The 72,089-nt window shown below is 38.8% G+C and overlaps 2 protein-coding genes across 2 annotated transcripts; both read right to left on the reverse strand.

Moving 5' to 3' along the window:
• Positions 1-4,691: 4,691 nt before the first annotated feature.
• EDA2R (ectodysplasin A2 receptor) lies at positions 4,692-56,702 on the reverse strand (the record flags this gene model as incomplete). Its single annotated transcript, XM_082864791.1, has 5 exons — positions 4,692-5,083; positions 7,892-8,056; positions 9,703-9,788; positions 10,343-10,521; positions 56,616-56,702. 5 exons carry the CDS (start codon positions 56,700-56,702, stop codon positions 4,692-4,694), a joined length of 909 nt encoding a protein of 302 aa, XP_082720917.1.
• A 2,550-nt stretch (positions 56,703-59,252) lies between these two features.
• LOC309978006 (centromere protein N-like) lies at positions 59,253-59,994 on the reverse strand (the record flags this gene model as incomplete). Its single annotated transcript, XM_082864377.1, has 1 exon — positions 59,253-59,994. Exon 1 carries the CDS (start codon positions 59,982-59,984, stop codon positions 59,253-59,255), a length of 732 nt encoding a protein of 243 aa, XP_082720503.1. The 5' UTR covers positions 59,985-59,994.
• Between the last annotated feature and the right edge of the window lie 12,095 nt (positions 59,995-72,089).

Consider the following 72,089-nt stretch of genomic DNA (forward strand, 5'->3'; position numbering starts at 1 on the left):
TCAAAAAGATAGCCAGATAATAAAGAAGACTACAGCCTCCAAGTTGCTTGTTCCTTCCTGGTCATGAGATGTATAGGTAGGAATTAAAGCAAAAACAAACTTCAGAAAGAATCAAATGGGAAGGGGTGGTGGGAAATCTGGGATCCAACTGACATGTTAGTAGAAAGTGGCAGTGAGGCTCCCTTCCTCTCCCCACTCAGCTACTCCTAAGTATATTAGAGGGTATCTTTGGAGGACTGCTGGGAGGTAATTTGGGGAAATCAGGCCCCAGAGGGAAGGTCACCTTGGCTCAGAAATTTTCTGTAAGGTTCCAATAAGGCAAATTCCAGCCCGGCTCCCTGCCGGAGGTGGAGAGTTACAGCACTTCAAATAAAGGGTGAGGCCCAGGAGATCCACAGGGAAATTATTTGCTCTGGCCTGTGCTGCATCACAGGACCATCACTCTTCAAACATGCATAAGATCTTCCAGCTAACCCAGGGAGTGTGGTGAGTCCAGAGGGATCTGGAAGAAGGGAGGGGAAAACTTGTAGGCCATAGGAGGTAAGAGCTATAGGGGAGAGTAAAGCCAAAAAAACCCCCCAAAAAACAAAAAAACAAAGAAACCCTCTCCATCCTGGATGTGGATGAAGTCATGTGCTATTTTTCAGTGGAAGACTACACTGCTGCCTCCGTAGCACTTAGACTATGGGGCCAGCTGTTTTTTCTGGCGGTGGAGATGAATTGCCTTATTCAATCTCCTGCTCTTCCCTATGTTCCTTAATGATATTTTAAGGGTTATTTAGGCAGTGTCTAGTGGATAGAAATAACTAGTGCCCTCCAACACCTCTGCCTGTCCTTCTGCCATAGCCAAGAGCAGTTTCTGCTCAAACTGTCCTTCCCTGGCTCTATCCTCAGCCATGGAATCCACACTTCAGTCTGGGGTTGGGAGTGTGGAGCACGCTGCCTTTCCAAAATATGAATTGCTTTGGGTAAGTTACTACTCCTATCTAGGGCTCAGGTTCCTCATCTTTAAATTAGGCATGTATGACTGAATTTTTTTAGAATGTAAAACACTAAAGTGTTATAATTGAAAGATTTGCTCAAATATCTGTAATCTACCTGGGAGAGGCTTTTAAAGATGGGATATTTGTCCCCCTCCCACCTTTAAAGTTAAAGTCTCAAGTCATTGCCCAAACTAAGATCAGAGACTCTTAAGTTGAACAGAGGAATACAGGAGGGAGGACAAGTAGGATGGATACTCCTACTGGCTCCAACCTTTATACCTTCTTTCTTACCCCCAGTGGCAAAAGGAGATAAGATAGACAGATAGAAAGGGTTTTGTCTGACCTTGCAGCTCTTCTCACTTTTTGATCTCTTGAGAGACAGTGCTGAATGGAAAGTCTCTTACCTTTCCACTGGGGTCAGATCTGGCAGAGAATATACATCCAGGCTGGCTACAGGGTGGGAGTAGGGGAGCTGATGGGAGGGGGAGAGAATAGGTTTGGTATTGTAGGCAAGGATATTACCTCATTCACATTCAGGCATAAAGGCCTTATTTGTCCCTCCACCCCTTTTGCTTCCAAAAAGTGTTGTTTTCTGGAACAGATATGCCAGAAAAGCTACTACTTTAAAACACTGTCTTCTAGAAAATGAAGATTTCAAGATATTGGAGATGACCCTAGCCTTGATAATTACCCCATACATTACTGAGTGCAGTCACCTTCCATTTCTGAGCCTCAGTTTCATCATCTGCAACCTGGAGATGGTAATTCTTGCCCTGCCCACCTCAGGGTGTGTATAAAGATCCAATGAGATGATTGCTGTGAATACACACTGCAAACTGTAAAGTGTAGCACATATACGTAGTAAATTCCAGCATTCCCACCCTAAGATACAGTCTTGGTTTTCACAAATTAAGTCACATCCAACATTCTGAAGTATATAGGTTGCTCCCAAACAAAGGAGAGAGTTGCTCTGCTCATCTGGGCAATTTTTCTTTCAAAATATGACCCACAGTGAGGAAGTGGGTATCAGCCCAAGTAGCCCATTATGGACATAAGGGAGACTTAAAAACAATCCATGGTGCCCACATCTGAGCCTTGATGTTCTCATCTGCCTTGTGGCATCAGCCATGGAGAGAGAAGTTCCACTTTATTCTGAGAAGCATGTGAAACTGGTGGTGAGGGCTCAGCAATTGGTTGTTTTTCTCTAAACCAAGAAAGCACCAATGGTCCCTGAGCAACCCTAGGGCAGGCTTCATGGAAAACCTTAGCTCCTAAGTGTCCCCCACTAGATCTCAGGGATTTCATGGTCACCCCAAAGATGAAAGCTCTGAGCTCTGAATTTGGCCCTTGGGATCTAGAGGCTCAGCCTTGGGCTTAAGAAGACAAGGTACCAGGAAGGGACAAAAGAGGCAAGAAAAGAAGAGAAATAAGATAAAAGGAACTTTAGGAAGTACCATTTTAAGAGTCAAAAAGATGCTTAGTTGTATCCCCACTAAAGAAGGTAAGAAACCTATAAGTGGAGAGGAAGACCCCAGGGGGCAAAGGGGTTAGCTCCGTGATTGTCACAGCCACAGAAGTCTAAGAGATGTGTGGGGAATCAAGGTTTCAGGCCTCTCCTAAGATGTGTGTAGGTGTGTGTGTGTGTGTGTACTGGGGAGGGGGGGGGCAGTGCAGAGGAGTGAAAGAGGGAAGAGTTTGATTTTGTCCCTAAAGTGCTAGGTAGATGTATCAATAGGGTACTGAGAGGCTCCCCCTTCAGATTCACCTGACCAAAGATGCAGGCAGTAAAACTCTACCCCATTCATTGCCATCCCCTTCCCTCCTCTCTATAATCAAGCTGAGCTAGGAATATGTCCGGTAGTCCCATGACTGGGGAATCTGGTTCTCCAGGCTATCTAGGATAGGAAAGCAAAAAATGCTGCTGGTCAGTCTTGGGAAAATGATGAAGGATCAATCCTTTGGTGGGATGGGATAGGATGTGCCCCGTCTGTAGAGTACAGGCTGTTGTGGATACCACATCCTATGCCCCTGCTGCTGTTGTGGTATAGGAACAAGGCAGGAGAGTCCAGGGAGAACGACTGGGCTGCCAGGAGCCCAAGAGACCTAGGGAGGGAGCAGAGCAAGTTAGAAACCTATGGGGCAATCTCACTAGCTCCTTCCTCTTCCCATCCCTCAAAAAATGGTTTTAGGCCAGTGGTTAAGGTATAATAGCAGAAAAACATCACTTGTGTGGGGTGGACATGATGACAGTTCTACCCTACTCTATGTTGGTGAGACAATTCCTCATGAAACTGGGTTCAGTTTTAAGCCCCCCATACTTTAACGGAACCCAAAGTGGTACTTTCCAGAGAGGAGATGCTATCTTTAGACTTCTTCAGGGCTATCACAAGACACAGGAAGCAGATGAGGTCTGTGTGGCCTGAGGAGCAGAGCAGGACCCAAGGGTGGTTACTATAAGAAGACAGAAAGGTTTTCTTTACATTGAGCTCAAATCCACCAGTCATAGCTGCAATACATGTTGGGCAGTAGTGAGCTCTCTGATACTGTAAGTATGTGAGCAAGGATGACACAAACACTTCTTGGGGATATTATAAAAGGGACTCAAGAATGGATTGGAGGAGTTGGAAGAGAGGTTGGCCTAGATGACCTTGAAGGTATCTAGGATGACTGGTTTAATAGGAGTCTTGGCTTTCACCTACATATTGTTTATATTTTCTTAGGTAAGATATAGGGAGCGGGAGTCATTGGGGGACCTGGACAATATCATAGCTGGAGAAATATGGAAATGGGTGGTGAAAGTAATTGGTTAGTTGAAAAATAGGAATCCACCCTCATGCTTCATACTGCCCCTTGTTACTTACATGGAGCTCCAAAACCTGTGCTCTAACCCAGTTCTGCCACTGAAATGCTCTGTGACTTTAAGCAAATCACTTTCCCTCTCTGTGTCTCAGTTCCTGCCTCTATAAAGTGTAACCTTCTTACCATAAAGGTATGTTATGAAGACCAGACGAGTGTAGTGTATATGTATGGATGTATTGGGTTGGTCAAAAAGTTCATTTGGGTTTTCCCATAAGACGTTGTGGAAAAACCCGAACAAACTTTTTGGCCAACCCAATATAAATTGTGACTGGGGGCAAAGACAAACTAACATGGTTTAAACACCTCTAATGCATTAGACACTATAAAAGGCACTTGCACATGCATTTCTCATTCAACTCTCACAATATAAGGTGAATAGTATTTCCTACTTTTCACAGATTAAGGACCTGAGACTCAGAGAGGTGAAGGGATTTACACAAGCTTCACACAAATATTAAGGAATGGCGGTAGATTTGAAATATAAGGCTTCCAGATGCCAAGGTTTGTATATTTTCCCACTGTACCTTGGTGCTTGAATACATGATGGGAGATAACTGAATATAACTATTAGACAGTGGGGCTCTGAGAGAGATTGCAAAAGGCCAGGATAGAAAAACTGGTGTCATGTCAACCTGGCCAGTTCCTTGACAGCTGTAGGCCCAGATGTATGATGTATGACTGACTGGCTTAAAAGATTAACATTATCACAGTTGTCCCTCCATCCACCAGTGTTCCTAGCTTGCTGTTCCTCTGACACTAGCCCTACTGAACAACAGTACTCCAAGGGATAATTCCTTTTGGGGGTGGTCCCCAATTTCTGGTCTTTCTACCCTACCTTTCCAGCTCACCTCAGTAGAGTGAAAGGCTGGGTACTTCAAAGGGTACAGTGAGCTCCAGTCTGTCTCCAGAGTGTTCAGCTGTGTTCCCCCTCAAGGTCTCAGCTCCAGTATAGGAAGCAGAACTGGAAATCTTTCGCAGGTCCAGCTCTGTACATTCGATGGGAGTGTGGACCCAGTGGGAGTGGCTCTCTGAGGCACAGGAGGCCAAGGTAAAAGACTCCTGTGTGGGGAAGCCACGAGTCGAGCTGCAGTCGTCATCCAGGATGGGGTTAAGTGCCTGGGTCTCAAAGATGCTTTCACTCAGTGGGGACTCAGGACTGGTCTCCTGGCCAGGTGGCATGGGGAAGAGAGATTCCTCTTCCGCTGCCTCATCAGCCTCATACTGCAGCGAACCTCCTGAAACTTGAAGCAGAAAGCCACTGAGTCACCCAAAGGCAGGGGCTCTTCTTAGCGGGGCACCTGGTCCTGAGCACAAAATCAGGAAAGATCTGGGAACTAGTGCTCCCCCTCCCATCCCTGGGGACCAGAGCACCTAGCACCAGGCTGAGGTGACACAGTTGAGAAACATATTTACATTGGGGTATCAGATTAAGGCTACCTGGTGGTGGATCAGGGAAAATTGTCAATTTCTCCAGAGAAAGAGAAATCCTTTGTGGGAAGCAGGATTTTAACAACACCCACACCAGACATGATCTTTATTCCCTGGTGTTATGCCAGTGTATATGTTGTGTTATATGGCAAAAGGCACTTTGCAGGTGGATTTAAGATTATGGACCTTAAAATAGGTAGATTATCCCGGATTACCCAGGTGGGCCCAATGTAATGACATGTGTCCTTAAAAGGGGAAGATGAAGGCAGAAGAGTCAGAGAGAGTATCAGATATGTGAAAGGAAAAGGACTTGACCACCATTGCTAGTTTTGAAAATGGAAATGGGTCATAAGTCAAAGAGTGGGTGGTGTCTAGAAACTGGGAATGGTTCTCAGCAGACAGTCAGCAAGGAAATGGAACCTCAACCTTATAACTGCAAGGAACTGAATTCTTCCACCTTTCTGAATGATCAAGGAAATGGATTAACCTCTTGATCTTCCAGAAATGAATGCAGCCTCGGCAACACCTTGATTTCAGCCTAGTGAGACTCTGAGTCGAGATCCAGCCAAGCTTACAAAGCTTCTGATCTATGGAAATGGTGAGATAATAAATGGGTGTTGTTTTAAGCCATTGAATTTGTTGTAGTTTGTTCTGGCAGTGATAGAAAATTAAAACACCTTTCATGCATAAGTCTGATTCAACATCAGGTTACAAACTGAGAGCCTATGGGATGTGTGTTTGTTTGACCCCTGCATTGTGGTTGTGGTACTTTTTAATTATAACTCATTGCCATAACTTAAAACTATTTCATATAAAAATCCAGAGTTTTGGCTTCTCTTGAAAATTCAGAAGATCTTGAAACATTGAATATTCCTACATGGTAACAAACAGCTGAAACTGAGTAGTAGATTCCTCTTTAGACAGGGGATGAACTATTCAGTTTGCCACAGTCTCTACTCCTCTCTAATGAACCTTATATTGGATCCAATTCACATATTCATCTCCCTTATACAACCCTAGTATTCATGTAAGTCAGTGACTCCTGAAAAACACCTCCTGATAAATGAGAAAATGTCTAATCTTATTTCCCCTGTGGAGACCCTGAGGGAGCTGCCTGCCCTCGTATCCCCAGAAAAGGGTACTGCATTATTATCTTGAGGACAGAGGACGAGCAGAGAAGCGTTACCCATTTCTCTTCTCCTGAGGCAGGAGGAGGGAGACAGGCAGCTCTCAGATGTTGCCTCATCTTCTTCTTTCCGGGCCCTGGGGCCCAAATGCTTCATTTCCCATGTTTCATGCCCATGCCCAGGGACTGGGCAACAGCTCTTATCTGAGAAACTGGCCTCCAAAGTCAGAGACAGGATGATCCACCCTGAGCCACAATGTTCCAGGAGACACCAGAGAGTAGAGGAGAGAGAATTAGAGTTTGAGAAGGGTCATAAAGGGATAACAGTGTTGCCCTTGTGCCCTGCATCCCCTGAAATCCTAGATTCACCTCCACTTAAGTGAGAGGTAGAGCCAAACATATCTTCTAAGCTTTTTGAAGATCATCTGGCAGACCCTAGATCCAAAGTAACCAAGGTAGGCCTATATAAGCAGAATCTTTCCACACAAACAGAGAGGTTGAAAAAAGTTGTGTTGCTTTGGACCCAATATACAGTGGGCTGAGGAGGAGTCCTTAGCACCTGTGTATCTAGTAGAATGTGTCCTCCTCTTTCCTTACTAAATCAACTCTGCTTACTAGCCTGGGTTCCTATTTTGGTGTCTCTGTCCAGCTCTCAGCTCCCTTGATGGCACTGAAGCTGCACTGAACCTCAGTACTATTGACTAAAGATCTAAACCCTTCTCTGGTCTTGGCCAGCCACCATCTCACCTCCCCTATATCTTCCCTCAGTGACCTGGCATTCTTGTCTCATATTCTTGGCTAATGGCTGGACTTGTGCTGAAAATAGATCATGATGTTACTCCTGATTTTAAATATGACATTCCATCTAAAATTTCACATGGCCATCTCCTATGGGCTGGGCCAGAGCTCTGGTTATCATTATTGTCTGAGGAAAAATGTCTAAGTTTGCCAATTCCTCTGGACATTGGGCTCTCAGTTACCACATTTGGTATACTACTATACTGATAACCATTGCCTGAGACCTCACCCACTTTTATTATAGTCATGTCTCATTCCAGCCAGCCTTCCTCTTTTCCTGACATGCTCCAGAATCTATACCTATTAGTAGATATAACTAATTGGAAAAGAACTTAGAAATCAACTTCATCTCTCATTTTAAAGATTAAGGAGAAAGAGGTCCAAAGAAGCTAGATGACTTATCTAAAGTTACACAGTGATTTAGAGGTAGATTGGACTAGGACTTCAGATGCCTTTCCCAAGGGTTTTCCCATAATGTTGTAGCCCTTTATGAATCACCACACCTTAAAGAACCAGGTCCTATAAACTCATAGGGTCAGCCTCAATCATCTCTGAAGTCCTGTGCATTCTATTGCCACCCCAGATATTTCAGCACTGTAGGGAAGGTCCATTAACTCTCAACCCCAGGAAATTCCTCTCTTCTGCTAGTTAGAACCTTGTTCCTGATTCATGTAATACGTGAAGCAGCTACCCTTACCACGCTGGCAATTTCTGTTGAAGAACTGCTTGCAGTAGAGGAAGAAGAGCCCCAGGAAGGCCAGGGTAAACACCATGAGCAGACTGCTCACCAGTGCAACAAGTGTGACCTCCTGAGGGGATACTGTGGGTACATCTGCCTTCACTAAGCTCAACTGGAAGGCACCTGTGAGACAAGAAAGTGGGGGAGGTCAGTCACTGTGGGTAGTCAATAGTCACCCTGACACTGGGTCTGGACTTCCTCAGGCCAGCACCCTCTCCCCAGGGTCTTCCTCAACTAGGGCTGCTAAACTGGTTCTACTTCTTTGTAGAGCAGGGAAAAGTATAACGAACAAAGTGGAGGAACTAGCATATACTGCTGGTATGGTATAAATTAGTATAGTTATTTGAAGATGCACATATCCTGTGGTCTTTCCATGTCACATTCAGTTATATAACCTAGACAAATAGAAACAAACTAAAATGTTCATCAGTAGGGCACAGGATAAATAAATCATGATATAATTCTATTATGTAATATTATTATATAGCATTTAAAATAAAAGACCTGTATGGATCAATTTAAATAATCCAGAGAGGAAAAGCAAATTGGAGAGAGAGTATATAACTTGATATCACTTACATAAAACATTATAAAATATAAAAAATAGCATATAGAATACATTGCTTATGAATATATATATATATATATATATATATATATATATATATATATATATATAAAAGAATACAAGTATCAAAACATGGGTGGAGAGTTTGGCAGAGCCATAGTGCTCACAAGTTATCCACATGCTTCTCTGCATTTCCCATACACCCTTGTAGTAAGGCCATAAGAGTACTTCTGACCAATGGACTGTGAGTGGAAGTAATGTGTGTCACTTGCAGACTGAAGTAGTTAAAACCCAGTATGTCTCCTCTATCTCTTAACCTGTCCCATCAACCTGGAAACCACATGGTTTGATGGTATAGTTACAAGATAGAGTAAGATCTTTGCATATGAAAAATAAACTTTTATTGCATGAAATCACTGAGATTTGGGGGTTTGTTACTGTAGCATAACCTACCAACAAGATACACACAATTTCATGATAGTGGTTGCCTCTGGGGAGGTAAGGAGAGAATGGAACTCAGAAAGGATCAAAACACAGATTCCATTAAACTTGTGGAATCTTCATTTAAAAAAAATCTGAAGCAAATATGCAAAATTTTAAGATTTATTAATCATTGATGCTGTGTAACTGAGCATTTTTCTTTTTATATTTTTCTGCATTTAAAATATTTCTACATATTTGAAATACTTCATGTTTTAAAAAGATATCAATAAATTAAAAAATAAGTGAGTAGACATATAGTTGGTAGATAGACAAAAATAATAGACAGATAAATGGATAGTGATATGGGCACAGACTAGATCTTAGTGCTTCATTCAGCCTTTTACTAGTCCTAAGCATTAGGGACTCCTATAAACTTCAAATAAATAATACACAAGTGTACAAATATTATAATTTACAAAATGCTTTCTAACCTCTTATCTCACTAGAACTAGGCAGAATCCCATAAGGTATGAAGAACAATGATTTTCATGACTTACATTTTTTTCAGGTGAGGGAAATGAGGTTCAATGAGATTCAATAATTTATAGAAGGTTACACAGATAATATATTGCAAAACTATTACTCAAATCTAACCAATTCCCTTGCCAATCTACCCTATAGGAAGGAGTATGAGGGGGTAGGGGAAGTCTTTACTATGCTGTCTTGCTGTCACCCAATGGATTGGGGGGGAAAGGGGAGAAGAGAACTGGATACACACACTGAACCTCAGAGGTGGGGGTCTGCTTCGTGCATGGGATACACTCTTGATCCTGCAGGCCTCCAATACGTGTCTTTTGGTAGAACCTGTAGTCAGAGCAATAAAAAATGGCAAGATGATCAAACAAGCAATGTACTTGGATTGGTCCTTCTTGAACCATAGGCAGCTTCTAAGAGTCTTGTCCTCCAGGAAGCCATCACTCACTCTGACCCCTCGTGAGTTCTCTGCCTCTATGTCTGATTCTGACTCAAGAGTCCCAGACGCTCCACCTCTTCCCCCATTCACCAAACCCTATAACCAAAAGGGGAACTAGTCTCACAAGAGAAGGAAACACTGCTTTGACACCAACTGCTTCCTAATCTCTTCTAGGTCTACAGTGAGATTTACCTTGAAACTTGGGCCTGAGCTAAGCATGCCAGCATGATAAAACAGCTGTTTAGTACTCATCTGTAATTGACTGCGTGCTAAGTACTTTATAGAGGTATCTTGAAAAAATAATGCTTCTCCCTCAGGGGAGCTTAAACTCATCATGATATGGACAGTTAGAATACTTCAACTAGGCCCTGAGAGGTAAGGATGAGGGAGACCTCCAAGGGCTAGAGAATGCCCAGAAGAGCTTGGCCTTATGTAGCAGGCTCACCTGGGCAGACAGTCCCCACAGACGGCATTAGAGGTAGCTGTACAGTTCTCCTTCTGGATACGATTGATGACAGCACAGGTGATGCAAGTCTGACATCTATGGTGGCCCCAGCTGCTTTTATATCTGCGGGGAGGGCAGGCTGCGCAGTATGCATCTCCACCTTCTCCATAACCACAATCCTTCAGTGAAATGGGAGTCACTAACATTACTCTACAGAAACTTGGAGAGAGGATTAGCTATGGGACAAGTGGACATTGTACGGAGTAGCATTTTACAAACTGCAAGTTGCAACCCATTACTGAGTCATGACATCAATTTACAGTCAGCATAGGTTAGGTTATGCTATGGTAAAAAAGTAAACTCCAAACCTCAGTGTCTTAAAAGAACAAAAATTTATTTCTCACTCACACCATTTTGCTTACCAGAGATTTCCTGGGGGCTCTGTTTTACGTTATACTTACTGGGTTACCCAGAGTGATGGAGGCTTCATCTTTGTGCTACCATGATTGGAGCATCAGAGAAAAGAGAATATTGTGATCTGTGCACTGGCTCTTAAATCTTCCCCCAGAAATAACTCATTTCATTTTGCTCACGTCCTTCACCACACACATCACCTGATCATTAGTAACTACAAAAGTAAAAGAAAGTATAATTCTATAGTGTGCCAGAGCTGGGGAACTGGAAATATTTGACAATGAATGCTAATCACTACCTATCTTAGTATTGTTTTATAGAAGTTTTACAAATGAAATATGTAAGTATGTGTTGGGTTGTGATGAAAATTTTATTTCTTACATTTTACTGAACTATAGTTGACTCACAACATTATATTCATTTCAGGAGTACAACACAGTGATTCAATATTTTTATAGATTACACATCATACAAAGTTATTATATTATTGACTGTAATCCCTGTGATGTACATTGCATCTCTGTGGTGTATTCAGTTTATAACTGGTAGTTTGTCCCTCTTAATTCCCTTCACCTATTGGGCTGGCCAAAAAGTTCGTTTGGGTTTTTCTGCAGGATGTTAGGAACAACCTGAACGAACGTTTTGGCCAAGCTAATATTTTGCCCTTACCCCTACACTCCTCTCCTCTGCCAATGACTAGTTTTTTCTCTGTATCTGTGAGCCTGTTTCTGTTTGGTTATATTTGTTTATTTGTTTTTCAGATTCCACATATAAATGAAAACATATAGTATTTGTTATTCCCTGTCTGATTTCACCTATTACTCCACTCCTCTCCTCTCTGGCAACTACTAGTTTGGTCTCTACATCTGTGATTGTCTCTGTTTTGTTACATTTATTTGTTTGTTTTGTATTTTTAGATTCCACATATAAGTGAAGACATACTGTATTTGTCTTTCTCTCTGACTTATTTCACCTAGCATAATACCATCTAGATCCATCCATGTTGTTGTAAATGACAAGATTTCATTATTGTTTATGGCCGAGTAATATTTCATTGTGTGTATATATATATATACATATATATGTGTGTGTGTGTGTGTGTATATATATATATATACACACATACATATACCACATCTTCTTTACCCATTCATCTGTTGATGGACACTTAGGTTGCTTCTACATCTTGGCTATTAAAATAATGCTTCAATTAACACTGGGATGCATATAACTTTTTGAATTAGTGATTACATTTTCTTCAGATAAATACCCAAGAGTGGAATTGCTGGATCAAATGGTAGTAATATTTTTAATTTTTTGAGGAACCTTTATATTGTTTTCCATAATGGTTGTACCAATTTATATTCCTACAAACAGTGCATGAGGGGTCCCTTTTCTCCACATCTTCTCCAACATTTGTTATTTCTTGTCTTTTTGGTGATAGCCATTCTGACAGGTGTGAGGTGATACCTCATTGTGATTTTGATTTGCATTTCCCTGATGATTAGTGATGTTGAAAATCTTTTCATGTGTCTGTTGGCCATATATATGTCTTCTTTGGAAAAATGTCTATTCTGGTCCTCTGCCCATTTTTAATTCGGTTGTTTGTGTGTTTTTGATGTTGACTGTTATGAGTTATTTGTATATTTTGGATATTAACCTCTTAGTGGATATTTTATTTGCAAATATATTCTTCTATTCAGTAAGTTGCCTTTTTGTTTTGTTGATGTGCTTTGCTGTGCAAGTTACAGACAATATCACAGAAATACAAATAATCATGAGAATACTATGAACAATTATATGCTAACAAATTGGACAACCAAGAAAAAATGGATACATTTCTAGAAATATACAATCTTTTAAGATTGAATCTTACTCTCGGAAATGCTCAAACATGTTTGAATAAAGGTGGTATAGAGGAGAGATGAGTGATCCAGCTGGATATTGTCTCAGGTCTGGTATTGACTCAGTGTAACTTTGGCTAGCCTCTCTCCATTTCCAAGCATCAGAGTCCCCAACACCTGAGGATATTAAAATAAATGGTCTCTAAATATTCTTCCAGCTCTGGCATTCTAACCTAGGAATGAGGCTCCTGCCTGTTATATCATAGCTCTTTGTCAAAGACACAACTCTACTTAACAATGGATATTAGTTATTTGTTTGTTGTGGGAAAAGTTGGCTGGTTGTTCACTAAACTCATTCACCTTTCTTCCTGGGAATACCACTTGTCAACATTTTCTAACCCCACACAAGTTTGTAGGGACATGTGCCTAATTTCTAGCCAATGGAATATGGTTTAAATGATGTATGCATCTCTTAGGCCTGGCTCAACAAAAAACTGTCTTTTTTCTTTATACTTATTTTATAATTAAAGTATCCTTAGTTTTCTTTATGCTTTGATCTTCTGGCACACAGGGACACCCAGGGAGATGTTGGAATCAATATATTAAAAATGACAGAGGACATCAGGGATATGGAGGAGGCAGCAGCTCTGAGCTTTCATTCCCTCACAGAAGTGTAGCAACACAAACAGAAACTGTCGGAATCAATGTTGTCAGAACTCTGGGAAATAGTCAAACATTTACAACAATGAAGCAAATGCTGAACCAAGAAAAAGGCATCTTGAAAATGATAGGAAAGATTTGTGCCATTTTTACTTGCCCTTACTGCACCCCTCGCCCCAGTAACAGTCCTAAAGTGAAGGCAGTCTTAAAGTAGCAGCAGCCTGAGTTCCTAGTGTGAAACCCTCACCCCTAGGTCCAGAGTGAGCTAAGCAAAACTTATTCAAAAATTATTGTGTATGTCTATTTTAACCTGTTATCTGAAGGACAGATACAAGGTGCTCATCTCTGTTTCACTCAATTCAAAATGCAGGCTGGAAAATGGGTGGGCATTTGTTAAAATGTTTTGCAAAGCAAACTAATAAACCAGAGATGCCTGGGACAAGAAATTATGGGTGGAGACATATAATAGACTGCTTAAGTCTGGAGCAAAAGCTGGAGAAGATTCTTTGGGAAATTAGGACATCCAAAAGCACCAATATATATGGGGCCAGTTTAGAAAGGCCCATGTATGTCCAGGGAAAGACACATGACTAGAAAAATATGGAGAAGACCCAAAGCTTGCACACCGGACTGATACATGGGCTAAGTGCCAGTTTGGCTAAGTGTTGAAGGAGTGCTTCATCACAGAGCCAATGTTCAAAGATTGGGAGAGGTATGTGGGTTTTTTGGTTGCTACTGTTGTTATTTACTTTTAACTGCTGGCACTCAAGGAAATTCCTGTCAAAATATTAGCTGAAAAAGAGCCACACAGACTTCAGTGATCACATATGACAAAGAATACAGTCTTTGCACAAATAATTTGGTTAAAACAACTAAACAAATGGACTACTATAGCCATCATCAAATAAAGTAACAACAACAGAAAACAGCTAAATATGGGGAAGGGGGAGAATCTGATTTTCAGTTACCACATTATAATTAAAACAGTTTTCAAAAACAACAACAACAAAAACACAAGGCATAAAAAGAAACAGGAATGTATGGCCCACTTACAGTAACAAATAAAATTGACAAACTGTTCCTGAGGAAGTCCAGACATCAGACCTACTAGACAAAGACAAAAAAGTACTGTCTTAAATATGTTCAAAGTAAAACATAGACAAAGAACTAAAGAATATAAGAAAATAAATGTATGAAAAATATGGTAATATCAAAAAAGAAAAATTGTAAAAAGTAACCAAACAGAAATACTAGAATTGAAAAGTAAAATAACTGAAATTAAAAATTCACTAGAAGAGTTCAACAGCAGATCTGAACAAGTAGAAGAACAAATGATGAAACCTGAAACATGACAGTTGAAGTTGTTGAAATTATTAAGTCTGAGGAGCAGAAATTTAAAAAGGATGAAGTAAGTAAACAAAACCTAAGAGACACCATCAAATGGACCAATATACACATTATGGGAGTCCCAAAAGTAAAAGAGAGAGAAAGATAAAGAAGCAGAAAGAAATTTGAATAAATAATGGCTGAAATTTCTCAAAATTGACAGAAGACATGAATAACACATCCACAATGCTCAACAAACTTTGATTTGGAAAAACTCAAAAAGACCCATATGAGACATAAACAAGATGTGGATAGCCAAAGACAAAATGAAAATCTTGAAGCAGAAGGAGAGAAACAATCTGTCAAATACAAGGGATCCTCAATAAGATGCAAAGTTGATTTCTCTTCAGAACCTGGAAGCTGGAAGGCAATAAGATAACATATTTAAGTGTCAAAAGAAATAAACTATTAACCAGTTTTATACCCAGCAAAAAATCCTTCAAAAATGAGGGAGAAATTAAAATATTCCTAGATAAATAAAAGAAGCTAAAGGAGTTTGATACTACTAGACTTGTACTTCAATAAATGTTAAAGGGAGTTCTTCAGGTTAAAATGAAAGGACCCTAGATAGTAACTCAAAGCCATAAAAAGAAGTCAATATCTCTGGTAAAGTTAAATACACAGGCAAATACAGAAGGCAGCATTATTGAATATTTGGTTTGGAACTCTGCCTTTTATTTCCTATATTATTTAAAAGAAAAATTAATAAAATAGTAACAATAATAATAATAAATCTATGTTATTGCACATACAATGATTAAGATAAAAACAAAAGTGACAAAAATAACATAGAGGAAGGTGATATCAAACTGTATAAGTGGGCTTCCCTGGTGGCGCAGTGGTTGAGGGTCCACCTGCTGATGCAGGGGACACGGGTTCATGTCCCAGTCCAGGAAGATCCCACATGCTGCGGAGTGGCTGGACCCATGTGCCATGGACACTGAGCCTGCGCGTCCAGAGCCTGTGCTCCACAACGGGAGAGGCCACAATAGTAAGAGGCCTGCGTACCACAAACAAACAAACAAACAAACAAACAAACAAACAAAGAAAAACAAAAAACCCCCCAAAAAACCCTGTATGTGTCGAGTTTATGTATGTTATTGAAATTAACTTGGTATTAATGCAAAATATATTGTTAAAATTTAGTATGTAATATATAAAATAGATAATTGATAAGGACCTACTGTATAACACAGGGAACTCTACTCAATACTCTGTAATGGCCTATGTGGGAAAAGAATCTAAAAAAGAGTGTGTATATATATATATATATATGTGTGTATGTATATATATATATGTGTGTGTGTGTGTGTATAACTGATTCATTTTCCTGTACACCTGAAACTAGCACAACATTGTAAATCAACTATGCTCCAATGAATTTTTTTTTTAAAATAAATAAAATTTAGTATGTTAAAGGGAATCTACATGGTAACCACAAAGAAAATATATTTAAAAAGAAAACCCCACACAAAAGAAATGATAAGGGAATTAAAACTTTTCACTGCAAAAAATCAACTAGCACAAAAATGGCAATGAGGAAGAAAATGATGAATAAAAATGGCATAAGAAATACATAAAACTAATAATAAAATGTCAGAAGTACTCTCTTATCAGTACTAATCTTTATGTATATGGATTAAACTCTCCAAAGGTACAGATTGATGGGTTGGATAAAAAGAACATAATCCACTTATATACTATATGAAGAGATTCATTTAGATCCAAAGACACAAATGGGTTGAAAGTAAAAGAAAGGAAACATATTCCATGCAAATAGTACTGAGAAGCGAATTCGGATGTCTACACTGATATCAGACAAAATAGACTTTAAGTTAAAACTTTTACAAGAGAAAGGGAAGGACGTTATATATTTATAAATGGTCAATACATCAAGAAGATATAACAACTCTGAACATACATACACCAAATAACAAATCCCCCCAAATCTATGCAGCATTGACAAAATTTAAGTGAGTAATAGTGGTTCTAAAAAATAGTTGGAGACTTGAATACCAACTTCAATAAAAGATTGCATATCTAGACAGAATAGCAATAACAATGTAGAGGGCTTTAACAACACGATAAAACAAGTAGACATAACTGACATTTATAGAACACTACACCTAACAAAAGAAGAATATACATTCTTCTCCATTGCACATGAAACATTCTGTAAGTAGACCACATATGTTAGGTTATGAAACAAGTTTCAATGAATTTTAAAAGACTGAAATTATACAAAGTGTCTTTTCTGACCACAAGACAATGATGATATAAATCAATAACAGAAAGAAAATTGGAAAATACACAAACATGTGTAATTAAATACCACATTCTTAAAAAACTAGTGGGTCAAAGAAAAAGTCTTAAGGGAAACTGTAAATTACTTAAAGCTGAATGAAAATAAAAAAACACCACATACCAAAATGTATGGGATACAGCAAGGCAGTAGTAGTCTGAGGAAAACTTATACCTGTAAGTGCCTATATTAAAAAAGAAAAGAGATTTCAAATAAATAATCTAAATTTATACCACAAGGAACTAGAAAAAACATAACAAAGTAAGCCCAAAGCTAGCAGAAGGAAGGAAATAATAGATTAGAGTGGAGATAAATAGAGTAGAAAAACAATAGAATCAATGAAAACTAGATTCTTTGAAAAGATGAACAAAATTGGCAATCCTTCCAATCCTTCAGCTATACTTACAAAGAAAAAAGAGAGAAGATGAAGATGACTAAAATCAGAAAGGAAAGTGGGGGATTTCTGACAGAATGGCAGAGTAGGAGGACCTGAGCTCACCTCTTCTCACAAAAACACCAAAATCACGAGTATCTGCTGAACAACCATTGACAAAAAAAGGACTGGAAACAACCAAAAAACATATTTTACATCCAAAGACAAAGAAGAAGTCACAATGAGATGATAGGATCCTGTACCCACCAGGTGGGCAACCAACAAACTTTAAAATAATTATATTGCAGAGGTTCTCTCACAGGAGTGAGATTTCTGAGCCTCACATCAGGCTCCCTAGACTGCTGGTCTGGTATCAGGAGGAGGAGCCCGCAGAGCATTTGGCTTTGAAGGCCAGTGGGGCTTGATGGCAGGAACTCCACAAGACTTGGGGAAATAGAAGGAATATTCTTAGAGGACACACACAAGGTTTGTACAAACTGGGACCTAGGGGGAAAAACAGTGACTTCATAGCAGCCTGGGTCAGACCTACCTGCTGGTCTTGGAGGGTCTCCTGGGGAGGGGGGCGGCTGTAGCTCATTTCAGGGACAAGGACACTGGTGGCAGAGGTACTAGGGAGTACTCATTGGTTTGAGCTGTCTGAGGTTGCCATTTTGACACCAAGACTTGGTCCCACACAATAGCCCTTAGGCTCCAGTGCTAGGATGCCTAGGGCCAAACAACAAACAGGATGGGAACACAGCACCAACCATCAGAAGACAGACTGCTTAAAGTTTTCCTGAGAACACAGCCACCTTGAAACACACCTCTTGACACAGCCCTGCCAGCCAGTGGGACATGACCCAGTTCTACCCACCAGTGGGCAGGCACCAGTCACTCTCACAAGGAGCCTGCACAAGCCTCTTAGACCAGCCTCACCCAACAGAGGGCAGACACCAGAAAAAAGAGGAACTACAATCCTGCAGCCTCTGGGATCACAAACACCAAAAGTTAGGCAAAATGAGATAGCAGAGGAATATGTTCCAGATGAAGAAACAAGATAAAACCCCAGAACAACTAAGTGAAGTGGAGATAGGCAATCTACCCAACAAAGAGTTCAGTGTAATGACTGTAAAGATGATCCAAGAAGGTAGGAAAAGAATGGATGCACAGAGCTAGAAATTACAAGAAGTTTTAAACAAAAGGTTAGAAAATACAAAGAATAACCAAACAGAGTTGAAGAATAAAATAGTGAAAATGAAAAACACACTAGAAGGAACCAATAGCAGAATAAATGAGGCAGAAGAATGGATAAGTGAGCTGAAGAAAGGATGGTGGAAATTACTGCCGAGGAACAGAATAAAGAAAAAAGAATGAAAAGAAGTGAGGACAATCTCAGAGACCTCTGAGACACACAAACATTCACATTACAAGGATCCCAGAAAGAGAAGAGAGAGATAAAAGTCATGAGAAAATATTTGAAGACATAATAGCTGAAAAATTCCCTACCCTAACAGGGGAAAGGAAACAATCACCCAAGTCCAGGAATCACAGAGAGTCTCATACATGATAAACCCAAGGAGGAACACACTGAAAAACACAATAATAAAATTGACAAAAATTACAGACAGAGAAAATATTAAAAGCAACAAGGATTGTTTGTTTTTTTGTTATTGAGCTGCATGAGCTGCTTGTAAATTTTGGAAATTAATCCTTTGTCAGTTGCTTCATTTGCAAATATTTTCTCCCATTCTGAGGGTTGTTTTTTGGTCTTGTTTATGGTTTCCTTTGCTGTGCAAAAGCTTTGAAGTTTCATTAGGTCCCATTTGTTTATTTTTGTTTTTATTTCCATTCCTCTAGGAGGTGGGTCAAAAAGGATCTTGCTGTGATTTATGTCATAGAGTGTTCTGCCTATGTTTTCCTCTAAGAGTTTGATAGTTTCTGGCCTTACATTTAGGTCTTTAATCCATTTTGAGCTTATTTTTGTGTATGGTGTTAGGGAGTGATGTAATCTCATACTTTTACATGTACCTGTCCAGTTTTCCCCCAAAATGGGCAGAAGACCTAAATAGACATTTCTCCAAAGAAGACATACAGACTGCCAACAAACACATGAAAGAATGCTCAACATCATTAATCATTAGAGAAATGCAAATCAAAACTACAATGAGATATCATCTCACACCAGTCAGAATGGCCATCGTCAAAAAATATAGAAACAATAAATGCTGGAGAGGGTGTGGAGAAAAGGGAACACTCTTGCACTGCTGGTGGGAATGTGAATTGGTTCAGCCACTATGGAGAACAGTATGGATGTTCCTTAGAAAACTACAAATAGAACTACCATATGACCCAGCAATCCCACTACTGGGCATATACCCTGAGAAAACCAAAATTCAAAAAGAGTCATGTACCAAAATGTTCATTGCAGCTCTATTTACAATAGCTCAGAGATGGAAACAACCTAAGTGCCCATCATTGGATGAATGGATAAAGAAGATGTGGCACATATATACAATGGAATATTACTCAGCCATAAAAAGAAAAGAAATTGAGCTCTTTGTAATGAGGTGGATAGACCTAGAGTCTGTCATACAGAGTGAAGTAAGTCAGAAAGAGAAAGACAAATACAGTATGCTAACACATATATATGGAATTGAAGAAAAATAAATGTCATGAAGAACCTAGGGGTAAGACAGGAATAAAGACACAGACCTACTAGAGAATGGACTTGAGGATATGGGGAAGGGGAAGGGTGAGCTGTGACAAAGCGATAAAGAGGCATGGACATATATACACTACCAAACGTAAGGTAGATAGCTAGTGGGAAGCAGCCGCATGGCACAGGGATATTGGCTCGGTGCTTTGTGACCGCCTGGAGGGGTGGGATAGGGAGGGTGGGAGGGAGGGAGACGCAAGAGGGAAGAGATATGGGAACATATGTATATGTATAACTGATTCACTTTGTTATAAAGCAGAAACTAACACACCATTGTAAAGCAATTGTACCCCAATAAAGATGATTAAAAAAAAATAAAATAAAAGCAGCAAGGAAAAAGCAACAAATAACATACAAGTAAATCCCAATAAGGTTATCAGTTGAGTTTTCACCAGAAACTCTGCAGGCCAGAAAGGAGTAGCACTATACTGTATATTTAAAGTGATGAAAGGGAAAAACCTACAACAAAGAATACTCTACACACCAAGGCTCTCATTCAGATTTGAGGGAGAAATCAAAAGCCTGACAGAGAAGCAAAGGCTAAGAGAATTCAACACCACCAAATGAGCTTTACAATGAATGCTGAAGGAGCTTCTATAGGTAGCAAATAAGAGGCCACAATTAGAAACAAGAAAATTATGAAATGGGAAAGCTCAATGGTAAATGTAAACATACAGCAAAGGTAGGAAATCATCCACACACAAACATATTATCAAATCCAGCAATGGTGAGAAGAGGAGAATACAAATATAGGATATTGGAAATGCATTTGAAATTAATAGACCAGCAACTTACAACAATCTTGTATATATATATATAGGTTGCATGCCAACACTTCATGGGAACCACAAAACTCTGCAATAGATATCCAAAAAAAAAAAAAAGAGAGAGAAAAAGGAATCCAAAGAGAACTCTAAAGATACACATCAAATACCTAGAGAAGAGAACAAAAGTGGAAGGAAAGAAAAAAGACCTAAAAAACAAATCCAAAATATTAACAAAATAGTATTAATACATAAGTATCAGTGAGTATGTTAAATGTAAAAGGAATAAATGCTCCAAGCAAAAGACATAGACTGGCTGAATGGATACAAAAACAAGACCTATATATATGCTGTCTACAAGAGACCCACTTCAAAACTAGGGACACATACAGAAAGTTAGGGGATAGCAAAAGGTATTCCATGCCAACGGAAATCAAAAGAAAGTTGGAGTAGAAATACTTACATTAGAAAAAATATATTTTAAAATAAGGACTGTTACAAGAGACAAAGAAGGACACTACATCAATCCATTTCTAATTCTACTGATTTGAGTTTTCTCCATTTTTTTCTTGATGAGTCTGGCTAATGGTTTATCAATTTTGTTTATCTTCTCAAAGAACCAGCTTTTAGTTTTTGTTTTTTTTTTTGTGGTATGTGGGCCTCTCACTATTGTGGCCTCTCCCACTGCAGAGCACAGGCTCTGGACATGCAGGTCCAGCAGCCATGGCTCACAGGCCCAGCTGCTCTGTGGCATGTGGGATCTTCCCGGACTGGGGCATGAACCCACATCCCCTGCATTGGCACACGGACTCTCAACCACTGCACCACCAGGGAAGCCCCCAGGTTTTAGTTTTATTGATCGTTGCTACTGTTTCCTTCATTTCTTTTTCACTTATTTCTGATCTGATCTTTATGATTTCTTTCCTTCTGCTAACTTTGGGGTTTTCCGTTCTTCTTTCTCTAATTGCTTTAGGTGTAAGGTTAGGTGGTTTATTTGAGATGTTTCTTGTTTCTTGAGGTAGGATTGTATTGCTATGAACTTCCCTCTTAGAACTGCTGGAGAGGGTGTGGACAAAAGGGAACCCTCTTGCACTGTTGGTGGGAATGTAAATTGATACAGCCACTATGGAGAACAGTATGGAGGTTCCTTATAAAAACAAAAATAGAACTACCATATGACCCAGCAATCCCACTACTGGGCATATACCCTGAGAAAACCATAATTCAAAAAGAGTCATGTACCACAATGTTCATTGCAGCTCTATTTACAATAGCCAGGACATGGAAGCAACCTAAGTGTCCATTGACAGATGAATGGATAAAGAAGATGTGGCACATATATACAATGGAATATTACTCAGCCATAAAAAGAAACGAAATTGAGTTATTTATATTGAGGTGGATGGACCAATAGTCTGTCATACAGAGTGAAGTGAGTCAGAAAGAGAAAAAAAATTACCATATGCTAACACATATATATGGAATCTAAAAAAAAAAACGTTATTATGAACCTCAGGGCAGGACAGGAATAAAGATGCAGATGTAGAGAATGGACTTGAGGACACGGGGAGGGGGAAGGGTAAGCTGGGACGAAGTGAGAGAGTGACATGGACTTATATATACTACCAAATGTAAAATAGATAGCTATTGGGAAGCAGCCACATAGCACGGGGAGATCAGCACGGTACTTTGTGACCACCTAGATGGGTGGGATAGGGAGGGTGGGAGGAAGATGCAAGAGGGAGGAGATATGGGGATATATATATATATATATATATATATATATATACATATATATATATGTATGTATATGTATAGCTGATTCACTATTTTATAAAGCAGAAACTAACACACCATTGTAAAGCAATTATACTCCAATAAAGATGTTAAAAATAAAATAAAAAATTTAAAAAAGGTATCAATCCAAGAAGATATAACAATTGTAAATATATATGCACCCAACATAGGAACACCCGTATATATAAAGTGTATGCTAACAGCCATAAAAGGAGAAATAGTAACACAATAATAGTGGTGGACTTTAACACCCCAATTACATCAGTGAGAAAATCAATAAGGAAACACAGGCTTTAAATGACACATTAGACTATATGGACTTAACTGATATTTACAGGGCATTCCAACAAAAAGTAGCAGAACACACATTCTTCTCAAGTGCACATGGAATATTTTCCAGGATAGATAGCATGCTGGGCCATAAAGGAAACCTCAATATAAATTTCAGAAAACTGAAATCATATCAAGCATATTTTCCAACCACAATGCTGTGAAATTAGAAATCAACTACAAGAAAAAAAGTTGTAAAAAAAAATTGGAGGCTAAACAACATGGTACTAAACAATGTATCACTGAAGAAGTCAACAAGCAAATTAAAAAGTACCTAGAGACAAATGAAAATGAAAACATGATGATCCAAAAATAATGGGATGCAGCATATGCAGTTCTAAGAGGGAAGTTTACAGCAATGCAATCGTACCTCAGGAAACAATTAAAATCACAAGTAAACAACCTAAAGTAAACAACCTAGGTGCTTTTACACCTAAAGAAACTAGAGAAAGAAGAACAAACAAACCCCAAAGTTAGCAGAAGGAAAGAAATAATGATCAGAGCAGTAATAAATGCAAAAGACTAAAAAAACAATAGACAAAGGTCAATGACGATAAAAGCTGGTTATTTGAAAGATAAGCAAAATTGATAAACCTTTAACCAGACACATCAAGATAAAAAGGAAGAGGGTCCAAGTCAATGAAATTAGAAATGAAAAAGAAGTTAAGACTGATGTCACAGAAATACAAAAGATCATAAGAGACTACTACAAGCAACTATATGCCAAAAAGTGGACAACAAAGAAGGAATGGACAAATTCTTAGAAAGGTACAATCTCCCAAGACTGAACCAGAAAGAAAAATAAAAGATGAACAGACCAATCATGAGTACTGAAATTGAAAGTGTGATTAAAGAAACACCCAACAAACAAAAGTCCAGGACCAGATGACTTCACAGGTGAATTCTATCAAACATTTAGAGAAGAGTTAACAACTATCATTCTGAAACTCTTCCAAAAAATTGCAGAGGCAGGAACACTTCAGAATTCATTCTATGAGGTCACCATCACCCTGATACTAAAAACAGATAAAGATATCACACAAAAAAGAAAATTACAGGCCAATGTCACTGATGAATATAGGGACAAAAATCCACAACAAAATACTAGCAACCGAATCAAATAATATATTAAAAAAATCATACATACATGATCAAGTGGGATTTATTCCAGGGATGCAAAGAGTTTTCAATATCCACAAATCAATCAGTGTGATACATCACATTAGCAAATTGAAGAATAAAACCATATGATCATCTCAATAGATGCAGAAAAAACTTTTGATAAAATTCAACACGTACTTAGGATAAAAGCTCTCCAGAAGGCAGGCATAGAGGGAACATAGCTCGACATAATGAAGGCCATATATGACAATCCCACAGCTAACATCATACTCAACAGTGAAAAGCTGAAATAATTTTCTCTAAGATCAGGAAAAAGACAAGGATGTCCACTCTCAATACTTTTACTCAACATAGTTTTGGAAGTCCTAGCTATGGAAATCAGAGAAGAAAAAGAAATAAAAGGAATCCAAAATGGAAAAGAAGAAGTAAAACTGTCAATGTCTGCAGATGACATGTCACTATACATAGAAAGTCCTAAAGATGCCACCAGAAAACTATTACAGGTCACCAATGAATTTGGTGAAGTTACAGGATACAAAATTAATATGCAGAAATTTGTTGCATCCCAATATGCTAACAAAGAAAGATCAGAAAGAGAAATTAAGGAAACAATAACATTTACCATTGCATCAAAAAGAATAAAATACCTAGCAATAAATCTACCTAAGAAGACAAATGACATGTACTTTGAAAATTATAAGATGGTGATGAAAGAAATCAAAGATGACACAAACAAATGGAAAGATATACCATGTTCTTGGATTGGAAGAAAAAATATTGTCAGAATGACTATACTACCCAAGGTGATATACAGATTTAATGCAATCCCTATCAAATTGCCAATGGCTATTTTTTTTCAGATCTAGAACCAAAATCTTAACATTTGTATGGAAACACAAAAGTCCCTGAATAGTAAAAGCAATCTTGAGAAAGAAAAATGGAGCGGGAGGAGTCAAGTTCTCTGACTTCAGACTATACTATAAAGCTACAGTAATCAAAAGCATATGGTACTGACACAAAGATAGACTTATAGATTAATGGAACAGGATAGAAAGCTTAGAAATAAAACCATGCATGTGTGGTCAATTAATCTATGACAAATGAGGCAAAAATATACAATGGAGAAAAGACAGTCTCTTCAATAAATGGTGCTGGGAAAACTGGCCAACTACATGTAAAAAAATAGAATTAGAACCTTCTCTTACACCATACACAAAAATAAACTCAAAATGGATTAAGGAGCTAAATGTAAGATCAGATAATATAAAACTTAGAGGAAAACATAAGCAGAACACAGTTTGACATAAATTGTAGCAATATCTTTTTAGATCCACATCCTAGAGTAATAAAATAGAAACAAATAGAAACAAATGGGACCTAATCAAACGTAAAAGCTTTTGCACAGCAATGGAAACTATAAACAAAAAGAAAAGGCAACCCACAGAATGGGAGAAAATATTTGCAAATGATGCAGTGGACAAGGGATTATCTCCAAAATATACAAATAGCTCAGTATCCAAAAAACCCTAGCAACCCAATCAAAGTAGACATTTCTCCAAAGAAGACATACAGATGGCCATAAAGCACATTAGCTCAACATCACTATTTATTACAGAATTGCAAGTCAAAACTACAATGAGGTATCACCTCACAGCAGTCAGAATGGCCATCATCAAAAATTTTAGAAACAATAAATGCTGAAGAGGATGTGGAGATAAGGGAACCTTCCTACACTATTGGTGGATATGTAAATTAGTACAGAACACTATGGAGAGCAGTATGGAGGTTCTTTAAAAAAAACTAAAAATACAGCTAACATATGATCCAGCAATCCCAATACCGGGCATATATCTGGAGAAAACCATACTTTGGAAATATACTTGCACCCCAATATTCACTGCAGCACTATTTACAATTGTCAAGACATGGAAGCAGCCTAAATGTCCACTGACAGCTGAAAGTATAAAGAAGATGTGGTATATATATATAATGAAATATTGCTCAGCCATAAAAAGATTGAAATAATGCCATTTGCAGCAACATGAATGGACCTAGAGATTATCATACTAAGTGAAGTAAATCAGACAAAGACAAATATCATATGATATCATTTATATGTGGAATCTAAAAAATGATATAAATGAACTTATTCACAAAACAGAGAGTCACAGACTTAGAAAACAAACTTATGGTTACCAAAGGAGGATGGTGGGTGGAGGGATAAATTAGGAGGTTGGGATTAACAGATACACCCTAGTATATATAAAATAGATAATCAACAAGGACCTACTGTATAGCACAGGGAACTCTACTCAGTAATCTGTAATAACCTATTTGGGAAAATTATCTAGAAAAGAATAGATATATGTATATGTATAACTGAACCACTTTGCTGTACACATGAAACTAACACAACATTGTAAATCAACTATACTCCAAAATAAAATAAATATTAATAAAAAAGAAGTGAATGTGGGGATATTACTAACAACCTTACAGAAATTAAATAAAATTATAAAAGAATGTTTTAACAGTTATATAGCAACAAATTAGATAATCTAGATGAAATGGATAAATTCCTATAAATCCACAAATTACCTAAACTGAGTCAAGAAGAAATAGACAATATCAGCAGACTTATACCAAGTAAAGAGATTGAATCAGTAATCATAAATCTCTCAATGAAGAAAAATCCAGGAAGAGATGGCTTCTCTGGTGAATTCTACCAAACCTTAAAATAATTACTCTTAATGTTTTCAAAATTTACCAAAAAAATAAATTTAATTCAATACCTAACTCATGTTATGAGGCCAGCAATAACCTGATTAAAAATACGTCACAAGAAAAGAAAATTACACATCAATATCCCTCATGTATATTCATGTAAAAGTCTTCAACAAAATACAAACATAATGAATCCTATAGCATATTAAAAGGATTTTATACCAAGAAGAGTTTATCATAAGAATGCAAGGATGATTTAACATAAGAAAATCAATGTTAATATAGCTCACTAATAGAATAAAGGGGAAAAAAACACATGTTTATATCAATTGTCAAAGAAATCTAGGAATAAAAGGGAACTTCTTCGACATGGTAAAAAACATATATGAAAAATCCACAGCTAAAATCATACTCAATGGTAAAAGACTGATACCTTTCCCCCTATGTTTAGAAACAAAAAAAACATGGCCACTTTCACCACTGCAATTCAACATCTTACTGGAAATCCTAGCCAGAGCTATTACAGAAGGCAAAGAAATAAAACGGATACAAATTGGAAGTAAAGAAGTAAAACTAGGGAATTCCCTGGCAGATCAGTAGTTAAGACTCTGCACTTCCAATACAGTAGGTTCAGGTTTGATCCCTGGTTGGGGAACTAAGATCTCACATGCTGCAAAGTATGGCCAAAAAATAAATAAGTAAAACTATATTCATAGATAACATATTCCTATGTAGAAAATATCCTAATTACTCCACATGAAAGCTAGTAGAGGAAATAAATTTTTATGGGCTGAATTATCTCCCACCCCTAAATCATATGTTGAAGCCATAACTCTTGGTACCTCAGAAAGTGGCTGTATTTCAGAGATGGGACCTTTACAAATATAATTAAATTAAAGTGGGATAGTTAAGGTGGGTCCTAATCCAATATGACTAGTATCCTTACAAGAAGAAGAGATTAGGACATAGAGAAAGGGGAAGACCAAACACGTGCTTATATATGCATAGAGAGACAACCACGTGAACACACAGCAAGAAGGCAGACATATGCAAGCCAAAGAGGGCCTCAGAAGGAACAAAAGACAGTCTACACCTTGATCTCAGTATTCTAACCTCAAGAACTGTTAGAAAGTAAAATTTCACTGCATATATATATATATTATATATATATATATATAGTTATAGTTATAGCTGTAGTTATAGTTATAGCAGCCTAGCAGCCCTAGCAAAGTAATACATATACAAAGTCAGAAAAGTTTCGGGATACAAGGTAAACACACAAAAGTCTGGTGCATTTCCATATACCAGCAAGAAACAATCCAAAAAGGAGATTAAAAAGCAATTATATTTCATAATACCTAAATGCATAAAATATCTGGAAATAAATTTAACTGAAGAGGGGAGTGTCCAAAATGGTAGAATAAGAAGAATATGAGCTCATCTTCTGCCATGCGCACATCAATATTACAATTATTTACAGAGCAACTATAGATGAGAAAGGCTGGAAGATTAGAAGACAAGATCTTCAACAGCTAAAGATAAAGAAGGAACCACAACAGGTAGGAGGGGCTGAAATGGGTATCATCAAGACCCATACCCCAAAGTGGGTGACCGACAAATGGGAGGATGATTACAATTGCAGAGGTTCTCCCCAAGGAGCGACGGGACAGAGCCCCATGATGGGGTCTCCAGCCTGGGGGTCCTAAACTGGGAACATGTGTCCCCAGAACGTTTGGCTTTGAAGGCCAGCAGGGCTTAATATCAGGAGAGCCAGAGGGTTGTGAAAAATAAAGACACCACTCTTAAAGGGTGCACACAAAATCTTACACACTCCAGGACCCAGGGAAGAAGCAGTAATTTGATAGGAGCCTGGGTCAGACCCACCTGCTGGTCTTGGATAGTCTCCTGGAGAGACCACAGGAAACTGGAACTCACCCTTGGGATATAGACACTAGTTGCAGTAATTTTTTTGTGAGCTGCTTCTACCATGAAGATGCTGGTGCTGGTAAGTGCCATTTTGGAATCCTCCTTCTAGCTTATTAGTGCAGGGAGCCAGCCCTGCCTGTCAGGCTGTCAGCACCAGTATTTGGACACCTACAGCCAAGCAACTAGCCACCAGGGAGAGACACAAACCCACTGATGATCAGGATGGCTTCCTTAAGATCCCTTGAGCCCACAGACAACCTGAAACCCAACTCAGTCCACCAGAGGGCCTAGGACTCTGGCCTGCACACCAGTGCACCAGCATTAGACCTGGGAACCCAAGGGCCTTGAAGACAGAGATGCTGGAATCTGGCTATGTTCACCACTGGACTGGCATTAGCTCTGAGATCAGCTTCACCCACTAGTTGACAGAAACCAGTCCCAGGACCCACTGAGTCCCAGTCCTGCCCACCAGCAATCTGAAACACCAACACTAGATCCCTAGTGTCCTGCAGCCAGAGAACCTAGTGCTCAGCTCCACCACCATTGAGCTGGCAATAGTCTTGAGAACCCCTGAGCCTCAGCCCTGCCCACCAGAAGGCCAACACAAGCTCTGGGATGGCTGGGCCCTGTAGCCAGAGGCCTCAGGACACAGTTCTGTCCACCAGTGGGCCACCACTAGCCTCAGGACATGAGTTCACCCACCAGTGGGTGGGCAACTGCCCAGAGATACCTTGGGCCCTTAGCCAGGTGACCCATGATGTAGATCCACTCACCAGTGGGCCAGCACCAGCTTTCGGACACCCCAGACACAACACCCAGTTATGTCAGGATCTGGCCTGGCCTGGCAGCAAAACAAAAATAGATCTTGAACCCTGGACCTGCAGTCACCCAATGCAGAACCTGACTCCACCCACCAGGGGGCCAGCACTAGCCCTGGGAAAACAGGGGGCTCTGCAGCCAGCTACCTGGTGACCTGGCCGTACCAATCAGTGACAGGCAACCTCTTCACAAGGAAGGGCCTAGCCACCAACTGGAATGGGGGTGAGACACACCCACCAGACCACCCACAGTAGTCATCTTGACACTATAGAAGGACCCACCAAACCCACATGGGGTACAACCCTAGCTCTGATAACCAGAAAGGAGTGCAATGCTGGGGTGCATAGGACATTTCCCACAAAAGGTCACTTCTCCAACATAACCAACCTACCAAACACATAGAAATGAAAAGAGAAAATTAGGCAAAATGAATATGTTCCAAATGAAGGAACAAGATAAAACTACAGAAAAACTAAGTGAAGTGGACATAGACAATCTACCCAATAAAGGGTTTGAGATAATGTTCATAAAGATGCTCAAAGAACTCAGGAGAAGATGGTATAAACAGCATGAGAAGTTAAGAAGTTTTTAACAGAGAGTTAGAAAATATAAAGAACAACAAAGGAGATGAAAAATGACACAACAGAAGTGAGGAATACAACAGAAGGGATGAACAGTAGATTACATGACACAGAAGAACAGATCAGTGACCTGGAAGACAAAGCAGTGGAAATCACTGAAGCTGAACAGAAAAAAGAAAAAAAAAAGAAAAAAAAGGGGGGCTTCCCTGGTGGCACAGTGGTTGAGAATCTGCCTGCTAATGCAGGGGACATGGGTTCGAGCCCTGGTCTGGGAAGATCCCACATGCCGTGGAACAACTAGGCCAGTGAGCCACAATTACTGAGCCTGCGTGTCTGGAGCCTGTGCTCCACAACAAGAGAGGTCACGAGAGTGAGAGGCCTGTGCACCACGATGAAGAGTGGCCCCCACTTGCCACAACTAGAGAAAGCCCTTGCACAGAAATGAAGACCCAACACAGCCATAAATTAAAAAATTAATTAAAAAAGGCTTAACATTTAAAAAAAAAGAAGACAAGCTTGAGCTCGATAAGGTGGAGTAGAAGGATGTAGGCTCACCCCTTCTTACAGAAAAAAAATCACAACTAAATGCTGAACAAACAATGACAGAAAAACACTGAAACCTATCAAAAAAAGATACCCTAAAGAAGAAGCCAAAATGAGACAGTAAGAGGGGTGCAATCATGATAAGATCAAACCCCATACCTGCCAGGAAGGCAACCCATGGACTGGAGAGCAATTGTACCACAGAGACCCTCACAAAGGAGTGAAGGTCATGAGCCCCATGTCAGGCTTCCCAGCCAGGGGTCCAGCATTGGGAGGAGAAGCCCCCAGAGAATCTGGCTTTAAAGCCAGCAGTGTTTGATCACAGGAAATCCATGGGACTGGGGAAAACAGAGACCCACTCTTGGAGGGTGCACACAAGGTCCCATGTGCACCAGAACCCAGAGGAAAAAAGCAGTGACCTCATAAGAAACTGGGCAAGACCTACCTTCTAGTATTAGAGGGTCTCCTGAAGAGGTGGAGGGTGGCTGTGGCTCACTGTGGGGACAAAGAAAATGGCAGCAGCAGTTCTAGCAAGTACTCATTGGTGTGAGCCCTCCCAGAGGCTGCCACTAGTTCCACCCAACAGCCTGTTGGCTCCAGTACTGGGACGCCCCAGGCCAAACAACAAACAAGGTGGGAAGAGAGCTGCACCTATCAGCATCAGCTGCTTAAAGTTCTCCTGAGCATGGCCCTGCCCACCAGAGGGAGAAAACCCAGCTCCACCCACTAGTGAAGTCCCTCCACTGCCTCATCCATCAGAGGGCAAACAGCAGAAGCAAGAAGAATTACAATCTTGCAGCCTATGGAACAGAAACAACAATCACAGAAAGTCAGGCAAAATGAGATTGCAGATGAATGTTTCCCAGATGAAGGAAATAGATAAAACTCCAGAAGAACCACTAAATGAAGTGGAGATAGGCAACCTGCCAGAAAAAGAGTTCAGAATAATGGTAGTGAAGATGATCAAAGACCTCAGAAAAAGAATGGCAGGAAGGATTGAGAAGATGCAAGAAGGGTTTAAGAAAGACCTAGAAGAACTAAAGAACAAACAAACAGAGATAAACAATACAATAACTGAAATAAAAAATACACTAGAAGGAATCAATAGTAGAGTAACTGAGGCAGAAGAACAGAATGGATAAGTGACCTGGAAGACAGATGGTGGAAATCACTGCCATGGAAAAGAATAAAGAAGAATGAAAAGAAACGAGGACAGTCTAAGAGACCTCTGGGATGATATTAAATGAACGAACATTCTCATTATATGGGTCCCAGAAGGAAAAGAGAGCAAGAGAGAAAGGACATGAGAAAATATGAAGAGGTAATGTATAACAGACATCTAGGTCCATGAAGCACAGAGAGTTCCCAAGAAGTTCAATCCAAAGAGGACCACACCAAGACACTCTGCAATTAAAGTAGCAAAAGTTCAATGTACAGAGAGAATATTAAAAGCAGAGATGGAAATCAACAAGTTTTGTACAAGGGAAATCCCACAAGGCTATCAGCTGCCTTTTAAGCAGAAACTGCAGGCCAGAAGGAAGTGGCACAATATATTTAAAATGATGAAAGGAAAAAAACTATAACTAAGAATGTTATACCTGGTAAGGATTTAATTCAAATTTAATAGGGTTACCCAAAGTTTTACAGACAAGCAAAAGCTAAAAGTTCATCCACAGCAAGCCAGCTTTACAAGAAATGTTAAAGGGCATTCTCTAATTTTAAACAAAAAAGGCCACAACTAGAAATATTAAAAGCAGGAACAGAAAAATCTCATTGGTAAAGGCAATATACTGTAAATGTAGTAGTAAATCAACAACACAAAAAGCCAGTAGAAAGATTAAAGAGTAAAATCAACTATATTCAATGAGTAATTAAGAGACACAAACAAAAAGAAGATGTAAAATATGTGAAAAACAGTTGATGTGGGAGGAGGGTAGTAAAAATGCAATGTTGTTTAAAAACATTTGAAATTAAGAGATCAGTAGCTTAAAATAATCATGTATATATAGCAAATTCTATCTGTTAACCTCATGGTAACCACAAACCAAAAATCTATAATAGAACACAGACAGAAAAAGAGAGAAAGGAATCCAAACATAACATGAAAGATAGGCATCAAATCACAAGGGAAGAGTGCAAAAGAAGAAGAAAGGAAAAAAAAAAGAAATATGAAAAGAACACCAAATAATTAACAAAATGAAAATAATTACACACTTGTCAGTAGTTACTTCAAATTTATTTATTTATTTTTAAATATCTTTATTGGAGTATAATTTCTTACAATGGTGTGCTAGTTTCTGCTTTATAACAAAGTGAATCAGTTATACATATACATATGTTCCCATATATCTTCCCTCTTGTATCCCCCTCCCTCCCACCCTCCCTATCCCACCCCTCTAGGTGGTCACAAACAATTGAGCTGATCTCCCTTTGCTATGCGGCTGCTTCCCACTAGCTATCTATTTTACCTTTGTTAGTGTATATATGTCCATGTCACTCTCTCACTTTGTCACAGCTTACCCTTCAAATTTAAATGGACTAAATGCTCTAGTCGAAAGACATAGAGTGGCTGAATGAATACAAAAAGACCCATATATATGCTGGTTTCACAAGACTCACTTCAGATCTAAAGACACACAGAAACTGTAAGTGAGGGGATGGAAAAAATATTCCATGAAAAGGGAAATGAAAAGAAAACCAGGGTAGCAATACTTATATCACACAAAATAGACTTTAAAACAAAGACTATAGCAAAGATGAAGAAGGACATTACAAAATGATTAAGGGATCAATCCAAGAGATATAACGAAAATATATATGAACCTAACATAGGAGCCCCTAAATACATAATGGAAATATTAATAGAAGTACAGAGAAAAATCGGCAGTAACAGAGAAAGAGTGGGGCACTTTAACACACAACATACATATATGGACATATCATCCAGATGGAAAATCAATAAGGAAACACTGGCCCTAAACAACACATTACACCAAATGAATGTAATAAATCTATATAGAACATTCCATCCAAAAGCAAGAGAGTACACATCCTTTTCAAGTGCATATGGAACATTCTCCAGGACTGATCACATGCTAGGCTACTAAACAAGCCTTGGTAAATTTAAGAAAATTAAAATCATATCAAGCAACTTTTCCAACCACAACACTATGAGACTAGAAAACAACTACAAGATAAAAACTGCAAAAACCAAACACGTGGAGGCTAAACAATATGTTACTAAACAACCAATGGGTCACTGAAGAAATCAGAGGAAATAAAACAATTCCTGGAGACAAATAAAAACAGAAACACAATGATCCAAAATCTACAGGATGTGGCAAAATCAGTTCTCAGGAGGAAATTTATGATACAAGCTTACCTCAGGGAACAAGAAAAATCTCAAGGAAACAACTTAACCTTACACCTAAAGGAACTAGAAAAAGAAAAAAAAGCAAAACCCAGTGTTGGGACTTCCCTGGTGGCACAGTGGTTAAGAATCTGTCTGCCAATGCAGGGGACATGGGTTTCAGCCCTGGTCTGGGAAGATCCCACATTTTGTGGAGCAACTAAGCCCGTGCACCACAAGTACTGAGCCTCTTCTCTAGAGCCTGTGAGCCACAACTACTGAAGCCCATGTGCCTAGAGCCTGTCCTCCACAACAAAGAGAAACCACCACAATGAGAAGCTTCTGCATCACAATGAAGAATAGCCCCTGCTCGCCGCAACTAGAGAAAGCCCGTGCACAGCAACAAAGACTCAATGCAGCCAAAAATAAAATAAATTAATTAATTTTAAAAAAACCCAGGGTTAGTAGAAGGAAAGAAATCCAGAGCAGAGATAAACGAAATAGAGACTAAACAATTAGACAAGATCAATGATACTAAGAGATGGTCTTTGAAAAGATAAACAAAATTGATAAACCAGACTCATCAAGAAAAAAGAGAAAGGACCTAAATTAATAAAATCAGAAATGGAGTAGCAGAAGTTACAACCCACACTATAAAAATATAAAGAATCATAAGAGATGACTATGAAAAACTATACCCCAATAAAATGGACAACCTAGTAGAAATGGACAAATTCTTAGAAATTTACAATCCCCCAAGAGTGAACCAGGAATAAATAGAAAATATGAGCAGACCAATTACCAGTAATGAAATTTAATCGGTAGTAAAAAAAAAAAACCTCAACAAACAAAAGTACAGAACTAGAAGTCTTCACAGGTGAATTCTACCAAACATTTAGAGTTAACACATATCGTCCTTAAACTATAAAAAAAACTGCAGAAGAAGGAAAGCTGCCAAACTCACCCTGATACAAAAACTTGACAAAGATATCACACAAAATAAGAAAATTACAGGCCACTATCACTGATGAACATAGATGCAAAAATCATCAACAAAATATTAGTAAGCTGAATCCAATAATAAATTCAAAGGATCATACTCTGTGATAAAGTGGGATTTATTTCAAGATGCAAGGATTGTTCAGTATCCACAAATCAATCACTGTGATACAACACTGTAACAAATTGAAGAATAAAAATCATATGATCATCTCAATAGATGCAGAAGAACATTTTGACAAATTAAACATCCATTTATAAAAAAAATTAACAAGATGGGTAGAGAGGGAACATACCTCAACACAATTAAGGTGATATATGATAAGCCCACAGCTAACATCATACTCAGTGGTGAAAACTGAAAACTTTTCCTCTAACATCAGGAACAACACAAGGATGCTCACTCTCACTCCTTTTATTCAACATAGTATTGGAAGTCCTATACACAGCAATCAGAAAAGAAAAAGAAATAAAACTGGAAAGGAAGAAGTAAAACTGTCACTGTATACGAATGACATGATAACATATATATATCAAAAATCTTAAATATGCCACCAAAAAACTATTAGAGCTCACCAATAAATTCAGTAAAGTTGCAGGATACAAAATTACTATACAGAAATATTTGTTGAAAGCTTTGATTTTTCTGTTAAAGGCTTTGGCCTTTCTGTTAGCACTTGTTTGGCACTTTGGGCTGACTCTTTGCAATCAGGCTGTCCCTAATAGAACTGTGCTAGCTTTTGCTCTAATTCCTTTTGGAACCAGGCTGTTCCTATCGGAACTGTGTGGCTAAGCCTTTGGTCCAGTTCCTTTGGAACTGGGCTGTTTTTCCTATTAGAACTGTGCTGTTTAGGATTTTTTCCCCTTTGCTTTAGAGAAAAAAAATTTCTACGAAATGGGATCTCAGTAATATAATGCTTTGAGTATGCCCCTACTTCAGGGATCCTAGCCAGTTTAATGTTTAAAAACTGCAGTCCCTCCTCATGTGCATTTCTAACTAAATGGATCAACTTAATTGAGAACACCGATTGCCATTATGGGGGACTTTTGAACTCCCCAAACATACTTTTCTTAAAATGGAATTGAAAGCCATGGCTCTAAAACTGTCAAAAATGAATAGCACACCTATTTTAACTGGCATTTTGAAGCTTCCAAATGTGATCATAGGAGTCTAAAATTGCCTCACTGCAAAATAAAATTTATAAAATAACTGAGGCAAACAAACTATTGAAGAACGACAAAATGGCTTCTAAGACCTCTCTTTCCCCTCCTCCATTTTCCATCCCTGGACATGCAGCAGCCATCTTATGCTCAAATCCTACCTCTGGTGCCATCTTCCTCCTTCCCTTATGGACTGCCTCCATTTCCTCTATATCGTCAGATTCCTCTTTCTAATTCTCTCACTGAACTTCCCGTTTTTCTTAAACTTCTCCCTGCTTCTTCCTCCCCTGAACCTATTAGAACCTGCCCCTTTAAAGTTAAGTCTTCTGATCCAAACAAACCCCCAAGGTTTGCTGATGAATTTAACATAGTTATTCAAACCTACTAACCTGGTTTTTCAGATTGTATCAGTTAGTCCACATGCTTGTTGGTGAGGGTCAAGCCAAACACTGGATAAACTTGCCAGATGGTAAAATCTTGAAAGGGATTTAGAAAAGTAAGCCCCTAACTTTTGGCAAGAGGCTAAAACATTTGCTGGAGAACTCCAGTGAGCAATTACAGTAGCTTTCCCTAAGCCTATTGACTAAAATAAAATTCAGGGTTGCAGACAAAAATCTAGTGAACCTGTTCACGACTATTACAATTTACTTAAGGCTATTTTCAAAGGAAATTCTGGGCTTCTTTCAGGTGTTAAATATAATTGGGTAGGCTTTAACTGTGTGTTTACTAAGGGCTGAAACAGGATCTTTCCCTTTTAGTTAAAAGGAGCAGGGTGGAATGGGAAACTATGTCTACCTTAGATTAGGTTAATCTGGAAAATCAGCTGGCTTGCACCCTAGATGTGTCACTAAATGAAAAACTGCTACAATTCTTAATTTTCAACTCTGACAAATGAAGGGCCCTAAACAAAACAAACAAACAAAAAAACCTCTTAGTTTCAGCTATTACTGCAAAGAGCCAGGACATTGGCAAAAAGATAATCACAAACTTAAGCACTTTATGTGCCTTCAGCCCTCTAACCAGAATTTCCAGTGCCCTCCCATTTCTGAAAAATTGGGGCTCCAAGGATCTACAGGAACTCCTCCCAATCCTTCCTCTTAACTGGCTCAGATAAACAACTCTCCACACTGGGAATGAATCTTTTACTGTCCTTATTGACACTGGAGTCACACTGTCAGTGTTCAACCCCACTGCTATAAAGCAGCTGCTGCCTCAGAATACTAAAAGAGTTCAAATAAGGAAGATTTCTAGTGAACCACAAAAGGTTCCTGTCTCTGAACCCATTCCATCTTGATTAAGCCCCTTGAGAGATAACCACTGTTTTCTCCTTAGTCCCTCCACCCCTATCCATTTATCAGGTGAGACTTCTTAGAAAAGTATTATGCTGGAATTTCTTTCTACCAGAAGGGGGAAATAATTCTAGAATTTGACAGTAGCAATGAAAATACCCAACCAGATAAATTAAATGACCCTTCAACATCTTTCATTTTCTCTGTATCTGATGGTACTTGAGCTGGTTCTGGAGACACTGATAATTTGTCATTATTGAGCCAATTCCAACCCTTCTTATGGGTAAAATATCCAACTGAGATTGCCAAAATACACAGTGCACCTCCCATCAAGACTCACATAGATCCCTCAAAACCTCTCCCCGGAATTAATTAATACCCTATAAGTAAAGAAGCACTTCAAGGTATAAAGCCCATAAAAGAAGATTGCAAGGCTCAGGGCCTCATTATCCCTTGTACTAGTTTCTGTAATACTCATATTTTACCTTTGAGAAAACCCAAGGAGGTATGTCCAGGATCTCTGAGCAATAAACAACATTATCGCTCAATACACTGCTCTTCCTACCCCCATACATTACTAACATCCATTGTAACAGAAGGCAAATTTTTCACCATAATTGATCTATGCAGTACATTTTTCAGTATTCCAGTTGATAAGGCTAGCCAATATGTTTCTGCCTTCACCTGGGAAGGATGACAATACATCTGGACAGTAATGTGTCAGGGTTTCCTTTTTTTTTTCTTTATTTGGCCACACCATGTGGCTTGTGGAATCTTATTTCCTGGACCAGTGATTGAACCCATGCCCTCAGCAGTGAAAGCATGGAGTCCTAACCACTGGACAACCAGGGAATTCCCAGTAAGTCCCTCTTAATTTTCACAAATCCTGAAAGCTGATGTGGATGATACAAAGTTTTCTACAGGTTTGAAGTTGTTACAATATATAGATGATTTGCTTCTATGCTCTCCTTCTCAAACCTCTTCACACGAAGACAGCGTCCATCTGTTAAAACTTTTGGCCTTAAAGGAACCATAAAGTCTCCAAAGAACAACTGCACTTTGCTCAAACTCAGGTTGGATGTTTAGGGCACATGATCTCTGAACAAGGACTACATTTGGATCTATGTAGGCTTTATGGAAACCTGAGGTTCCCAAAACCTAAAACTAAGTGTCAATTATGAGGTTTTATTGGGTTAGCAGGCTACTGTCAAAGTTGAATTCCAAATTTTTTTCTTATCACCCAGCATTTATATGCTTTATTAAAAAAGAGAAAACTTGAAAAGGGGCACAGATACCAGGAACAGGGAATGCCTCCCTGCAGTATACAAACTCAGAATGTGCAGAGAGGCTGTGTTTGGATTTGAAGAAGGAGCCTTCAAGATGGCAGAGGAGTAAGACGTGGAGATCACCTTCCTCCCCACAAATACATAAAAATTACAACTACATGTGGAACAACACCTATATAACACCGAATGAATACTGGCAGAAGACCTCAGACTTCCCAAAATCTTTTCTTTTGCCATTTGTACTAGGGTTCTGACTGTCCATTATTTTTATTTATTCTTTTTTCTTTTTAGTATAGTTTCTAGCACTTGTTATCATTGGAGGATTTGTTCTTTGGTGTGGTTGCTCTCTTCTTTCTTTCTGTTTCTTTTTTATTATTATTTTTTATTTTTAATAATTATTTTCTATTTAATAACTTTCTTTTCTTTTCTTTTCTTTCTTTCTTTCTTTCTTTCTTTCTTTCTTTCTTTCTTTCTTTCTTTCTTTCTTTCTTTCTTTCTTTCTTTCTTTCTTTCTTTTTCTCTCCCTTTACTTCTGACCCGTGTGGCTGACAGGATCTTGGTGCTCTGGTAGGAGGTCAGGCCTGAGCCTCTGAGGAGGGAGAGGCGAGTTCAGGACACTGGTCCACCAGAGACCTCCTGGTCCCACGTAATATAAAATGGTGAAAGCTCTCCCAGAGATCTCCTTCTCAAGGCTAAGACCCAGCTCCACTCAATGACCAGCAAGCTACAGTGCAGGACACCCTATTCCAAACAACTAGCAAGACAGGAACACAAACCCACCCATTAAAAGAGAGGCTGCTTAAAATCATAAAAAGTTCACAAACACCCCAAAACACACCACAGGACGTGTTCCTGACCACCAGAAAGAAAAGATCCAGACTCATCCACCAGAACACAGGCACCACTCCCCTCCACCAGAAAGCCTACACAACCCACTGAACCAACCTTAGCCACTGGGGACAGACACCAAAAACAATGGGAAGTAATGAACCTGCAGCCTGCAAAATGGAGACCCCAAATGCAGTAAGTTATGCAAAATGAGAAGACAGAGAAAATCACAGCAGATGAAGGAGCAAGGTAAAAACTCACCAGACTAAACAAATAAATAGGAAATAGGCAGTCTACCTGAAAAAGAATTCAGAATAATGGTAGGAAAGATGATCCAAAATCTTGTAAATAGAATGGAGAAAATACAGAAACATTTAACAAGGACTGAGAAGAACTAAAGAGCAAACAAACAAAGATGAACAACAAAATAAATGAAATTAAAAATTCTCTAGAAGGAATCAATAGCAGAATAACTGAGGTAAAAGAACGAATAAGTGACTTGGAAGATAAAATAGTGGAAATAACTACTGCAGAGCAGAATAAAGAAAAAAATTGAAAAGAATTGGGGACAAGTTCAGAGACCTTTGTGACAACATTAAATATGCCAATATTCGAATTATAGGAGTCCCAGAAAAAGAAGAGAAAAAAAGGGACTGAGAAAATATTTGAGGAGATTATACTTGAAAAATTCCTCAATATAGGTAAGGAAATAGTCAGTCAAGTCCAGGAAGTGGAGAGAGTCCATACAGGATAAATCCAAGGAGAACCACACAAAGACACATATTAATCAAACTATGAAAAATTAACTACAAAGAAAAAATATTAATAGCAGCAAGGGAAAAGCAACAATTAACATACAAGGGAATTCCCATAAGGTAAACAGTGACACTTTCAGCAAAAACTATGAAAGCTAGAGAGGAGTGGTAGGACATATTTAAAGAGATGAAAGAGAACAACCTACAGCCAAGATTTCTCAACACAGCAAGGATATCATTCAGATTTGAAGGAGAAATTTAAAAATGTAGAGACAAGCAAAAGCTAAGACAATTCAGCAACACCAAATGAGCTCTACAACAAATGCTAAAGGAACTTCTCTAGACAGGAAACACAAGACAAGAAAAAGAATTACAATAACAAACACAAAACAATTAAGAAAATGGTAATAGGAACATATATATCAATAACTACCGTAAATATAAATAGATTAAATGCTCCCACCAAAATACATAGACTGGCTGAATGGAAACAAAAACAAGACCTGTACATATGCTGTCTACAAGAGACCCACATTAGTCCTAGGGACACATACAGACTGAAAGTGAGGGGATGGAAAAAGATATTCCATGAAAATGGAAATCAAAAGACAGCTGGAGTAGCAATTCTCATATCAGAAAAAATAGACTTTAAAATAAAGACTATTACAAGAGGTAAAGAAGGAAACTATATAATGATCAAGGGATCAGTCCAAGAAAAAGATATAACGATTGTAAATATTTAAGCTCCAAATATAGGAGCACCTCAATACATAAGGTAAATGCTAACAGCCATAAAAGGGGAAAATGACAGTAACACAATAATAGTAGGGGACATTAACACCCCACTTTCACCAATGGACAGATCATCCAAAAGGAGAATAAACAAGGAAACATAAGCCTTAAATGATACATTAAATAAATGGACTTAGTTGATATTTATAAGACATTCCAACCAAAAACAGCAGATTATACTTTATTGTCAAGGGCTCATGGAACATTCTCCAGGACAGATTATATCCTGGGTCACAAAAGGAGCCTTGGCCATTTTAGGAAATTTGAAATCATATCAAATATCTTTTCTGACCACAATGTTATGAGCTGAGATATCAATTACAGGAAAAAAATATGTAAAAAATACAAACACATGGAGGCTAAATGATACATTACTAAATAACCAAATGTTCACTGAATAAATCAAAGAGGAAATCAGAAAATATCTAGCAACAAATGAAAATGAAAACACAACAATCCCAAACCTATGAGATGCAGCAAAAGTAGTTCTAAGAGGGAAGGTTATACAATACAATTCTACCTCAAGAAACAAGAAACATCTCAAATAAACAACCTAACCATACACATAAAGGAATTAGAGAAAGAAGAACAAAAAAATACCCAAAGTTAGCAGAAGGAAATAAATCATAAAGATCAGATCAGAAATAAATGAAAAAGAAATGAAGGAAAGGATAGCAAAGACCAATAAAACTAAAAGCTGGTTCTTTGAGAAGATAAACAAAACTGATAAACCGTTAGTCAGACTCATTATGAATAAAAGTGAGAAGACTCAAATCAATAGAAGTAGAAATGAAAAAGGAGAGGTAACAACTGTCATTGCAGAAATACAAATGATCATGAGAGATTATTACTAGCAACTATATGCCAATAAAATAGACGACCTGGCAAAAATGGACTAATATTTTAAAAAGCACAAACTTCTGAGACTGAACCAGCAAGAAATTGAAAATATAAAAAGTCCAATCACAAGCACTGAAATTGAAACTGCTTAAAAATATTCCAACAAACAAAAGCCCAGCACCAGTTGACTTGACAGGTGAACTCTATCAAACACTTAGAGAAGAGCTCACACCTATAATTCTCAAACTCTTCCAAAATATAGCAGAGTGAGGAACACTCCCAAACTCATTCTACGAGGCCACCATCACCCTAATACCAAAACCAGACAAAGATGACCCAAAAAAGAAACTACAGGCCAATATCACTGCTGAACATAGAAGCAAAAATCCTCAACTAAATACTAGCAAACAGAGTCCAACAGCACATTAAAAGGATCATACACCATGATCAAGTGGGGTTTATCCCAGGAATGCAAGGATTCTGCAATATACCAAATCAATCAATGTGATAAACTATATTAACAAATTGAAGGAGAAAAACCACAAGATCATTTCAGTAGATGCAGAAAAATCCTTCCACAAAATTCAACCCTCAATTTTTATAAAAACACTCCAAGAAGTAGGCAGAGAGGGAACTTAGCTCACCATAATAAAGGCCATATATGACAAACCCAAAGCCAACATCGATGTCAATGGCGAAAAATTGAAACCATTTCCACTGAGAACAGGAGCAAGACAAGGTTGTCTACTCTCACCACTATTATTCAAAATAGTTTTGGAAGTTTTAGTCACAGAAATCAGAGAAGAAAAAGAAATAAAAGGAATCCAATTCCAAAAAGGAGAAAAACAAACTGTTTGCAGATGACACGACATTATACATAGACAATCCGAAAGACGCTACCAGAAAACTACTAGAGGTAATCAGTGAATTTGGTAGAGTAGCAGGATACAAAATTAATGCACATAAATCTCTTGCATTCATAAACACTAATGTGATGAAAAATCTGAAATAGAAATTAAGGAAACGCTCCCATTTACCATTGCAACAAAAAAGAATAAAACACGTAGGAATAAACCTACCCAAGGAGACAAAAGACCTGTATGCAGAAAACTATAAGACACTGATGAAAGTAATAAGATGATACAAACAGATGGAGAGACATACCATGTTCTTTGATTGGAAGAATCAACATTGTGAAAATGACTATACTACCCAAAGCAATCTACAGATTCAATGCAATGCCTATCAAACTACCAATGCCATTTTTCACAGAACTAGAACAAAAAAGTTCACAATTTGTATGGAAACAAAAAGATCCCGAATAGCCAAAGCAAAGTTGAGAAAGCAAAATGGAGCTGGAGAAATCAGGCACCTGGACTTCAGACTATAGTACAAAGCTATAGTAATGAAGACAGTTTAGTACTGGCAGAAAAACAAAAATGGAACAGGAAAGAAATCTCAGAGATAAACCCACACACATATGGTCACCTTATCTTTGATAAAGGAGGCAAGAATATACAATGGAGAAAAGACAGCCTCTTCAATAAGTGGTGCTGGAAAAACAGGACAGGTACATGTAAAAGTATGAAATTAGAACACTTCCTAACACCGTATAAAAAATAAACTCAAAATGGATTAAAGACCTAAATGTAAGGACACACACTATAAAACTCTTAGAGGAAAACATAGGTAGAACACGCTATGACATAAATCACAGCAAGATACTTTTTGACCCACCTCCTAGAGAAATGGGAATAACAAAAATAAATAAATGGGACATAAGGAAACTTAAAAGTTTTGCGCAGCATAGGATACCATAAACAAGACGAAAAGACAACCCTCAGAATGGGAGCATTAGTGGAAAGGGTTTCAGTTTTTCACCATTGAGAAGAATGGTGGCTGTGGTTTTGTCATATATGGCCTTTATTTTGTTGAGGTAAGTTCCCTCTCTGCCTACTTTCTGGAAGGTCTTTATCATACATAGGTGTTGAATTTTGTCAAAAGCTTTTTCTGCATCTATTGAGAGGATAATAGGGATTTTCTCCTTCAATTTGTTAATATGGTTTATCACATTGACTGATTTGTGTATATTGAAGAATCCTAGCATTCCTGGGATAAACCCCACTTGATCATGGTGTATGATCCATTAATGTGCTGTTGGATTCTGTTTGCTAGTATTTTGTTGAGGATTTTTGCATCTATGTTCATCAGTGATATTGGCCTGTAGTTTTCTTTTTTTGTGGCATCATTGTCTGGTTTTGTTATCAGGGTGATGGTGGTCTCACAGAATGAGTTTTGGAGTGTTCCTCCCTCTGCTATATTTTGGAAGAGTTTCAGAAGGATCGGTGTTAGCTCTTCTCTTAATGTTTGATAGAATTCACCTGTGAAGCCATCTGATCCTGGGCTTTTGTTTGTTGGAAGATTTTTAGTAACAGTCTCAATTTCAGTGCTTGTGATTGGTCTTTTTATATTTTCTATTTCTTCCTGGTTCAGTCTTGGAAGGTTGTGCTTTTCTAAGCATTTGTCCATTTCTTCCCAGTTGCCCATTTTATTGGCATAGAGGTGCTTGTAGTAATCTCTCATGATCCTTTTTATTTCTGCAGTGTCAGTTGTTACTTCTCCTTTTTCTTTTATAATTCTATTTATTTGAGTCTTCTCCCTTTTTATCTTGATGAGTCTGGGTAAGGGTTTGATGATTTTGTTTATCTTCTCAAAGAACCAGCTTTTAGTTTTATTGATATTTGCTATCATTTCCTTCATTTCTTTATCATTTATTTCTGATCTGATATTTATGATTTCTTTCCTTCTGCTAACATGGGGGTTTCTTTGTTCTTATTTCTCTAATTGTTTTCGGTGTAAAGTCAGCTTGTTTATTTGAGATGTTTCTTGTTTCTTGAGGTAGGTTTTTAATGCTGTAAACTTCCCTCTTAGAACTGCTTTTGGTGCACCCCATAGGTTTTGGGTCTTCGTGTTTTCATTGTCATTTGTTTGTAGTTATTTTTTTGATTTCCTCTTTGATTTCTTCAGTGACCTCTTGGTTATTAAGTAGTGTAATGTTTAGCCTCCACGTGTTTGTATCTTTTACAGCTTTTTTCCTGTTATTGGTATCTAGTCTCATAGAGTTGTGGTTCAGAAAAGATACTTGATACGATTTCGATTTTCTTAAATTTACCAAAGCTTGATTTGTGATCCATGATATGATCTATCCTGGAGAATGTTCCATGAGCACTTGAGAAGAAAGTGTAATCTCCTGTTTTTGGATGGAATGTCCTATAATCATCAATTAAGTCCATATTGTTTAATGTAGCATTTAAAGCTTGTGTTTCCTTATTTATTTTCATTTAGGATGAGCTGTCTATTGGTGAAAGTGGGGACTTAAAGTCCCCTACTATCATTGTGTTACATTTGAGTTCCCCTTTTATGGCTGTTAGCATTTGCCTTATGTATTGAAGTGCTCCTGTGTTGGGTGCATAAATATTTACAATTGTTATGTCTTCTTCTTGGATTGATCCCTTGATTATTATGTAGTGTCCTTCTTTGTCTCTTGTAATAGTCTTTATTTTAAAGTTTATTTTGTCTGATATGAGAATTGCTCCTCCACCTGTCTTTTGATTTCCATTTTCATGGAATATCTTTTTCCATCCTCTCACTTTCAGTCTGTATGTGTCCCTAGGACAAAAGTGGGTCTCTTGTAGATAGCATATGTACAGGTCTTGTTTTTGTATCCATTCAGCCAGTCTAGGTCTTTTGGTTGGAGCATTTAATCCATTTACATTTAAGGTAATTATCAATATATATTCCTATTACCTTTTTTTTAAACATCTTTATTGAAGCTTTACAATGGTATGTTAATTTCTGCTTTATAACAAAGTGAATCAGTTATACATATACATATGCTATTACAATTTTCTTAATTATTTTAGGTTTGTTATTGTAAATCTTTTCCTTTACTTGTGTTTTCTGCCTAGAGAAGTTCCTTTAGCATTTGATGTAAGGCTGGATTGGTGATGTCGAATTCCCTTAGCTTTGGCTTGTCTGTAAAGCTTTTAATTTCTCCTTCAAATCTGAGTGAGATCCTTGCTGGTTAGAGTAATCTCGGTTGTAGGCATTTCCCTTACATCACTTTAAATATGTCCTGCCACTCCCTTCTGCCTTGCAGAGTTTCTGGTGAAAGATCAGCTGTTAACCTTATTGGGATTCCCTTGTAAATTAATTTTTGCTTTTTCCTTGCTGCTTTAAATATTTTTTCTTTATATTTAATTTTTGATAGTTTGATTAATATGTGTCTTGGCATGTTTCTCCTTGGATTTATCCTGTATGGGACTCTCTGCATTTCCTGGACTTGACTATTTCCTTTCCCATATTAGGGAAGGTTTCAACTATAATCTCTTCAAATATTTTCTCAGTCCCGTTTTTCTCCTCTTCTTCTTCTGGGACCCCTATAATTCAAATGTTTTTGTGTTTAATCTTGTCCCAGCAGTCTCTGAGACTTTCCTCAATTATTTTCATTGTTTTTCCTTTATTCTGCTCTCCAGTAGTTTTTTCCACTATTTTATCTTCCAGGTCACTTATCTGTTCTTCTGCCTCAGTTATTCTTCTATTGATTCCTTCTGGAGAATTTCTTTTTTTTCGTGGTACGTGGGCTGCTGACTGCTGTGGCCTCTCTCACTGCGGAGCACAGGCTCTGGACGTGCAGGCCCAGCGGCCATGGCCCATTGGCTCAGCCGCTTCACGGCATGTGGGATCCTCCCAGACTGGGGCACGAACTCGCGTCCCCTGCATCGGCAGGCAGACTCCCAACCACTGCGCCACCAGGGAAGCCCCGGAGAATTTTTAATTTCATTTATTGTGTCATTCTTTATTGTTTGTTTGCTCTTTTGTTCTTCTAGGTCCTTGTTAAACGTTTCTTGTATTTTCTCCATCTATTTCCAAGATTTTGGATCATCTTTATTATCATTACTCTGAATTCTGTTTCAGGTAGCCTGCCTATTTCCTATTCATTTGTTCTGGTGGGTTTTTACCTTGCTCCTTCATCTGCTGCATATTTATCTTCTCCTTTTATTTAACTTGCTGTGTTTGGGGTCTCCTTTTCATAGGCTGCATGTTTGTAGTACCCCTTGGTCTTGGTTTCTGTCCCCAGTGGCTAATGTTGGTTCAGTGTGTTGTGTAGCCTTCCTGGTGGAGGGGACAGGTGCCTGTGTTCTGGTGGATGAGGCTGGATCTTTTCTTCCTTGTGGGCATGACCACGTCTGGTGGTGTGTTTTGGGGTGTCTGTGCACTGTGATTTTAGGCATCCTCTCTGCTATTGGGTGGTGTTTTGTTCTTGTCTTGCTAGTTGCTTGGTGTAGGGTTTCCATCACTGTAGTTTGCTGGTCATTGACTGGAGCTGGGTTTTATCATTGAGATGGAGATCTCTGGGAAAACTTTCACCGTTTGATATTACATGGGGCCAAGAGGTCGCTTGTGGACCAGTATCCTGAACTCAGCTCTCCAACCTCTGAAGCTCAGCCCTGACAACCATTTGGACCACCAAGACCCTGTCAGCCACACGGCTCAGAAGAAAATGGAGAAGAAAAAAGAAAGAAGGAAAGAAAGAAAAGAAAAGAAATAAAATTATTAAAATTTAAAAATTATTAAAAACAAAAAATAAAAAACTAATTAAAAAAAAAAACAGAGCAACCCAACCAAAAAACAAATCCACCAGTGACAACAAGTGCTAAAGATTATACGAACAAAAAATACCAAAGAAAAGGAAAGAGAGAACCCTAGGAGAAATGGCAAAAGTAAAGCTGTACAGACAAAATCATACAAAGAAGCATGCACATTCACACTCACCGAAAGAGAAAAAGAAAAATAATATATGTTTATATATATAAAGGTAGAGAGCAAAGAAATCAATAAACAAATCTACAAGTAAAAATAAGCTCTAATTATTAAACTAAGATAAACATAAAACCAGAAACAAATTAGATGCAGAATGCAAACCCCCAGTCTACATTCGCTCCCAAAGTCCACCCCCTGAATTTTGGGTTGCTTTATTGTCTATTCAGGTATTCCAGAGATACTGGGTACATGAAGTTGATTGTGGAGATTTATTCTGGTGTTCCTGAAGCTGCTAGGAGTAATTTCCCTTTCTCTTCTTTGTTTGCACATATCCTGGGTTTCAGCTTTGGATTTCTCCCCACCTCTGTGTGAAGGTCACCTGAGGGTGTTTGTTCTCCCCCGAGACAGGAAGGGGTTAAAGTAGCAGCTGATTAGGGGGCTCTGGCTCACTTGGGCGGGGTGGAGGGAGGGGTATGGAATGCGGTATGAGCCTGGGGCAGAAGAGGCCAGTATGATGTTGCAACAGCCTGAGGCACGCCATGTGTTCTCCCAGGGAAGTTGTCCCTGGATCATGGGAGCCTGGCATGTCGGGCTGCACAGGCTCCCGGGAATGGAGGTGTGGATAGTGACCTGTGCTTGCACACAGGCTAATTGGTGGCTGCAACAGCAGCCTTAGCATTTCATGCCCTTCTCTGGTGTTTGTGCTGATAGCCGCGAGTCACGCCTGTCTCCGGAGCTCTTTTAGGATGTTCTCTGAATTCCCTCTCCTTGCACACCCAAAAGCAATGGTCTCTTGCCTCTTAGGCAGTTCCAGACTTTTTCCTGAACTCCCTCCCAGCTAGCTGTGGTGCACTAGCCCCCTTCAGGCTGTGTTCATGCAGCCAACCCCAGTCCTCTCCCTGGGGTCTGAACTCCGAACACTGTGCCTCACCTCCCAGCCCCCACCAGCCCCGCTGGGTGTGCAGACAAGCCTCGCAGGCTGGTGAGTGCTGGTCAGTTCCAATCTTCTGTGCGGGAATCTCTCTGCTTTGCCCTGTGCACCCCTGTTGCTGTGTTCTCCTGTGTGCCTCAAGGCTCACCTCCCTCCACCCCTTGTCTCCACCAGTGAAGGGGCTTCCTTGTGTATGGAAACTTTTCCTCCTTTACAACTCCCTCCCAGAAGTGCAGGTCCCATCCCTATTCTTTTGTCTCTGTTTTTCCTTTTTTCTTTTGCCCTACCCAGGCACCTGGGGAGTTTCTTGCCTTTTGGGAAGTCTGAGGACTTCTGCCAGTGTCCGGTAGGTGTTCTGTAGGAGTTTTTCTACATGTAGATGTATTTTTGATGTATTTGTTGGGAGGAAGGTGATCTCCACTTCTTACTCATCCGCCATCTTGAAGGTCCCCCTCAACACTCATTTATATAAAAACTCTCCAGAAAGTTGGCAAAGAGGGAACCTCATTCAACATAATAAAGGCCATATACAAAAAAACCCACAGCAAACATCATTTTTCAGTGGTGAAAAACTGTAACATTTCCTCCAGGATCAGGAACAAGACAGAGATGTCCACTTATGCCACTATTATTCAACATAGTTTGAGAAGTCCTAACCATGGCAATCAGAGAAGAAGTAAAAGGAATCCAAATTGGAAAAGAAGAATTAAAACTGTCCCTGTTTGCTGATGACATGATACTATGCATTGAACCTAATAAATATTCTACAGGAAAACTAATAGAGCTCATCAGTGAATTTGGTAAAGTTGCAGGATACAAAATTAATACACAGAAATCTCTTGCTTTCCTATACACTAAAAACAAAAGATCAGAAAGAGGAATAAAGGAAACAATCTCATTTACAGTCACAACAAAGATAATAAAATAACTAGGAATAAACCTACCTAAGGAGGCAAAAGACCTGTACTCAGAAATCTATAAGATACTGATGAAAGTAATCCAAGACAACACAAACAGATGGAAAGATATACCACGTTCCTGAATTGGAAGAATCAATACTGTGAATATAACTATACTACACAAAGCAATCTACACATTCAGCACAATTCCTATCAAATAACCAATGGCATTTTTTACTGAATTAGCTCAAAAATTTTACAATTTGTATGGAAACACAAAAGACACCAAAGAGCCAAATCAATCTTGAGAAGGAAAAACGAAGTTGGAGGAAACAGGTTCCCTGACTTCAGACTGTGCTATAAAGCTATGGTCATCAAGACAGTATGGTTCTGGCACAAAAACAAAACTATAGATGAGTGGAGCAGGATAGACAGCCCAGAGTTTAACCCACACACCTATGGTCACCTAATAGATGACAAAGCAGCAAGAATATTCAATGGAGAGAAGAGAGTCTCTTCAAAGTATGGTGCTGAGAAAACTGAATAGCTACATGTAAAAGAATAAAATTAGAACACTCCCTAACACCATACACAAAAATAAACTCAAAATGGATTAAAGACCTGAATGTAAGGCCAGACCCTGTAAAACTCTTAGAGGAAAACATAGGCAGAACACTGCTTGTTGTAAATCACAGCAGGATCTTTTTTGACGTACCACACAGGGTAATGAAAATAAGGATAAAAACAAATGGGACCTAATTAAACTTGAAAGTTTTTGCACCCCAAAGGTAACCATAAACAAAATGAAAAGACAACCCTCAGAATGGGACAAAAAATATTGGGTTGGCCAAAATGTCAGTTTGGGGATTTCCATAAGATGGTACAGAAAAACACGAATGAACTTCTTGGCCAACCAAATATTTGCAAATGAAAGAATTGACAATGGATTAATTACCAAAGTATACAAACAGGTCATGCAGCTCAATATCATAAAAACAAAGAACCCAATCCAAAAATGGGCAGAATGCCTAAAATGACATTTTTCCCAAGGAGACATACAGATGGCCAACAAACACATGAGAAGCTGCTCAACATCAGTAATTATTAGAGAAATGTGAATCAAAACTGCAATGAAGTATCACCTCACACTGGTCAGAATGTACATCATCAGAAAATCTATAAACAATAAATACTGAAGAGGATGTAAAGAAAAGGGAACACTCCTACACTGTTGTTAGGAATGTAAATTGGTACAGTAACTATAGAGAACAGTATGGAGGTTCCTTAAAAACTAAAAATAGAACTACCATATGACCCAGCAATCCCACTACTGGGCATATAACCTGAGAAAGCCATAATTCAAAAAGAGTAATGTACCACAGTGTTCACTGCAGCACTATTTACAATAGCCAGGACATGGAAGCAACCTAAACATTCATTAACAGAGGAATGGATAAAGAAGATGTGGTACATATATACAATGGAATATTACTCAGCCATAGAAAGGAACGAAATTGGGTCGTTTGTAGAGATGTGTATGCATATAAAGACTGTCATACAGAGTGAAATAAGTCAGAAAGAGAAAAACAAATATCGTATATTAGAGCATATATGTAGAACCTAGAAAATGGTACAGATGAACCGGTTTGCAGAGCAGAAATTGAGACACGGAAGTAGAGAACAAATGTATGGACACAAAGAGGGGAAAGCAGCGGGGGGTGGGGGTTGTGGTGTGATGAATTGGGAGATTGGGATTGACATGTATGCACTGATGTGTATAAAATGGATGACTAATAAGAAATAAAGAAATAAACACTTAAAAAAAGAAAAGAAAAAGGGCTTCTCTGGTGGCGCAGTGGTTGAGAGTCTGCCTGCTGATGCAGGGGACATGGGTTTGTGCCCCAGTCCGGGAAGATCCCACATGGCATGGAGTGGCTAGGCCCATGAGCCATGGCCACTGAGCCTGCACATCTGGAGCCTGTGCTCCACAATGGGAGAGGCCACAACAGTGAGAGGTCTGCGTACCACAAAAAAAAAAAAAAATCATAAAATTACCTGATAGTCAAAGCAATGATATTTGAAAGTGAGGAAAGTATAGGAACCTAAGTAGAAGTAATGTTTCCATACTGTACTAAAAATGGTAAAAAATGGTAAAATGTTGATAACAGTGGAGAGTGTTAAGTCACATGTGTATATTGTAATACAGTAAGTCCCCTACATACAAAGGAGTTCCATTCTGAGAGCATGTTCATTAAGTCCAATTTGTTCATAAGTCCAACAAAGTTAGCCTAGGTACCCAACAAATACAATCGACTATATAGTACTGTGCTGTAATAGGTTTATAATACTTTTCACACAAATAATACATAACAAACAAACACATAAGTAAAGAAAACATTTGAATCTTACAGTATAGTACCTTGAAAAGTATAGTAGTACAGTACAACAGCTGGCATACAGGGGCTGGCATTGAGTGAACAGGCAAGAAGAGTTACTGACTGGAGGAGGGAGAGGAGGTGGGAGATGGTAGAGCTGAAGGATCATCAACAATAAGAGATGGAAGACAAGTTTCAAGTTCACTCACGCCTGATGTTGATGGAATGCATTTTCACATCTTTGAAAGTTCGCATCTTGAACTTTGTAGGGGACTTAACTGTACCCAGAATGATTTCAAGGAAACTGTACCAAAACCCTACAAATAAATCAAGATGGAATCCTAAAAAAAAATGTTCAAGTAACCCACAGGGGGGCAAGAAAAGACAAACGGAAGAATAAGAAACAAAAAAATAAAATGATAAAATGGTCTAACATATCAACAATTACCTTAAATATAAATGGTTTAAGTACACCAATTAAGAGCAGAGATTGGCATAGTGGATAAACACTATCAAATTGTCCTCAACAAGAATTCCTTGAATAAATAGATATTTCATTTCTTAAGAAATTAAAAAGGAAGAAATTATCATGAAAAATTTATGTTGAAATTTTTCTTTCCTAATGAGGAAGCAAAGAAAATTTGTTCAAATGATCAAGTCCCCCAAAACTCTTTTGCTACTAACCAGTTTTATAACCAGAAAAACATTGATCTTCTTAATTAATTTTACCAAGCTAGCACAGTTCTTAAATAAGTTTTGATGCTGATAGCGCTGAGTACTTATTTATTATAAATAAAATATTAACTTATAAAACATAAGAGGGCATTTAATCCAAAATCACAATAAAATTATCCTTGGGATGCAAGATACTTTAATTTTGGAATTTATTAATATATGTCATCAAATTAATATATCAAAGGGACATACATAAAATAGTCAAGAGATAATGAATGATAAAATGAAATAAAATTCAAGACCATTTCTGATTTTTAAAAGTATTACACATTATATAAATGATTTTTAAAATACCCCATATTCTTCTATCTGTTTTTCTACTCAGGTGCCTTACATGAGTGAAGAATGAACAATAAACAATGAATAGAACAGAAAAAACAAGCAAACAGAAACGGTTCACAAAACTGCAAATAAACACCAAAAGGTGATATTTTCCCCTATCAAATAGTAAAAAGTTAAAAAAAAAAATGAACGTGAAGTCCTCATATGTTAGTGATTTAATGTTAGTTACAAAGGAAGACAAAATTAATAGATGATAGAAACACACATTATTTATGTGTGGTTAGGCTTCTGGGATATAAGAATTCCATGAAATGTTGAAAATAAATGTAATTATAGTGGAAATTAGTAAAAATTATCACAAGTGTTATCTGCTAATATATTACAGGAATCTTAAAAATGTATGCATTATTTAGCTTGACAATTATACTTCTAAAAATGTGTCCTGAGGAAAGAGTGTTGATTTTTTCTAAAGTTTTATTTACGGTGATGTTTATGGTTCATATGAGTGAACTTTAAAACTAAATAAAAGATATTATAAAAACAAGCCTGTGTCAGATGCTGTTAATTCCTTATCCAAAAGTCATTGCCCATTTTCTTCCTTACTAACAGAACACTGATTTCATTCTGGGTGGCAAAGTGACCAGCCTCAAGAACTGACTCTCCCTCCCTCCCTCCCTTCCTTCCTTCCTTTCTAGCTGCATTGGGTCTTTGTTGCTGTGCGAGGGCTTTCTCTATTTGCCTCGAGGCGGGGCTCCTCTTCATTGTGGTGTGTGGGCTTCTCATTGCGGTGGCTTCTGTTGTTGCAGAGCATGAGCTCTAGGCACACGGGCTTCAGTAGTTGTGGCTTCTAGAGCGCAGGCTCAGTAGTTGTGGCACACAGGCTTGGTTGCTCTGTGACATATGGGATCTTCCTGGACCAGGGCTCGAACCCATGTCCTCTGCATTGGCAGGCGGATTCTTAACCACTGCGCCACCAGGGAAGTCCAAGAAGTGATTCGTGATTGGTCTTAGTCCATTATGGAAATCCCATTTTTGTTTGCCAGGTACTCATGTCCTAGCATTCCCAGCAGTTTTGAGATACTTATAATGCCCAACTCTGGCCCATAACATACAAAGGGAAATCTGTTGTGGAGCTTCTAGGAAAATACTTCTTCACTAACAATGTCACGCTACTTTGTCTCTGCCCCTTCTTCCTGACTTTGACTCTGATGTGAAGATGTAATGCTTTGAGTTATGGTAACCAAGAGACCACAAGCATGAGGAAAAAATAGCAAGGTGCCCAGGATGTAGGATAAAAAGAGCCTGGGTCCTTGACAATATTGTTGATCTGCCCACCCAACCACAAGGATCCCTGCTTCCAAATTTCATTACATAAATAAATGTGTTTATGGTTCAAGTCACTGGTAAGTTTTATGTTACTTTTAACTTAGTACATCTTAATTTAATCAAAGATTAATTTGCCCACAGCAAAGCTGGGACTCAAACCCATGTGTATTCAATTTTTACTGAACACCGTGACTTTGAGCAAGTCACATATGCTCTCTGAGTCTCAGTTTCAACATCTAAAATGGGGCTCATAATACCTTCTTGGTGAGACTCGAGAGCCAAATGAGATAATGCACATGAAAACTCTTTACAAAGTACAGACTGCTATACAAGTACAAGCTGTTTTTACATAAAGCAGTTGCAGGAACACAATACTGCAGTTCATTCATTTTTTCTGAGCTTTCTAGTGGTGCTGAAATAAATGACAACCAAAGAGGTGCTTAGACAAATGCACATTTCATCATGGGCCACTTTTTGAGAATTTGGTAACAGCAGTTTAACAGAAAGACCTATTTTTCTCCCTTGGAGAAGTTCAGGTTTGTAAATATGGATGGTTTTAAAGGTAATGGCCATGTACATGACAGGAACATTTCTCAGAGCTTGTTCTTATAGGAGTGCCAAGCCTTTTGATCATGAAGATGAATGTGATATTTAAAATAGATTTTGTCAAGCTAAGTAGCTTATTCCATCTGGTCCATCCTAATGTCTAGCATGACCTAACTTCTGAAGACTTTTCCTTGGTCTTGGGATCCCTTATTAACCATGTGGGCACCCCACTGTGGTATAGAATGCTATGTGTAAAGAGTTAAAATTAGAGTTAGTGCTTGTCTGTTAATATCCCTGGGCCTTAGTCTCTTCATTTGTGAAATAGGGAGGTAGGAAGGAGGCCGGCTAAATAATTGATACATTTTGTTTCAATCAGAGTATCATGTCACTCTCCTAACTAAAACCATCCAAAGGGTTCCTGGTGTGCTTTTTAAAAAATTAAAATTTCTCATCATAAACTTAAAGATTCCCATGGTTTGGCCGATACTTCCCTCTGTGACCTCATTATGTACTAGTCTACCTCTCACTCACCAATCACCAGCTGCACTTACCTTCTTCCTCTTTCTTGAACATGCCTAGCTCATTCTCACCTTGGAACTGTGCACTAGCTGTATTCTCTCCCCAGAAGACACCTCCTTAGAGAGGCCTTCCCTTGCTACCTGATCTAAGCAGCCACCCAGTCACTCTGTATCAGGTCACTGTAAATAATTCTTGTCATACTTCCATATCTATGTATGTATCTTGTTCATTGTTTGCTCCACTAATTAAAAGGTAAGGTTCATGAAGGCAAAGAATTTTGTCTGTTTTACCATACCCACAGTGGCTACAACCATGCCTGCCACTTTGTAGGTGTTCAATAAGTAATTGCTGAATTAATGAACAACTGCATAAAATATGTGAGTGTGAAAAAAAAATCTGCCGACTGTCTGTTCCCAGCCTTTGTGTTCCCAGCTGCAGCCTAAATTTAATACCACCCCCAGGTTTTGGGACCAATAGGGACCTGAAGCAGGAACAATTAAGCAGCTCCAGCTCTGCAAGCCAGGGCTGTGTATAAAATCCCTGCTTTGTGGGTGGTTTTGTTCTGACCCTTACCACTAATTGGAATTCTAGACCCTCCCTAGTTCCCCATCAATGAAGCCTCTCTTGCAGTTTCCTCAGTGGCCCAGTCCCTCTAGACAGAGGCCACATTTCAGACTACTCAGTTCTTCTCTCTTTCCAATTCCCAAGACCTGATATCTGGCTCCTGAACCGCAAATGAGTGGGTCCTTCTTTAGTTGACATATGTCCCTAATACCAAACAGCCTTCCTAGGCCTTTGCATTACACATTTACTCTTGAAATACCCCACTATCTCATGGAATCCTCCCCTGCCCCTGATGTTGCCAGGTTGACTTCTTAATGGGGTTGTGACTGCTATTGTCACAATCTTTGTTTTTTTTGATGTGGACCATTTTTTTAAAAAGTCTACTGAATTTGTTACAATATTGCTTCTGATTTATGTTTTGGTTTTTTTGGCCCTGAGGCATGTGGGATCTTAGCTCCCTGACCAGGGATGGAATCCGCACCCCCTGCATTGGAAGGTGAAGTCTTAACCACTGGACCACCAGAGAAGTCCCCTGTCATAATCTTTGGTTTGTTTTATCTACTAAACTGATTAGACACAGATGGGGATGATTCTGCTAATCTTGGACTCTCTTGGTTGCCAGTCTGGTTCTTAAGATGTGACAGAAATAAGTATCCTGACCAGGGGGACTTACCTTGGAGAGCTCTTGTCCAGGCCCACAGAGTTGGCAAGCGACACACCGTCCCCATTGGTCCCAGTACTCATTTTCTTGGCAATCCATGGTGGGAATGCTATGGGTACACAACACAACAATTAGGGAACTAGCGGAAAGGGATTTCAAAGTAAGTAGTGCCTTCCATGTCAATTGGTTTATGGGCCTCTTAATCTAGTCTCTGGTCCTGGGTTATAAGGGTTGAGAAAGGCAACCCAAAACAGCTAATGCATATATAGCACTGACCATGTGCCAAGAACTCTTAAATGGTTTACAAGTAATAATTCAACCTTTAAAACAACCATACAAATAATTATTATTAGCCTAATTTTGCATATGAGGAAAATGAAGCACAGAGACCAAGGGATTCACCAAAGTTCACACAGTTAGTGGCTATAACACTTGCTGAACTGGAAAGAGAATAAGACAAGGAGCTGGCTTCTGCCTAGGGAGTAGAGAATAACCACAATCTCTCACATGTTACCAGCTATTAACAGTTTAGAAAGCACTTTAATACCCATTATATTTGATCCATACAACATCCATGTGAGGTAAGCAATATAGAGATTATCATCCTTCCTTTGTGGATGAGAAAGCTGAAACATGGTTCCCTTTTGCCAAAACTGTCTTTAAGTTTGAGGAGAACTAGCTGTCATTGCTTCTGTCCTTGTCTGTGTAGGAGGGGAGAATGACGCAGCATGAAGAAATGTGCTGGTACACTAAGGTGTAGATAAAAGGAAACACTAGTCACATAACAGTTCTCATAATACAAATGGCATAGGGCAGTGGCACTAGTATTGGTCAGAGTGTTGGGAGATATGGGTTCTATCCTGGATATAGGGTAACCAACCATCCAGTTTCGCTTAGGACTAAGAAGCTTCCTCAGGACATGAGACTTTCAGTGTTAAAACTGGGACAGTCTCAGGTAAATTGGGATGGTTGGTCAACTTACTTGGCTCTTCTTCATTCAACCTATGATCCTGGATGATTCACTTTATTTTTTCTGGCCTTAGTTACTTAATTTGAAGAAAGGGGGAAGTATATTCCTCACCTACCTTATATAGGTCTTGGGATGATTAAATGAGCTAAGGTCCATAAAAGCATTCTGAAGGATTTGAAAAGCTACACAAAATAAGACAGAGTTAAGTATGTAGACAGAGAGTTTTATACAAAGGTGAATTTTAATGTAAGTAACTGATACATGGAGCTTGCACTACTCAAAGAGAAAGGTGGGGTGAGATTCTTTTGTGCACTCCTTAACTTCATGCCAAGGTGAACTTGAGGTGGCTTCTCAAAGTACTGAAAGTCCTAAGTATGTACTTCCAGTCAGAAGAGAGGAGAGTGTGAATGTGCACCTTGAGAGACCATCACTCCTCCCTTCAAAAGTCCCCAATAGCGATGGGATAAGTCATCCTGTCTGGCATTTTTGCTTGAATGCACCTTTTCCCACCATCAACTGGGCCATTCTTTCCCATGCATTCATTCAGAAGAAAGTGGACTACAAAATCCATTTTTGCACAAGCTGAAGATGTTACCTCCTATGTTGTTTCGATTACTGGCCCATAGTGTCACCCTCAGTACGCACGCTCCCTTCCCTACCCCATCTTCTCATTAAGAACAAAAACCATCAGTGGTCTCACAGCCCTCAGGGAATTAAGTGTCATGGGCACAGGGCCAGCATATTGGTCTGGACAACTCCCCTGTATCCTTCTCTTGCTCACAGAAACAGAAAAACATTGTCAGGAGCCAAAGAGCAGTCCTACCCTTGAGATAAGCTCCTTATATAGGCATCTGAAATCTCCATAGCAGCTGTTTCTGGCCTTTGGGTGTCTGAGACAGCCTATTCTGTTTGGTATCCAGAGCCCCTCCCATGTAATAAACATGTGGCATGATTTTTTTTAAAGTACTTTATTGCTAAAAAATGCTAACCATCATCTGAGCCCTCAGGGAGTTGTAATCTTTTTGCAGTAGTAACATCAAAGATCACTGATCACAGATCACCATAACAAATATAATAATAATGAAAAAGTTTGAAATATTGTGAGAATTATGGAAATGTGACACAGAGACGTGAAATGAGAAAATGCTGTTGGAAAAATGGCGCTGAGAGATTTGCTCAATGCAGGGTTGCCACAGACCTTCAATTTATAAATAACGCAATACCTGTGAGATGCAATAAAGTACTCAGGAAGCATTAAGAGCCTGGGCTCCAGACTCAGATTCGGATTTCACTCCTGGCTTTGCCGATTCCTAGCTATGTGATTTTGCCTCACAAGTTACTAAACCTCTCTGAAACCCAGTTTCCTGATGAAAAGAGCTTGTTCATGGGACTGCTGTGAAGAAATAGGAAATGACTCATATAAACACCTTAGTATGGTGCCTGGCACAGAAGAAATGCTCAACAACTGTTAGTTAATTTTTGTTTTTGTTCTGATTATTATTAGATGCCAGTCTAGTAAATTCTAAAAGAGATTATGGTAGCTTAGCTTCCCCACTTCAACAGAAATGTAATTTTCAATTTTCTGAAAACAGTAAATACTTTTGAATCACATCCTGGTACATAAATGTTTTCCTGGGTGACAGAAATCTGAAAAGGAATGTCCTTCCAAATTTCAGTTTTTATCTTAAAACACACATACTATTTATATCTAGCCCAAGGCTTCTTTCTTGTAGAGGTGTAGTAGAGTTGTGAGTTTCAAAGGTCTGATTATACTGTTTAAAAACAATAGCCTTAAGAGAGTCCAGATACCGGCTTCTGAGGTCCATTTTCACAATCTGATGGTGTTTGCTAGCAATTGTCAGTGCCTGACCCAGAAGGGGTAGATTGCTTTTCAGTTGGGAGGAAGAAGTGAAGGCATATGGTGTTTGGGAATAATACACCATGTAAGCAGGTTTGTACTGGTTTGGCTTTCTATACTGTGTTCCCCAGGCAATTTGAATCCATACTGCATTCTCCTCAGCATCTCTGAAGCTGACTGTCACATTTTTTAATGCTCTCTTAAGAATTTTCTTGAATGAACTTTTGAATTGTTCCATATCAAAAAGGTCAGTGTCTTCACCTGGTCCTTTACTCATCTGAAAAACATCCCAAAGTTTCTGATGCCGATGAAATTGAGTATAAATGATGTCTAAAAGGGGTGCATCATTGAGACTTGCACGATTTTCCTCACAAAGCAGAACCAAGTCCTGAACAAGAGATTCCTTTCTCTGCCGGAAGTTTACAGTCTGCAGTTGATTTTCAGACAAAAAATTCCAGGTTTTTAGTATTGTCATCATTTCAGTCAATGGGATTTTCAAGATGGTCCTCCTGAAAAACTCGGAAACAGTTTCATCCATCTCTTTGGCACACATCGCCGGCCGGCTCTCTCATCAGATGTTCCCGCCTGCTGCACCTTCAAAGCCACCAATTGCAGTTCCCGCCGCCCTGGCATGTGGCATGAATTTTAACATGTCCCTCTAACTTTGGCCTTGAGACCTGTGTCTAGGCAAGTTGGGCGTATTGCCAAATCCCCATATCAGGTCCCAGGGGATGAACAAAGGACTTTTCCCCCCTCTTTTGTCAAACTGTTTATCCAAAGCATACAAATTAAACTGTCTTTCATTATAAGTTTAACAAATTGCCTTTTTAAAAGAGAAGAAAGCCACATAGACTCTGATCTGTTTTGAAGAAGTCAGGGCATATGGGTAAAATTGTCTAAGAATGGTTAAATTATTACCCAGGGACAAACTCAGACCTTATGTAAAGTTCTTCCCTGTGGTCAGCAGTGTCCTGTGGTAGATGTACTGCCTTTTTATTTTAAGAGAAGGTGAGAGAGAATAATTAGGTTTTGAGAAAATCAGAGCTACTCTGAAGCATCCTATAACTGCAGCTAACACTCTTCTAAAATGTCACAGAAGATGTCTGAATCTTCCAAACTGCTGTATAAGACAGCAATATAGACAGACCTATAAGATTTTGACATATGTATATACTCATACAAATGCTATCCAGATAAAGATACAAATACAAAAACCTTTCCATTACCTCAGTAGACCCTTTCATGCCCCTTCCCAGTCAATGCCATCCCCGTCTCCCAGGTAATTTCTATTCTGACTTCTGTCACAATCATTAGTTTAATCTGTCCTTGAACTTCATATAAATTGGATTCATATAAGAGCACTCTTGGGACTTCCCTGGTGGTCCAGTGGCTAAGACTCTATGCTCCCAATGCAGGGGGCCCGGTTTTGATCCCTGGTCATGGAACTAGATCCCACATGCTGCAACTAAATATCCCACATGCCACAACTAAAAGATCCCGCACGTGGTAAAAGAAGATCCCACGATTATACCCCAATAAAGATGTTAAAAAAAAAAAGAAGATCCCATGTGCCACAACTAAGACCCTGCACAGCCAAATAAATAAATAAATAAATATTTCAAAAAAAGAGGACTTTTTTGTTTCTGGCTTTCTTTGCTCAATGTAATGTCTGTGAGATTTATCCATTACACTGTATGTAGCAATATTCATTCCTTACCATTGCTGTGTAGTACCCCATTATATGGATATGCCACAATTTATTTATGCATTTTTTTGGTTAATGGACATTGAACTGTTTTTAATTTGTAACCATTTACAATAAAGTTGCTATACTATGGTCAATTGCTTTTCAAAAAGAGTGCCAAGACAGTTCAATGGGAAAGGAACAGGCTTTTCAAAAAAAGGCATTGTGACAACTGGGTATCCACATAAAACAGAATCAAATTGGACCCTTACCTCACACCATATATAAAATTAACTCAAAATGGACCAAACCTCTAAATGAAAGACATAAACCTATAAAACTCTTAAAAGAGCTTTATAAGAAAACATAAAAATGTTTATAATTAAATATTTCTTTCTTATAAGAAAATATAGGTATAAATATTTGTGACCTTTGATTAGGCTATGGTTTCTTAGATACAACACCAAAAAGAAAGCAACAAGAAGAAAACAATGATAAATTTTACTTAATCAAAATTTAAAACTTTTGTGCTTCAAGGACAATATCAGGAAAATAAAAAGACAACCCACATAATGGGAGAAAAAACCCTATAAATTATAGAGAACTGATTTTATATATATATATATATATATATATATATATATATATATATATAAATAGAGAAATCTTACAACTCAACAATAAAAATGCAAATAACCTAATTAAATATGGGCAAAGTACTTGAATATACATTGCTCCAAGAAGATATAAAAAATGGCCAATAAGGATATTAAAACATGCTCAACGTCATTAGCAATTAGGGGAATGCAACTCAAAATCACCATGAAATCCCACGTCATACCCACTAAGGTGGCTATAACAAAAAAGGGGATGATTAAGTGTTGGCAAGGATGTGGATAAATTGCAGCCCTCATATATTGCTGGTGAGAATGTAAAGTGGTGCAGTCCCTTTGGAAAATGGTTTTTCAGTTCCTCAAAATAATAAACATAAAGTTACCATGTGATCCAGCAATTCCCATATTTAGTATATACCCAAAAGTACTGAAAATATATATCCACACAAAAATTTGTACATGAATGTTCCTAGCAGCATTATACATAATAGTCAAAAATGTAGAAACAACTCAAATGTAAATTAACTAAGTGGATAAACAAAATGTGGTCTATCAATACAATTAAATATTATTCAGCCAGAAAAAGGAATGAAGTACTCGATGAGGACTACAACATGGTTGAAACTTGAAAATATTATGCTAAGTGAAAGAAGCCACACAAAAGGAAAACTATACGATTCCATTTATATGAAATGTTCAGAATAGGCAATTCATAGAGACAGAAAGTAGGCCAGTAATTGCTAGGGGCTGGGGAAAGGAGAGAATAGGAAATAGCTACTTAATGGATATGAGTTTCATTTTGGGGTGAGGAAATGGCTTGGAACTAGATAGTAGTGATGGTTGTACAACTTGGTGAATATGTTAAAAAACAGTGAATTATACACTTTGAAAAGTGAATTTTATGGTATGTGAATTATGTTTCAATTTTTTAAAAAACCTAGTTCTTCAGCTTTTTCTTTAATACTGTGAATTACCCTGTATCATTCTAATAGACATTGTTTAATTTATTCCCCAAATTAAAATTTTAAAAAGCTACTATGAATATTCTTATATATGCCCTCCAAATGATTTTTTCCCCCAAATTTATCTAGTAGGTGCTATTTGGGTATATTGATTGGGTTTAACCAGAGGTGTTGACAAGTGGCAAGATGACTAGAATATCTCTTTATTTTGTCTGTCTCTGTCATGTGACTGCTCACTCTGTCCATCCCCCTGTCCTGATCCACTCCCCCACTAAAAAAAATAAACTAGAAAAATAAGAATGCAACCTGACAGGGAAAAGGAGAAGTAATGAGGCTGACATTAATAATAATTCCCACATGAGCTCACTGTGCCTTAAAAATTGATGTTGGATAAGTTTCTCCTGGATGTTAGATACTCAGACTACTGCCAGTGCAGCTGCCTCTGGCCACAGCTTACGATTGCTGCTCTTCTCAACTTGCACATGCCTGTGGGATGAAACATTCTGTCTCTAGGACGGGTGGGCAGAACAAGATGACAGGTCTAAATTAAGAACTCAGGACTTCATGGAAGATATTTGCTTTTCCTGGGCAGTGCAGGAGGTGTGGGATTAAAGAGGATGAGAAAGACAGCAGCTGGTCCATGCCCTGCCCATTCCTCTCCTTGTGAGCCTACCCAGTCACCCACGTGCAGAGGACTGGCAAAAATCAAAGTAGTTGCTCAGTCTGGCCGTGAGAACAGTACTTTCTTTGAAAATCAAGCTTCTAATCTGTGTAGTGCCCTCATCATTTCCAGATGTTTGGCCTATAATTCAGATGTTGCTTTATCATTTGGTGCTGGCTTTCAGCCTTCTCCTTCCTGGCCTGGCCCAGGGATACTCCTATCTCAGCTTTCTCTTGCCCATAATCTGCTTCCAAACTATGAAACATCTTATCTTCCTCCTGTCCAAGTATTTGTGAATTCTGCATTCCTCAGAATGGTAAGTGGTCCCAGGTCCAGCTCTGCCATCAGAAGCATGATCCTCCCCACTTCCAAACTCAAGGTCCCAATCATATCATGAGGATTTGGTCAATCTCTTTGATTAGTGGTTCTCAGTATAGGCTGCACCTTGGGAGCTTCAAAAAAACACTTATACCTGGGTCACATTCCTGAGATTCTGATGTATTTTAAAAATTCACCAGGTGATTCTCATGTGCAGCCAACTTTGAAAATCATTGTTTTAAGGGCTCTTTTTGGCTCTTGTATGTTTCACCTGAATATAAGGTGCAGTCAGAAAAAAGTCTTTCTGTTCCCCCATATTCAGAGGGAACTTGGTGAGGGAGTAACCTGGGGCCTACCCATTTTTTTTTCTGGAAATAATAGGTGATAGAGTTAAAAGGGCTGAGGGTGGAATGGTTCTTTTAAAACATGTTAGATCATGTCATTTCCAACCTCAAAATCCATCGATGCCTCTCCACCTCACTCAATAAACTAAAGTCCTTATAACGGTCAATGAGGTTTTAGATGATCTGCTTACCACCCCATCACCTCTTTGACTCCATGATCTACTATTCTTCCTATTATTCCCTTAACTCCAGCCATGCCAACCTCCTTGCTCTTCCTCAAACTAATCAGGAAATGCTTCCACCTTAAGGCCTTAACACTTGCTGTTCCCTTATTCAGGCATGTTTTCCCCCAGATAACTACATGGCTACCTTCCTCATCTTCTTCAATTCTTTGATATAAATTATCTTCTTAGTGAGGCTTCTTGACCACTGTTTCAAAACTGCAAGTTCCCTCCATATTCCCTATCCCTTCTCCTGTTTCATTCTTCTCAGTAGCACTTGTGACCATCTGACACACTTTATCTTATTTACTTCTTTATTGCCTGTTTCTACCCCAACTAGAATGTAAGCACCATGAGATCATGGTCCTGTCGTGGTCACTACTTCATCCCCCATGCTTAGAACAGTGCCTGGCATACAATAGGCACTAAATAAATATTTGTTGGATGAGTGAATGGTAAAAATTTACAAAATAATGGTAACAATCTTCTGAGTGAAAGGTTTCACAGTTTTAAAGGGTTTAATATCAGTTAGCTCAATATGTCCTTCCAGTAACCCTGAGAATAAGCCATGGATTATTATCACCAATTCATAGATTTTAAAAACTGTGGCTTAAAGAAAAAAATGCCTCTAAATTTATTTAACTAGCATTAAATAAAGCCAGAACTCACAGGTGATTTAAGACTCATGAGTTTGGCATGCTTTCCAAGGCAGTATTGAACTCTAAAATAGGGAATGGAGGTCCTCCCAGGCTGTCACTTAAATTTACTATTTCATCAGCAATCTTTTAGGTTGGGACAAAGGTATTTTTTGAATACTAATATGTGTTTAAAGAATGGCTAGACAGGGTTTCTGCTCAAGCCCTAGGATACGAGGGCCAGGACAAAGATGGTAGCAGTAGGAACAGGAAGGAATTGATGGTGGGAGATACAGATCTTACAAAGTAAGTTCACAGGACCTTACAATTACATGGATGTGAGAGCCAAGAGAAAGACATAAGTCAGAGAAGATTCTGAGGGTTTCTTCCTGAGAAACCAGGAGAAACTCAGGGTGCAAAAAGTGTGAAAGGGGAGTTGCTTGTTAGGAAAAAAAGAGACAATGCACTCAGTTTTTCAAACTGTTTTAAGTATGAAAAGTTTGAGGGGACAAAGGACCATGTCAGTTGTGGTGCCTAGCAGGCAATTAAAATATGTAGAACATAGGTTGGGGCTAGAGATAAGTCAAATGCATAAAAATACCAGCTCATGGATGCACATCAGAATCGTCTGGAGTACTTTAAAACATACCTATTCCCTAGACCAATTAAATAAAATCTTCAGAAGGTAGAGCACCATTGGCCTAGGTAAATCATGGCAGAGGCTTAGATGAGCAAAGAAAAATGCTAAGAACAAAACACTAAGGGACATCCATATGTGAAGCTGGTAGAGGAAGATTAGCCAGCAGTAACCAAGAAGGGGAATCCAGGGAAGAAAGAATAGAACTCAGATGGGACAGTACAGGACAAAGTTTTAAGAAGTAAAAGATGAGCAGCAGTGTCAGCTGTTGGTGCAGGGAGGTGAAGGAGCATCAGAACTGGAAATATATTATTTTGTTGGTATGTGACAAAAATAAATTGTCTTAATATTCAAGTATATCACAATATGTGCATGGAATAGAAATAATTCAGAGACCACAGGTGGTTGTTACAGTTTTTAACAAGCTTCTCTTTCCATTTCCAAAGTGGCTGAAGAAATACAACTGTTAGTGATAGCAACATTTGGTCCAGTAATGTCAGGATTAGTATATCAACAGAGGAGAATGAAGGAAGCTGTGCAAAATTAAGGAAGTCACACCTATTTACCTTGTTCTTTATTCTGGTGTACAGAGCAACAGATAATGGCTCAGCAAGAATAAAGATGCTGGAGTAGAAAAGTAAAGAAAATTTTATTATAAACAATTGTCACTGTACAGATAGAATTAATATCCAGTTGGACAATTTCAATTCAGCCAAAAGCAAATGTTAACCATGTGAGTTAAAATTTTTCTCCTTCAAAACATGTGGAAGCACACACATCCACAACAAAAAAGCACAAATCTAGAAAAGACAAACATAACTTAAAAGACTGTAAATTGAGGCGGAAAAAAAGCTAAAAAATATATAAATATTTAGTTAGTGTCTGGAACTGCTGAAAAAAATTGTTAAAGGGAGGGGAGAAAAGAACTGTGTAGCCAAGAATATGGTGATATAATTAAGACCAGCAATCTTTGGGCTGATTATGAGAGGAAAATATCACTTTAATGATTGCTGAAACAGTCTTCCCAAGTGGGAGCAAAGGTACGGAACTACGCTGGATGATGTTCAAGGGAAAAATGAGATAATGTATGTGAGAGTGCTCTGGAAACTCCAAATTGTGCTACACATGTGAGGGGTTGCTATGAGTGTTGTTTCTATTCCACCCAGAGTTTGGGAGCAAAGGACATTGGAGAGAGGCTACAGGCCAAACAACCAATACCCAAAACCCCTGCTATTGTTCCACAGTGTCCCTAGCCAAAGTGAGTCACATTCATGTACTGACCACCACAAGATACAATGAAATTAGTGGTATCATCAAAAATTAGTTACATCGCCAGCAGTACTAGGTGACTTTCCACAGAGGATATGCTTTTGACTGAGTTCTCCCAGCTGAAAACTGGATTAATGGTATGATTTCTTTACAGGGCTAGGAGCTGGATAAAACTCAGTCAAGTGCTCTCATTTCTGATTTTTATTAATGTTCTTTGGTCTTGCCCCACATTCTCTCCACCCTGTCCAGTTTACCAACTATCTGGAATAGTTGTATCTCTCTGAATATGTCAATAAGAACAGTGCTTTTTCTCCCACTGCAATCATGTACACTATCCCTTGGGGATCCCATGTATCCCCCTATCATGTACACTATCCCTTCCTCATAGGCCAGAAATATCCTAAAGAAACAGACATACAAACTGATGAGCATTTGCAAGCACAGCTCAGGGCTACTTATCCTTCCAATCTGAATGGGAGAATCAGTCCATAGAATGAAGCCTGTCTGTACAGGATGAGATATTGATGCCAAAATATTTCTTGCCTTTTATTTTTTAGACTTCCTAAGAAAAAGAAAGGTGGCGGGGTAGTGGGGAAAAGATGAAACTGATACAACAAGAAGCCTATGATTGCATATGTAAATGCACATTCTATAAAACAATGTTCAGAATTGTACAATCTTAGACGAGAGCTTAAAACTCATCTTAGTCCCAGCTTCCTGTTGCCCAATAAAGAAATATCATCCATATCTACTTGAACTCACCTCAAGTAGAGTAACAGACACCTCAGTACTCATACGACAGCACATTTCATTATGGTTTATTTTTTTTCTCCTCTTTGATAACTGACTAAAACTTCAAACCATCAGATAATTGAAAACATATTTTCATGGAATCCCAAAAGGATTCTTCAAGACAACCTAACCTCATTCCCTTGATGTTCCATATGGGGAGACTGAGGCCCCTCTAGAAGGGATAAAATTTCCCCCAATTCACATAGTTGGTCAGCACAGAGCCAGGACTAGAATCTAAAGTCTCCAAATTTAGGGCCCAGTGCCAAAATTAAAAAACAAAACAAAACAAAACAAAACAATACTGACCTTGGAGTAACAAAAATCTGGTTTCTAGTTTTGTTCAGACACTTACTAACTAAATGATCTCTAGCAAGTTTCATTTTCTTTGAGACTATTTGGCTACCTGTACAATTAAGACAAGAGGACCTGGACCTTCCCTAGTTGGGGTGAGGAGTCAGTGGGATTATGGATTTGAAAGTACCTGGCACACAGTGGGAACTTAAGAAATAATTTACAAAGGAACTTGTCACATTCACCCATCCTGTTCCTTTTATAGTGTTTCTGATCACTTTGAAGGTGCCACCATCACCCCAACTTATATAGCTCAAAGCCTCAGAGTCTTATTTGACTTGACAGCGTGCTATAAGAGAAATGATGAAAAAGCTGGGCTGTTTGACTTGGGAATGAAAGATGAATGGGGATCTGTTTTATGGTTTTCAGATCTCTGAGGAACTATCATGGAAGAGAATGAGCAGACTTGTCTGAGTGGCCCCAGGGAGAATGACTAGAACCTCTGGAAGCCAAAGGGAGACTGAGTTCAGTTTAACAAAAGGAAGAACTTTTGCAGAGTCAAGGCTTTCTATGAAGGGAATGGACTCTCTCAGAGATCAGTAAGTACATTCCCTTTGAAAGTATTCAGGCAGAGACTAGCAAAGATGTTATAAGGTGAAGTCAATTGGGGTGAAAGAAAATTATGATTCATGAACTTTCTACTATGAATTTTCTACCTACTATGCATCAGATACTGTGCTAGATACTTCACAGGGATTATTTCTTTTAATCCTTCCAACAAAACTATGACATGTCTACTATTCTCCCTTCAGACTGAGTTTTGGAGACGTTCAGTATTTCTCACTGGGGTTACTACTGGTATTATAAGTGAGTGGCGCTCAACATCACTAATCATTAGAGAAATGCAAATCAAAACTACAATGAGGTATCACCTCACACCAGTCAGAATGGCCATCATCAAAAAATCTACAAACAATAAATGCTGGAGAGGGTGTGAAGAAAAGGGAACCCTCTTGCACTGTTGGTGGGAATGTAACTTGATACAGCCACTATGGAGAACAGTATGGAGGTTCCTTAAAAAACTAAAAATAGAACTACCATAAGACACAGAAATCCCACTACTGGGCATATATCCTGAGAAAACCATAATTCAAAAAGAGTCATGTACCACAATGTTCATTGCAGCTCAATTTACAATATCCAGGACATGCAAGCAACCTAAGTGTCTATTGACAGATGAATGAATAAAGAAGATATGGCACATATATACAATGGAATATTACTTAACCATAAAAAGACAAAACTGAGTTATTTGTAGTGAGGTGGATGGACCTAGAGTCTGTCATACAGAGTGAAGTAAGTCAGAAAGAGAAAAACAAATACCATATGCTAAGACATATATACGGAATCTAAAAAAAAGGTTATGAAGAACCTAGGGACAGGACAGGAATAAAGACTCTGACATAGAGAATGAACTTGAGGACATGGAGAGGGGGAAGTGTAAGCTGGGACAAAGTGAGTGAGTGGCATGGACATATATACACTACCAAATGTAAAATAGATAGCTAGTGGGAAGCAGCCACATAGCACAGGGAGATCAGCTCGGTGCTTTGTGACCACCTAGAATGGTGGGATAGGGAGGGTGGGAGGGAGACGCAAGAGGGAGGAGATATGGGGATATATGTAAATGTATAGCTGATTCACTATGTTGTAAAGCAGAAACTAACACACCATTGCAAAGCAATTATACTCCAATACAGATGTTAAAAAAAAATAAGTGGGTGGGAAGAACAATAGTTTGCTGTCTCAACCTGGTTGGTACTAAATTCAGTAGTACTTCATTCTTTGTGCAAAAAAATCCCACTCTCAACACGTATCTCTAAATGCCCTATGGATATCGTATTGATCCTGGTTGGGAATGATGGATAAATAATATGCTTAGGATCACAGACAGCAGGTAAGTAGCAGACCCAGGACTTGAATAAGCTGTGTCTAACTCAGAAAGTAGATATCCTTTCTATTTGTACCATCCACAGAAATGGATGGAATTGGGATTGGAATACACAACATTTTAAAGTCTAAACCAATCCCAAGAGATAGTGATTCTCTCATATTCCTCTCTTTTCAATCTCATATAATTTATCAACTTCTAAGTTCTGCAGATCCAACTTCTGTGATGTATTGTTAAATTCATTGCCTCCTTTCTATTCCCATAGTCACCACCTCAGTTCAGGGTCTCATTCCCTCTCTGCATCTAGTTTATCTACATCTCATGTTTTCCTATTCCAATTCAGTTAACTCATGTTTACCAGATTATTCTTCCTGAAACAGAGATTTATATTTTTTCTTTAGCTCAGAAACTTTCAATGATTTTCCACAGTGTGACGAATTGAACAGAAAATCTAGCATCCAAAAGTCTTCCACAGTTTTTCATCAATCTACCATGTCAACTTTAACTTTCACTTTCCACGTAATTGTACTCTAAAATCCAGTTCAGCTGGTGTTCTTTTCACATGCTCTGAGTTTCCCTGCCTCCAAACAGTTGTTCCTGTTTTTTTCCTGGCTTGGACTGCCTTCTCTCCTGCCTCCACCTGTTGAAATCCTATCTGTGTTTCATGGCCCATCTTAAATAATAATAATAGTTAACATTTATTGAGTGCTTATTTTGGTCAAGCCACTGTGCTAAGTGTGTGCAAGTATTTCACATGGATTATCTAATTTAATCCTCACAAAAACTTGATAAAATAAGCTCTATTTTTATATCCATTTTAAACTAGATTAAAACAAAATTCAGACAGGGAAAAGTAATTATGCTTGTCCAATGTCACACAAGTTAATAAATGGTAGGATGGGATTTGAACTCAAGTAGTCTGGCTCTGGAGCCCTGAAAGATGATACAATGTCAAAACACAAACAATCAAAAAACACTTTCTGATTTACTCTGGCTCAACTAGATGTGATCCTTACCTGACAATACCAAAGCGTACTTTAACTGGACCTTTAAAGCTATTTTGTGTTATATTTATTTATTCTTATACCCATGATGAGGTCCCAGTGGGCATAGACTATGTCTTAGGCATCTGTCTGTCTCACACAGTGGTGGCACAGAGTAGGTGCTCAGTGAGTCTGTTATGTTTAATTGAAGGTATGTTGGGGTGAAAGAGGGGACAGGAGAGTTATGTAGGGGAAGATGCCCATACTCTCCTGCCTTAGCCACCCTGCAATGGTTTCATACTGGTCAGCACTGCCAACACCTGTCCAAACAAGACCTTGCAGTCTCTGCTTCCCCAGCCTAGTTTCTGGCGGGTCTCTACTTGTCCCCCAGTTCTCACAGCTGCCTCGGCCTTTTGGCCAATGTTTGATGTAAAGCAGGATCAAAATATCACTGCCTTGGGCTCAGTTTCCAGGAGTGAGGGATCAAGTGAAACCCAGCCGGATGGGTGAGACTGAAAGCCCCCAAATAGAGCTTGCAAACTCTTTACACAAGCCCCGACTTGCCCAGGGGCCACGTGGGTAGGCCAGCCACTCAACGTCCCTCGGGATGCTTCACAAATCTGATCCAACTCCTCCCTCCCTCCCCTAAGCTCATAGCCTCCTTCTCTTTTCTCTTCCTTATCTCCTAACTGGAGATACTCAGGGTGTTTGGGCGGGTCCACACATGTTCCCAGAGGCCATAATGGTCCAGTACAAGCCTACTCCAGGGGAACTGGCTCACCAAGGCCATCAGGGTATTAGCTCAGGTCCATGGCACCCTACACAGCACTCTCTGGATACAGATGGATGGGCAGACAGACAGCCACAGGACACCTTCCCAGCCATTCTGACTTTGTAGCACCTTAGCAGGGTCATCCTAACCTGATCCTGAACTTGCATCTCTAGGCCCCACAGGTCCAAGCCACCTTGCCATGCCAGAGGGTGTTCCCACACTTACCCTGTAAATAAATGTATGGATGGATCTTGCTCCAGTGACGGAATCCCTGGACAAACGTACCTCAGCGCAGGCCAGACATCCCACCAAGCCCCCACTTCTCAGCCGCCAGTCTCCATACTACATTCACAGTAGATGAAATTCGTTACAATCAAAGCTCTGCTCTGACTCATTTCACATCCACATGTAGCAACAACAGCCAGAACCTATTCTCTTTTCCTTTCATGCTACGCCTACTTCTCCGCCCCCATGAAGCAGCTATTGGACCACTTGAGTGTCTAGGTGTGGCTACACAAAGAAGT

Source organism: Leucopleurus acutus (genome assembly GCF_964270905.1).
Source record: "Leucopleurus acutus genome assembly, chromosome: X".
Classification (NCBI taxonomy): domain Eukaryota; kingdom Metazoa; phylum Chordata; class Mammalia; order Artiodactyla; family Delphinidae; genus Leucopleurus; species Leucopleurus acutus.